Here is a 72,089-nt window from a genome sequence, read left to right on the forward strand (position 1 = left end):
TTTATTAGCCAAAAAAGACCTGCTGCCTGACACGACTATCTACTTGTTTCATGGGGAAGACATGATCAAAGGAAAAAATGAACAGCAAACAAGAAACAAGCTCAAGATAAATTGCTTAAAGGATTCCTGCACAAGTTATGGACCACACATGATAGATTGGCATTCTTTTAATTTTACGGGTAAGCCTGCAAAGATGACTGCAAGTCTCCAACAAAAGATGACTGCAAGTCTCCAATAAATGTAATGAGCTTCTGAAAATACTGTAATCCTGTCCTTATATTACAAATACTGTCATATGCATTTCAATGCCCAAGGCTTATACATTATCTAGTTATGTAATTCTCTGCATGGCAACAATGAAAAGGCTTTCAATGCTGGTAATTCTTTAACAGTATGCTTATTAAAGCTTACTTGCATCTTACAATCTCCGACAAGCTTACCTAATGCTCATTAAATCATTGCTACTTAAACAGAGCAACAGGGCACTGTGACAGCATGCATTTCCTGAAAAATAAAAAGCATAAATCAACAGTATAAAAATCTGACAGAAAACCAGAACATTCTGCAAAATCAAGGACAGATGAAAAGTCACGGTTGTACTTGTGGTCTACCTTGGATGGGGGAATACTCTGCACACTTACACTGCATAACTGCTCATTGCCTTCCTTGGACACATCCAGAGCCACTACAATGGGGAGTGGGGTGCAACAAGTATGTCATAATTTGAAATGTCTCTGGCTGACAGTGATGGCTCTGACACTCATACCTCTCAACTTAAGAGCAAGAAATCTGGACAAAGCCATACATAGAACTAGAAGTGGGACACAGGCCCAAAAATGAGGACAATTTTTAAATATTGCTCTTATTAACTTAGATAATAGAACAGTAGTAGATCTTGCATTACTACAAATTTTCTGAAGGGTATAAAATCTGAAACTCAAATGTCTGCCAATTTTTAAATATTGCTCTTATTAACTTAGATAATAGAACAGTAGTAGATCTTGCATTACTACAAATTTTCTGAAGGGTATAAAATCTGAAACTCAAATGTCTGCCATTATTTTCTAACTTCAATCTTTAATGACTTGCCACTAATTTGCCAGAAAACCACAATTTTATGAAAAACAGACCAAAAATGTGATACAAAAATATAAAGTTGCCACACAATACAGCTGGGAACCTGTCAAAAAAGGGACACCTTTTTAATATTAACACTGTTAACTTGAGCAGCTAACAAAATAAGAGCATCTACATGCATTTCTGAAATAAAAGTAATCTATAACTCTGATCATTACAGTTATATATAATTATAAACCCTCCACATTTTCTTCCAAAATTGCCATTTTGAGGAGGGATTATTAGGGGAGAGCAACATTTTGAGCCAAAATTAGGGACAATTGAGAGGTCTGGATATTCCTAATTCTACAAAGCGATTTGCACGTACCTCTCAACCTCTTAATGCAGGAAATCTGGACAAGGCCAAATATATTGGGGGAACATACAAACACTACTAAAAATTGCTCTTGTATAAACTTAAGACAGTTGATAGAATAATAGGTCTTGCATTAGCATACATTTTTCTGAAGGTTATGACGTCTGAAACTCAATGTCTGTCATTTAGTGACTTCATTCCTAAATGATTTGATAGAAAACCACACATTTTATGAGGAACAAACCAAAAATAAGAAGCAAATATCTATTCGTTCTGCAAAAATATGGACAACTGAGAGGTATAGTTCAACCAGGGCTGTCTGAGTTTGCTACCCCCTCCTCACAAAATCATGGTCGAATGGAGCCTCCCCCCTGCAGCCATTCCAACGTCCCATTCCTTGGTTATTTTGCCCCATTTACAATAAACACTGTAATGTGCATACTGCTTTACTTCTGCAATGATTTAGATTTCACTTGAAAGTTTTATTTTGCATTTTTACACAGAAACCCTAATAGATATCTGTTAAACAAAGCAATGCAGTCTCACAATGAAAATAGACTTAGCATTAAAGCTTCTCTGCCCTTTAAATTCACATGCATTGAAACCCACATTCAAAGAAAATACATTTTGTCAGTGGCAAATAAAGATTAACTCTGGGATGTTTTCAAATTCATAGGCCCCTTGAACATGAAACATACACATGCTCTTTGATACACCTTCCTGACTGTATTACATTATATTCCTTGTACAATACAGTACAGTTGTTAGAGGGCATTTTAAATTTATTGTTTTGAACATTTTTCCATTAAACAATGAAACAAAAAAATGCATGCACCAATGACAAAACTGCCCAGTTCAGAATATTTCCATCATAAAACGTCTACTCACCCTTCTATAGTCCACCAGTATCAGTAAATATACATAATCTCTGAAGTAGTAAAATCCACATTAAAGAAATTTGTAACTAATAAAGAGGTTGCTGCTAGCAAACAAGTCATTGTTTCATCTACAAATAAAGTGCCTGTTGCCCTTGAAGAATAAATTGCCTATGTTGCATGCATTAAAAAAATGATAAGCTAGTAATACCGCAATAGGGAATGGATAGCAAACTGATAACAGGTTCATAGTTACTAGGTATCTTTGCCAAAAAAGGACTGCAGCATCCACCCCCTTTACAACACAGTACAGTATCAGCAATGCATCTACCTACTGTGGGAGTAGAACCCACAGCCTTCTGCATCAAAGGCAAGTACACTACCTGTTGTGCTATTAACAATGCAAGCAGATTTAGCATAGGCAGCACTAAACGTTTGTTCCCTTGCAGCTCTCAGCTCCTTGTAAAATCTACTCGACACTCAGCTGAATATCTGAACTTTGCAGCACAAGATATCTGGAAAAAGCCAAAATTTATTGGGGGGGGGGGCAAAAGGCCAAAAACCAGGGACACATTTTAAACATTGCTTGTATAATGTTGGAAAGTTGCTAGAATAAAATGTTGTGTTACCACCATACATTTCACTGCCACATCTTGAACCCAGGGGACCCTGTGCAAAACAGTCAGAGAAACATACCACTATGCCAAATCAGCTGAAACAGAGGAAAACAAACTTAAATGGCTACTATTTAGTGAATTCAGTTCTCACCATAGCTGTCAACCTCTTAGCAAAAAACAACTGAAAAAAGCCAATAATGTGGGAATACAGCTGCCAAACATATTCAGTGAATTCAGTTCTCACCATAGCTCTCAACCTTAGCACAGAATACCTGGACAAGGCCAATAATGGGGGAATACAGGCCCAAAAATATGAGCAAATTTCAAATATCCATGTTATAAACTTAGACAATTGCTAGAATAAAAGGTTTTGTTTTACCATGTACTTTCTGAAGAATATGAAGTCTGAAATTCAAATGCCTGTTATTTTTAAACCTTTGTTAACCAGGAAACTAGTCTGGCTTGGAACAAAACAAAGCCAAATTTCAGCAGAGCAGGGAGAAACACTCCAGACACATCTTTGTAAGGGATAGGAGGACATGCAGACTCCACAGAGAAGGCACACCAGCCAAGAATCAAACAGAGAACCTGTAGCTGTCAGGCAACAATGCTACCAGTGCACCACTACAAACCTTTGCAAGGAAATATAAAGATACAGAAACCACAGATTTTATGATGAACAGAACAAATATGAGTTAAAAATCTGCAATTTTTTACAAATAGTGGTGGGTAGGGAATTCAGGTCCTTGCCACCTACATCCAAGGTACAGGGTACAAGCCTGAGTATTTCCACCCACCACTATGTGTTAACAAGGGCATTTCTCACACACACACACACACACACACACACACACACACACACACACACTTACTTTGGTCTGAATAAACAGCTATGAGATATTTCCACGAGCTGCCTTAAATGGAGCTATTCACACACACACCTTACCTGTAAATGGGTACGGAAAGCCAGGTCCAACTCCATTGCCCGTGCTTGACTTAACGCTTCCCTGCAGGAGCTGTGAACTCAACTTACCTCACTCCTGATTGGTCCTGTGCTCAAAATCCTTGCTTACCTCTCTCCTGATTGGTCCTGTCTTTGGCTCAAGCAGTCCGTAGCTCCTCTCTTCTGTGCGGTCGTCTACCGCACGGCATCTGTGGGGCAAAAAATACATTCTCTGCATCTGGACTGTTAACTCAGGCAGTCAGAGTTCGCAGAGATTCCTGGGCATCTGCGGGGCAGTCTGAGTGTGTCCGCGCATGAGTGGCAGTTCTGGTAATAAAAGAAAAAATGAGGAGCTTTGTTTGATATAGAGAGGTAGTTTGTTCCAGAAGTCTCTGGGACAGGAATCTATTCCTCCAGCATGCTCTGTTTATTGTGGTGACAATGTTTAGGTCCCTAGAGCATGTAGCTTGGAGGGATTGGGATTTCTTTAAGTGGAGCATGTCCAACAGCTCTGAGTTTGACATAGCTTTGTATGTTAGGCAGAGATCGCTTCTGAGTGGGCGATATGCGATGGAGTAAAGTTGGAGTTTTTTGAGATGGTCTGTGTAGGACATCTGTTTGAGGCCAGTAATCCTCTTTGTGAGGTATTTCTGTGGCCTTTCCAGTTGTTGTAGATGTCTTGTGAGGTACATACCAAAAGGGGCACTGTACTCTATAATGGGCCTAATGAGTGATAAGTAGAGGGAACAATTACATATTTTTCCTGGATGAGAAATCTTTGTGATGAAATGTGCCACAAAGAAGGACTTCCTGACTACTGTGGCAATGTGATTATCAAAGGAGAGATTACTGTCCATCTGTGTCCCAAGGTCTCTTATCACACTTTCAGTGTTAGATAGACTACCACCTATGGGTACAGAGTTTTTACCAAAGGGGATGACAATGCACTTTTTGGCATTGAGCTTGAGGCCATGGCTTTGACACCAGGCATCTGTCTCAGTGAGGTCCTTTTATAGGATGTCCACATTGTTAGGAGTTTCAGTTATGGCTCCTAGTTTGCAGTCATCTGCGAACTTCATTAGCCAAAGACCTTCTGTGTTAGCCTGTACTTCAGAAAAGTAGATAGCAATCAGGAGAGGACCCAGGACTGAACCCTGTGGTACTCCACTTGTCACTGGTCTGAAGTTGGATTTGGAGTCAGCTACTTTCACAGTGTGGATTCTGCCAGCGAGCCAGTTGGCAACCCATCTTGTGACATAGGGATTTATGCCTAGTTTAGTGAGTTTATCTATAATTCCAGAGTGGGGGATGGTGTCAAAAGCCTTGGCAAGATCTAGATAGGCTGTATGAACCACCTTACCCTCATCTACGGCTTTGATGACTGCTTCAAAGAAGTCTATCAGGTTTAGGAGACATGATCTACCTTTTAGAAACACAAACTGGGTGAGGTCCAGAGTTTGGAGATTACCAATGTCTTTGTTTATAAGTTCCATGATGATATATTCCATGGCCTTGCAGATCAGGCTTGCTAGGCTAATGGGGCAGTAGTTCCCAGGGTCCGTGGTGGCTCCCCCTTTGTGCAGTGGGATAACCGTCGCTGTGCACCATTCTGTGGGCACAAAGCCTAAGGTGAGGCTATGATTGAACATGGTGCTTAGGTGGGGTGCCAGTTCATTCTGTAGTTCATGCAGAACGCAGCCTGGGATGTTGTCAGATCCCATGGATGCTGTGTTCTTGGCTTTGGAGAGTGTGGTTTTTACCTGTGCAGCCATGATTACAGGAACTTTGCTTTCTTCCAATATAGAGATGGGCCCTCTAGGGGGTGAGAGGGGGATAAAGTTAGCACTGAACCTATCTGCCAAAATGTTGGCAATATCAGTTGGTTCTGTATATTTAGTGTCATTGTACTGTAACTCAGAGCAGATCTGAGTGTTGCCATTGAGATTCTTGACATAGCTGTAGAATGCTTTGTGGTTGTCTTTAGAATCAGTGGCGATTTTGTTTTCATAACTAGCTTTGGAGGATTTATGAGGGATCTCAACTTCTTACTGAGGCTGACCAGGGAGTTCCTCCAATCATGGGATTTTACTCTTTTTTGCAACACTTTCTTTCTTCTGTTGTAGAGTTTGTTTATGGCAGGGGACCACCAGATTGGCTTCCTTTTTTGGAGGATAGCATCTTAGTTCTGTTAGGGATTAGCACGATCCATGCACTCATGTAAGTGCTTATAAAGTGCATTTGTGTAGGATTCAGCAGTCGTACCTCTATTGTCCATCTGCATGGGTGTCGTGAAGTTTGCCACTTCTGTCTTAAGAAGCGTGAAGTTGGCTTTGGAGAAATTTTTTACGATGGTTTCCCTAATGCGGGGTGGGGGAGGGATGTGGATGTCTAGGCTGATTAGCTTGTGGTTAGATCTGACCAACAAGGAATTGACCTCTGGTGTGGAACACCGGTCGCCCATGTTGGTAATGACCGGGTCTAGGATATTGCTGCCCCTGGTGGGGGTGTGGATAAGTTGATCCAAGGCATTGGAATTTATGAATTCCAGAAAACGTTGAGCAAAAGTGTTGGTACATGAGTAGTTTTCTCAGTTAATAGTGGGTTAGTTGAAATCGCCCATTATTAGGGTGTTGAGTTGTACCCTAATATTTTCCAGTGTATCAAGAAATGAGGAGTGGGAATCCTGGGGCATGGTGGGGGATCTGTAGCAAGTTACAGTTTGGATTGCAGTCTTAGTTGCTCTTGGATAATCTTGGATGCATTATGCTCAGCAACTAGCCTGGAGGTGTGGATATCCTTAATGAATATGGGCACACCTCCACCTTTAGTGTTTTGGTCCAGATTAGGTGGCCGAAAGGTGTGGTATGAATTATAGCCTGGTAATGCAGGGGTGCTCTCTGGAGCCTTGAACCAGGTCTCTGCCACTGCACAGAAGTCGATCCTCTCCATTTTAAGGAGTGCCTCGAGTGAATGCATTTTGAGGTTTAGACTTCTAGCACCGAGTAGCATTACCCACAGATTTTGCTTGCTTGTACCAGTTATAGTGGTGAATTTGTCATTTGAACCTTGCCTAGAAAAGGCACTATAGGAGTGGCAAAAGCCTTAGCCAGTATCCAAAATCCCAAGGGCGACAGGTGCAGGCCATCTTTGGCACTCACATCTGTTTCTTGGAGCTCAGCACATGTTCAGAACTCATTGTAAGCACTAAATAAGCTACAAATTACAACAGCACTCAACTTTCCTCACTTGTCTAGAGGAAAACAGTTTTTATTGCTTAATAAATAAGCTGAATCCTACACAAATGCACTTTATAAGCACTTACATGAGTGCATGGATTGTCCTAATCCCTAACAGAACTAAGATGCTATCCTCCAAAAAAGGAAGCCAATCTGGTGGTCCCCTGCCATAAACAATCTCTACAACAGAAGAAAGAAAGTGTTGCAAAAAAGAGTAAAATCCCATGATTGGAGGAACTCCCTGGTCAGCCTCAGTAAGAAGTTGAGATCCCTCATAAATCCACCAAAGCTAGTTATGATCATGTCATTCCAGGCAGACAGGTACTGGATCTCCTTAGAATGATACCAGAAGCTTAGCCAATTGTTGACGTCAATAATTTTGTCCTTGTACTGTGGTATCATTCTGGGTGATGGCAGGATGGGCTAGGATCATACCTGCCTCGGCTACAAAATTAGAGAGCTCCTCCATGTCTCTTTTCATGTAGTCCAGGGAGGTACATCTCAGGTTATTCACACCAACATGGACAATGACAGAGTCATATTTGTACTTGTTGTGGAGTAACCTGAGTGAGTATGTTATGTGGCGGATCCTGGCACCCAACAGGCAGCTGACAGTAACTTTCTCCTTGTTTAGCCTGGTAAGTGGAATATCAGTGTGCCTGACTATAGAGTCACCTATGACTAGAGTGTTGGGTATGTTGTTATGCCTTATGGGCTGTGGTTGAGTGGCACACTGAGTTTGTGGGCTATGTGTCATTTGGATTGTGTTGGGGGGTGGAGGTTACTTGCATTTCTGCTTTGGAGGTCTCTATTGCTTGAGCAGATTTTTATTGAGAGCCTCCGCAAATGTAAGTGTGTGTTTTGTATTGCTATGTGTGTGTTTTGGTGGTGTAGGTTTTGAGGGACTATGTGATGAGTATGGTGTGGTGCAAGTGTTTGCCTTCTCCTCTTGAATGTCTAGTCCATTCTTGGGTGAAGAAAGCTTTGCTTCCAGTTTGGCTATATAAGTGCATCTCTCACAAGTTGTAGTGTTGGGTGGTAGGAGGAGAGGGTTGTCTGTGTACATGAGGCAATTGCCGCATTGCCCCAAGATGCCCAGATTCATCAGGTAGACAGGTGAAAACACCGAGAACTGATCCTTAGACATGCCTGGATAGGTGCTTATTTATTAAGTACTAAAAACTGTTTTCCTCTAGACAAGTGAGGAAAGTTGAGTGCTGTAGTAATTTGTAGCTTATTTAGTGCTTACAATGAGTTCTGAACACGTGCTGAGCTCCAAAAAACAGATTTGAGTGCTAAAACTAAAAAAAACTGGCTAGTTCTAAGGGAAAATTTGAAGAGCACACTTTATGGCGCCGGGAATAGTTTAACCCTAGCTAAGCGGCAATGCATAAAGTGTATTTTTTTTAATATGACAGTAGCAAATGAGCAAACTGATTTAAACAAATTAACCAATAAAAAGCTAAAAACTGATCCCCGTTCTAGCAGTCTTCGATCAGACAAGTTATAACTGCACACTCCTGCCACTAGGGTGCAGGGGAACCTTCTCCAAAAAAGATGGTCTGGATTAGTGCTCAAGTTATACCAACAAATTTAATTTCAGCAGGTCTGAATTTAGTCTATGCTACAGCAAACAAGGCGTACCAATTTCAGAAAGAAACAGTTTAAATAAGCAGGCACAATAAGCCTTTAACCAGAAACTCACAGCTCAGAAGGGCAGAGTCTACCCTCTCCTCCCACAAGAGTGCAGACCACACCTTCTTAATGTAAAATAACTGGACTGAAGCCCAAGTGCTTAAACCAGAACTAATACACTTTTAGAATAACAGACACTAAACCTTCAATCAGCAACTCCCAGCTTAGAAGGATGTAAGCTACCTATCCTGCCACAACAGTGCATACCACAAACCTTCTTAATGTAAAACAACTGGTCTGAAGCCCAAGTACTTCAACCAAAGGTTTAGAATAACAGTTACAATTTAATCGGGCTACTAACAAGCAGTAATTAATGCAGCAGAATAAATGCAATAAAGTAGGAAGAAACACAAATACATTGAAAGCAGTAGGAAGAAACACAAATACAGTGAAAGCAGTGAAAACAGTGAAAAGTGAATTAATGCCTTTTCCAGTCATGTTGCAATTAATGAAGCTGTTCAGTTTTGCTGCTAGCCTTACTGTTTCCTGATTTGGGTTGCTTGTCTCTGCACTACTGAAATTCAATGTGCTGAGCAGTACTCATTGACCTTGGAGACTTAGGCAAGGAAATATAAGCAGAAAATAACCTGTTTGAACTTTACTGAATAGGATTTACTGGACTGATTTAGAGTGGGAAGGGATATTATATGGACTTTGGTGAGCTGATATGGCCCACAGACAGGAGTTAGGGAAATGCATGTCCTTCCTAGCCCTGTGGGTACCAAAGTATAGGGAGTATGCATAGCCCTCTCTATATTTGCACAGAAACATTTCAGACACAAACTGAGGTCACTTTGGGGATCTCGTAGGTTTGTGTCTTGAGGATACTGTAGAAGTTTTTAATATACTCTTGGGCCATCTGATTGAGCATATCTATTTCCCAGTGTCACCATGGGACTGATCCTGTACCATGCATGCCTTCTAAGGAATATCATGGTTTCCTGAGGTGCTTGGTGCAATAAACTGTGCCTATGTAGCTATATGGGCCTCATTTGGATCACAGGGTGATATGTACTGTAAAAGGAAGAGTTACCATTCCACCAGCTGCCATGCAGCATGTCAAGCATGGGGCTGCATCACCAATGTTTCAGCCTAGCATCCTGGCACTGCCCATAATTTTCACATATGACGCATAAGTTCACTATACCACTGCTTCTTGCATGATAGGACTGTTCATAGTAATCTAGTTATTAAGTGCAGTTTATTATAATCTTGTTAACCATAATTATTTATGTATATAGAGAGATAGGTAGCAGTGAATAATCCTCTCCCTTCTTTATGTGCCTCTTCTCTGTTTTGTTTTCCAGATGATGCAGGCAACCAACACTTGACTACTGATAACACTCCATAACTTCGAAAGAACTGCTGAGAAGTACTTTAACATTGCCATGTCCCAGACATGGATAGTCATTTGGCCTGCTCAAAGCAAACTTCCATTGCCTGGACTAGTTGGAGAGGTGCCCTTCAGCATGAACCTGCTACTGCATGCAGAATATTCACAGCCTGCTGCTTTTTGCATAATATGATCATCTGTCAGTCTTGTGTGCAAGTCCCACAGCCAGTGACTGATAGTAGTAGTGCACCTTCCTCTATCATTTCTCCCACTGATGATGAGAACAATGGTGGTCAGGTGATGGCAACAGCATGGCAACCCTCACAGGCTTGTGCACAGTAAACAGCAGTGCAGGCAAAGCAGTGGTATCTAGTCCATAGCTATGGACCATGATGTTTACTACATGACAGTGTAAAGTTAGAAAGATAATACTTGCAGGGTTGTTGTGGGCTGTAGTGAGTGGTGATAGTCAACTTACACTATCCATTAGACATTTCTCCACGTAGCATATACAGATGATTTGCTCATATGTTAGTAGCCATCATCATTTGTGTAGTGTTCAGTGGTTAGTTGCACAACTAGTTATACTGGTAGAGTTTGGGGAAAACTGTAAAGTAGCAGGTGATATGGCAAAAGCTTAGATCTGTAGTCTGAGTAATTGATTTGATGTGTTATTAAAGCTGTATTAAATCACTGATGCAACTGTAAACTTTTTTATCATTTTGAAATATTTAATTGCTGTAGCTGTTTTCAGTTTCTGTTATGTGTCCTTTTTTCCTTTCATTTTCAAGAGAATAAAAGTAAGTGCAGCAATTGTCATTTCCAACAGATGTGAGGTGATGTTATGTGATCTATGTCACTCTGCAAATTATCTCCTGGTGAATAACATACATGTTACAGCTCTTGAAAATTTGTGTTACATATTGCATATGTCATGCACAGTGCCCCCTAATGATAGTGTTAGTGATGGCTCCATAGAGTGAGAGAAAGTGCTAGCATGTGAGCTTGATGCTGAGCTAGTCCAGTGATGGTATTACTGGATGCAGGGGTTGATATTGATCTAACAGCACTGTGGGACCTAGACTTTAACTCTGAGGTTCTAGCCTGTGATGTAAAAGTTTGATGAGGCTTAACTACCTTCTTTTTGAGGAATCCACATGAATGCTTGCAGAAGTTTTGAAGGAGTTATGTAGTGTCTGGTCTACTTGTCCACCATGCATGCATGCACTTCCTCATCCAAAAACATCAGTGTCCCCAATATGTGTGTCTAGAAAGTCCATACTAGTGTGTATATAAATGCTAACATGGATATAGTGTGTGCAACTGTACTCCTCATGAGGATCATCATGGCATTATCCATGGCCACCTCCATTCCCATTTACTGCTGAATTTCTTCATGTAAACCCTGTAGGACTGTTATTATCTCTTTCCAAATGGTAGTGCCTGAACTATGTCCCAGCACATCTGCTGCTGGGCAAGCAGGGCCTTGGCTGTGTATAGAGTCAACTGTGAGAGTTCTTTGTCTGACACCCCTATGTGCAGGCATAACGATAGATGATGGTACTTCAGACAGGGTTGTGTCCTCCTTCAGGGATTCAGCTAGTGGATAGAAAAGTGGTATCAAGTTATGTGGTGTCTGACCCCCTGTTAATGGCATTTCCTCATTATGCTGTGTGTGTGACAGCCCATGTCACTGACTATTGAGTTATCCACCTGCTGAGGGTTAAGGGGCCTTGTTAATACTCTTTTGTGACTATGTACCCTTGTACAGAGGCTGTTTCATGAATATGAGAGTAATGGCTTCATTGTCAACAGCCACTCTACTGTCAACATCAGCCTACTGTTGTACAGCACATAATGTGTTTGTTTCTGCTGTTGACCCTGTTAGGGAATACATAGTTATGTTGTTAATGTCATCTGTAACAGGCATATAATTTAGTACTAAATTTATGATCTAGACACTTAACATGTGCTGTTTGCTAAGGTTGTGCTTTAGCTGATTTTGATGGAGTACCCGATGAGGAATCATTTTACACTTACATGTACATAATTTACATTCTAAGTTCAAATGCCCAGAAAATTGCCAGTGCCAGCAAAAGCCTGAACCTATGAACTACCTGTATGTGGATGGTGCAGGTCTCTGAAATTGCTGGTGTCCATGACATCTCAAATGAATCCTGCACCCTCCTCTTCTATATCACAGTCATCACCTCTTAAAAAGAGCCAGTGATGCTCATCAGGTGTTAAAGGTTGGACTGTGGAAGGCCTACCACCAGTGCTACTACAGGCAGTTGCATTCTGCCTAGCTTAAGTCCTTGCATGGCCCACCAAGTCATTTGCTCTTTTCCTGCACTGTGTCCACAGCTTGATTCCACACATTTCTGACTTTGCCTGCCGTTGTCCTCCTTTTCCAAAAATACATTTTCCTTATGTCCCAAGTGTATCCATGAGGATGTGGTTTTCCTCAGTGGTAAAACTGTCTTCCCTGTGCCTTATTCTCTGACGCTGTACTTTTCTTACCTAGAACACATGGTTGCAGTAATTATTTCTAATTTTGTTTCATGCATTTCAGTGAATAGTTCAACACTAGCAAAACAAAATAAAAAATACTTATAATACTTATATACACGATAGTTTTGCCCAATCTTTGTTTCAGTTTTGTAATTATTTTTATTTTTGTGTATGTAATAAATTATTCACCTAGGCTATATGTGAGAATGTGTACATTGAAATGTAGTTATATGAATGAGTGTTGAAAGGGTAAGGGAAAGAGAATGACAAGTAATATTTGTGTTGGTCCTGAACAGTTCCATTGCCAGATAAAACAGTCTGCTGTAAGCAAGTTCACTGATGTTATGGTACTGAATATTACCTAAATGTGATAGTTTTATGCAGCCAGGCAAGTAGCATATAGAAATACAGTACTATAATAAGATTTCCTTCCTTACAGTAATTATAAGTTCATAGATAAGTAGTAGGCTAGGTGCCCTTGCAGGCCATTTTAAGCCTAGCCAATTTCCCTTTCATTTGTGCTTGAATTAAATCATCCCATTTGGTGTTAGATTGGCCTTACCCATCCCATGGCAATATATTACCCCTAGTGAGAATAACTGAGATTATACCACAGATAATTAGAGGGGACATATGCATGGGATAAAGCATTTAGGAGCCGCCTCTGTCCATTACTAGTACAGGAGGCAGTCCTGGGGTAAATGTTCTGTTTCCCATCCATAGATCCAAGTTACATATGGAAACTGATGAGCTTTGTTTTACATGGATGGCAAGTCAGTTCCAGAGCAGAGGTAACCTCTGCAAGGTAAGCCTTTTTCTCTAAACCATTCTGTTGATTTTAAAAAAGAGGTTTAATTCCCTAGACTGAGTATTTCTGATACCATTTGATTTGCTGATGTCCAGTAAATCCATCAGTAATGGATCAGGGGATGCCTTGTATGCTAACACAAGTTATCTCTTAGCAGTCTGTAGGATAATGAATATGACAGGGCTTTAAGTCAGTCCATGTAGGACATATTGCTTAGACCTTATATCCTTTTAGTAAGGTATCTCTGTGGGTGTTGTAGCTGTTGCATGTGTCTGAACAGACACATGCCATAGGGGGTGTGATGATGAAAGATATTGCCATCTGTGCCAGGGAGAATAGGGCTGTGCATGTGTAGCATATACCAGCATAGTGAGCTGGAATTTTTGCAAATAATTTTGTGTCATTTGACTTTCACACTGACTTGCACAGATGCTTGTGTTGGAAATGTATCAATGCTATTATTATACCTCATTGAACGTTTGTGTTTGGGGAGGGAGTTCTGGAAGGAAAAAGTGGAGGTTTTTGAAATTGTTCTACAAGTTTCAAATACTGCAAAAGATCTTAGAAAAGCTCTGAATGTGTATTGTACCAGAGTCAAGTGATCAAACATGATGTCATTCTATAACCAGCACTGAGATGATGAAACTCACACAACAGCTTGTTTTGTTTTGTTTTCTTTGGAACCTGATATAAAAATCTATGACAGTTATCCCAGTTAGTTATTTGAGTTCAGCTGAGTTCAGTTCACTCTGTTAGAAGCTCATCACCTTGCCTTGTGGAAATAAGCATATCAGCATCTAATCTTGACAGTCAGGAAATACAGTGAGATCAGTTAAGTAGTGTTTTTCTGAATCTGTTTGAATATGTCCATCTGTGTTATTTTTATTTCTGTTATGGTTGAAACTCTGATGTTTATTGTACTTAGATATTTAGTATTCTCATGTTTTCTATTTTATTATTTATTATTAAATATTTTTATACCTTTCATTGTGGCTGGCCTTTTAGAGGACACTTTTAAAATCTTGAGAGTACTTGTGCTTATTTTAGTGATGCTTGGCCACTCCAAAAAGCCTGGCTGCTTTGGTTACACTCTACCATTTATGTTATTATTGATTTTACTCAGTATAATTGGATACCCTTGTAAGAGCCTGACAGTGGTTGACTGGTGGCAGTGAGGTTACCTTATAGTCTGGGCAGATGGGGTATAGCTAGTAAATCTGAACCAGCCTTTCCCAGGAATGTGTATATGTGTGTATGTGTGTGTGTGTGTGTGTGTGTGTGTGTGTGTGTGTGTGTGTGTGTGTGTGTGTGAAAATCAAATACCCAGGTGTGGGTGTGTCGGCTACTTGGAACTGGGACACAGTGCTCCAAAGTGAGTCTTGTTTGGGATCTGGAGAGCCAGAGAGTCCATCCCCAAGTCTGTAGCAGGTTCTCTGTTTCCTCTTGGGGATATTGTGCTTGATGCAGACAGCTGCATTTAAAATACTGTGTAAATTCATTCCTGTTCTTAGTGACCATCTCACACTAATGTCAGTGGTGAGGACTGAGGCTCCTTGATTGCTAGCCCAGAGCAAAAAAAGCCCATCACAGGTGGCATTATATTCAATAATGTTGAGGGCTCAGTAAAGGGGAAGAAAGACATCCCTAAATCTAAACAAATTCCCTTTGTTTATAAGCTGTGCAATATAGAAGGACTTTTTTACAACACTGGATACATGTTGGCCAAAAGGTAGGTTACTGTCCATATAAGTTCCCAAATCCTGAATAACTGGAATAACTTTTAGGAGTGCATTGTCAATGTAGTAGTTTTCTGGGGTAGATGACTTCCCAAAGGATATGATAATGTAGTTTTTGACATTTAGTTTCAGTCCATGATTTTGGCACCTGTTATTCATTTGGGACAAACCTTCTTGCAGGATGGCTAAGCCATCTGGGGATTCAATGACTACTGGTTCTAGCTTGCAATCATCTGCAAACTTCATCAGCTACATCCCTTTGGTATTAACTTTTACTTCAGAGTAGTAGATGCCAAATAGGAGATCCCAGCACAGGCCTCTGGGAGACTCCTCTGGTGACTGGTCTCTTTGTGGAAGCAACTTTCCCTATTTTGATTTCCTGAGTCCTCTCTGTGAGCCAATTGGAAATCCATTGGGTGACCCAGTTTATTTAGTTTTTCTACTATGACTGAGTGGGGGATTGTGTCAAAAGCTTTGCCCAGTTTGAGGTATGCGGCATGTACCATTTTACCTTCATCCATTGCTTTGGTGACCTTTTCAAAAAAGTCCATCAGGATGAATAAACATGGTCTGCTCTTGATGAATCCAAACTGAGATGGTTCCAGTTTTTGGAGGCTCTCTACATCCTTATTGAGTAATTTCTTGATAAATCTAACCATGGTTTTGCATAAGAAGCTTATCAGTCTACTAGGTCTGTAATTGCCTGGATCTGTGAAAGGTCCTCCCTTATGCAGGGGAATTACTGTAGCTGTTCTCCATTTTCTTGGTACAAAACCAGTATGGAAGATGAGGTTGAACAGTGTTGGTAGGGGAAGGTGGTGGTATTGGTGAAATCATGCTTCATGCTATTTAAAATGCATCCATGGATATTATCAGGACCCACTGATGCAGTATTTTTAGCTTTTGATAGGACTTTTAGGACTTAGTCTTGTGTGATATTGGAGATGAGACAGTTTTGGGTATCTCTTGAGGGACTGATGAAGGAGAGAGAGGACTAAAGTGAGAGCTGAATTTACTGGCCACTAGGTTGGCTATATCTTCAGCCTCAGTGTAGGTAACATCATTCATAAACAGCACAGTGAATTGCTGCGTTGTGCTTTTGAGATTTCAGGCATAATTAAAAAAGGCCTTGTTCATAGGTTCATAGGTAGGTACTAGGCTACCGGCCCAAGGGCCTATGTAAGCCTAGCCAACAAGGTTCCCTGGCTTACGCCACCCAAGAAAGTTATTTTCCTGTGCCACTGTCCAGCAGAGACACAGAAGTGATCCCCGGGGTGTATTTCCTATTTCCCATCCACTCATCAAGATTTTTCTTGAAGAGTGCTAATGAAGAACTTTGCTTGACATAGATGGGTAGCCTGTTCCAGAGTATGGGAAGTCTCTGGGATAGGAATCTATCCCTCCAGCATGTCCTGTTTATTGTGGTGACAAGGTTTAGGTCCCTAGAGCGTGCAGCTCGGAGGGATTGGTATTTCTTTAGGTGTAGCATGTGCAACAGCTCTGGGTTTGACATAGCTTTATATGTTAGGCAGAGATCACCTCTGAGTAGGTGATATGCTACGGAGTAAAGCTGGAGTTTTTTGAGGTGGTCAGTGTAGGGCATTTGTTTGAGTCCAGTAATCCTCTGTCTTTGGCTTGGGTAGCTATTTTAGCCTCAAACTTGGCTTTGATAGATTTTATTACACTCCTGATTTGTTTATTTCAGAGACTTTGGATCTAACTTTCTGAGAATTACTTTTCTTACTTTTGGTCAAAATTCTGTTCCTTTTATTGCAAAGCGTGTTAACATTAGGGTTCCACCATGTAGATTTGTTTCTGTGGTTTTTACATGTGCTTGTTCCTACAGAATACAGCTGCATCTAGAATGTTGATTACATGCTGATATAGTTGTGTTAGTGTTCATTAATGCATTTTCAGTGGAGCTAACTGGGTTTGTTGGGAATTTGAAGCTTGCCAATGTATCACTTAGGAGTAGGTAGTTTGTCTTACAGAAATTTCTAAAGAGACTTTGGATGGAATTTAGGGGCTAATTCTGAAGACATGACAGTAAAATTCAATAGTAACAACCTATTTCTCCTATTTTGATCCTAAATGTTTCTGTTATGAACTATTTAGTTTTATTCACAACTCCATCAACTTTTGCAGAAATGTGGTGCCCAGTGGTGCTCATAATGGTGACACTGAAAACTTTAAAAGATTTTGTACAATTTATGAAGTTCTTATGCAAATTTGACTTTTCAGCACTCAGAACTGTGAATTGCACTACAGCACATATGTGTAACTTAATTTATTGTTGTACCTCAGTTCCTAATCCTGTGGATATGCTATGAAAAGTTCATATACTTGCATACGAACTCTGCTTACTTCTACTTTCTGGCACCAATTGGGTACATGTGAGGCTAGTCTGTAAATGCCCCTGTTTTTTGGCACTAAGCTCAGGATACAAGCTAGACAGAATGATGCCACATACTGGTAGTCTCAGTTTCATACTTATCTTTTCATTCTTAGTTGAACCTGGTATAGAAAGGATGTCCTCTGTGAAAGCTCATAGTCGAGACCCAAAAGGGTTTGAGAAGGATAAAGAAGCATTCCTTACCTGCTGCAGGTATCATATCTGTAAAGATCAGAATCAGCATTCACTGACATTGTCCATTGGTACATAGAATAAAAATAGATATTTAGACTCAGCTGGAGGAAGGGCTAACATCTCTAACTGGCATTCCCTGGTCTAGTGATAATTGTAGGCAGAGGTGTGATGACCTACAGGGACGCAACCAGCAGGACCGGTGAGTGGCAGAGGTTCAGGAGAGGAGTCCAGAGTTCTACTTGTATGCATGACATTTCCATTTCTTTTGCAGTATTAAATGTGAACTATATTTTCTAGGTTTATTAGAAAACTGGAAGTTACTAAGAAATATCTAATGAATGAAGTATCTCATTGTTACTATGCTATGAACTTGAGTATTGCGAAACATCACAGTTACTTTTATATCTTGGAAATTAAGAAACTAATTACTGATTTCTATTTCATTTTTGCTACACTTCAATATGAAGGATTTACTGTTCTTGTTGGTGGTGCTGCTGCTCTATTACCATTTTGATAACTCAGTTCATCTGATGAAATTTTTAGTCAGAAATCTATTTACTCAACATGTAAGCTATGTGTAGCACTAAGAAGGGGCACTGTGGCACCTTTCTGTACGATAGGTGGCATGGTATTCATTGATAATGTACACAGAATTTCCAGAACTTTTCTCAAATTTAGCAAATAATATATTCAGAGACATCATTCACCTCCTGAAAGAGGGGGATGAGGGACTTATTGCACTTTCTATTGGTCATATGGTTTGCTGCAGTGCCAACTGAACTGCTTGTGCCCTTGATCAATGCCATCTTTTTTCAGGTGTGCCAACAGATGAAAACATCAATTAAATAACAATGTAAATTGCATATATTACAAAGGGAACAATAGTGGAAAAAATTAAGTTCTGATTACAAATAACACTATACACTTGTTTTGAATTTCAGCAACACCTGCAAGACTTTGGCCATCATTAAACTGATTACCTTCAAATTGACATAGCAGCAAAGTTTTTCACCATTAACTACATCAATACTCCCAGTAAATCCCCCCAAAGGTATTTATTACATCTGAATTTATCAACTGCAGTAGTTGAAAACTACCTGTAACAATTTCATGTCAGTTGTAATGCATTTCTCCCTTTTTCTAAACACAAGAATAGCATTTTCTATTGCGTGATGGATACTTTAGTTACTAGAAAGATAATAATCAAATATCCTTATTCTTATGGTATAGCAGCTTACTTATGTTTAGAAAGTTACACATTTTTCTTGCTTCTACAATAATTAGGGAGACAAAATGGGGGGATTAACAATGAAAAAATGTACAGGTATATACTCAATCTTCTAACAGACACATGGGTAACAACTGTACAAATTGCAGTGCAGAGTTTAGTAATTGCAGTTAAGAATTTGAAGCATGCTGTACAGACAGTAATCATTCCCAGTGACCCCTTAATTTTTTTGTTTTATGTACACAGCCCCAGATGAGATCTCTGTGAAGATGCACTAGGCTGGTTCCTTGACCCTGGAATTATAAATAAAAATAAATACTTAATCATAAAAAGGAAGCCATGCATTGCTAAGGTTTCATAGTTACAGAAAAAAAATGGCAGGAAATAACAGAATACTTCTGTAAATTAATAGCATACTTGTTGTGTCTTTCGGCTTATCCTGGTTAGGGGTCGCCACAGCGGAACTCCGGTCCACTAATGTTTGGTAGTGGATTTTTACGTGCCGAGTTACCAGCCCTGACGCACAACCTTCAACAAAGGCATGCCCATTCATGCATGCCTCCACACAGAAGACACTCTAGCTGAAAATCAAACGCAACAACGTCTTGCTGTGAGGCAACAACACTACCGCAGCACCACTACTGCGATTAAAATACAGCACTATCAAGTTGTCACTGAGAATACCACAAATACATGTAATGGAATCAGTCATGAATTTCAGAAATGCATATGATTATTTAGTCATAATTAAGGAAATGCAGTATTACAAAGATTTCAAATTTTGGAGTACAAAAGTACTAGGTAAGTACTAGGCTAGCTACCCAGGAGGGCCATTTTAAGCCTAGCCAGTTTCCCAATTTGTGCTTGAATTAACCTATCCCATTTGATTAGAAACTGGCCTTGCTCATCCCATGGTCGATAGTTATATATTACCCCTAAGAAGAATAACTGGAATCATACCATAGATAAGTTTAGGGGACACATGCATGGGATAAAGCATTTTGGAGCTACCTCTGTCCATTTGTAGCACAGGCAGCAGTCCAGGGGTAAATTTTCTTTTCCCCATCCATAGATCCAAGTTGTGCTTGAATATGGACAAGGTTGAATGTTTTAAGTGGATGGGGAGTCAGCAGTATCCTCTGTGAGATATACCTGTCCCTCCAAACCATCCTAATTTTTAAACACCTTTATTGAATTATCACTTGTGACACATACAAAAGTACATTTATATAAAAGGAAATAAACTATATTAACAAGTTTACATTTACAATCATTATATATCACATATATTGTTATATATCATATAATCTAAGTAACATTACATAAATTATTCAGATCCTGTTTTCTCTTAAACCTCATCACTCCTCCAAACCATTTTCTGCATGTACTGTTCTCACAATTGTAATTCTTTTCTATGTAATTTACTCCTACCTTTTTCTAAAGATCCGTTGCTGTTTTTTTTTTCTCTGTTACAATATTCACTGCTACAAGCATAGATGGTTTAGATTTTCATTTCCATTTTCTAGAAATTGCTCTTTTGGCAGCCACCAGAATTAAACTTATCAAAGCCTTATTCTGTCTAGCAATTCTGATCCTGTATCCAAGCTCAAAAAAAAAAAGAAGAATTTCCTTAATTACACTCATTTGCTCACACAGCACTCCTAAAAGAGTACCCTGTTGTGAATTCTTAAACTCTGCCAATTCATTACAGTCCTAAAGCTTATGTTCCCAGTTGCTTTTTTCTTCCCCATCACACCTCTAATATTTGCCATGTATCTGAGGAAAAATTCTTTAGAGTCTGCTTGAGGTATAAAAGTATCTATACAAACAGTTCCAGGCAAAAATCCTAAATCTTCTAGATTTTGTTGCATATTTGGGAGCCATATATATGTCCTCCCTTTGTTTCTTTGTGAATGATATATCTCTCTTCCCAATCTTTTCTGTCCTCTTCTGATCCTATAGTTATTGTGCAACATTTTGCATGCCCTACTAATTATCCGCTTTTAAACAACAGCTTCTTTTCTAGATTTAACTAAAAATTCTTCCAGTGCAGGTCTTTCATTAAAGATTTCTTTATCCCTTTTTCTTTGTCTTATACTCAGATATCAGTCACTGATAGGGATGGCATTCAGTAGCCTGCAATCCAAATGTCTTTTGGGCCTCTTCCTGTTCTATTTCCTTCTCATATTATTTTCTCCAAATACCTTGGTCCCTTTGCTATCTTCCTCCCGTAAATTTCGGCCCCCTCTTATCTACTCTTTGTACACTAATTGCAGTCATCCATATCAGCAAAATCTTCTTTCTCCATTCCTGTGTTGGCTTAGGTCTTAGTATACTTTCTGCTATTTTATGAATGTAATATTCTGAATGACCATCATTATTCTTCTTAAGGATCTGCATCCAAAATCCCATTCTTTCTTTATTTCTCAAATTACCAGCCTGCTTCGTCATCATCCCTTTCCACTTTGATTAGCAGCTTTCTGCCTATGTTATGTATAAGACCCTTAACTGTGTAGCTCTAAAATATCTCTTGAAATCAGGTAATCCTAAACCTCCTTGTTCTATTGAGAGGATCAACTAATCCCACTTGACTCTTGCCCTCTTCCCCTCCCAAATAAAATCTTTCAATTCTTTATTAATTACTAACTACAACTTCTCCTCTGGTTGATACAAATACACCCGACCTGTGTAAACATTTTTACTGCTTGTATCTTGCTATCCATATTCATAGGCAAAAGCTTCCAGTTTCTCAGTTTTTGTATTATCTTTTGTTTAGTCTCTTCCCACATATCCTTAGCTGCTATAACCAAATCCTTTTTAATCCATACTCCTAAATACTTTATTTTATCATGTCCCCTTAAATATGGGTATTGTTGGACCAATTTATATGTGAGTACATAGTTTATAGCTATAGCCTTTGTTTTATCTTTATTAATTTTTTTATCCTGAAATAACATGGAACTGTCTCAGAATATTCCACAACAGTGAGATGTCCTTTTCTGGTTCCATCAGGTATAAAATAGTATCATCTGCAAATAAAGCCAACTGTTCTTGAACACCATACCAGTTATATCCTTCAGTTTCTGAGTCACTTATTTTCTTTGCCAATGGTTCTAAATATTTGGCAAATAACAAAGGGGAAATAGGACACCCCTGTGTAATTCCTCTGTTCAGATACAACGTATTAGAGAAGAATCCTCCTACTTTGAGTTTTGTCTCTGACCCCTCATATATTCTTCTGATTAACCTTGTTATTGTATCAGGAAATGCAAATGCTTCCATCACTCTACTCATAAAATCCCAGTTTACTCTGTTGAATACTTTCTCTGTGTCAAAGCCCACCAATAACAGTGGTATTTTCTTACATTCTGCTTCTCTCTAGATTATCATTGTTCTGATAATGTTGTCAGATGTTTGCCTCCTTTCTACAAAACCGCATTGGTCCATATCTATTAATTTTGGTATCACATTTGCTATTCTTTTAGCCATTATAGATATAAACACTTTATAATCATTGTTTAAGATTGAAATGGACTTATTTTAAGATTGATTAGATGGGTCTTTACAGCCACTGCAGCTTTTTTCCAGGATGTTGGTGCCCCCCTCCTTTTAAAATACTGCTAAACAAAACATTCGAGATCTTTATCACTTTCTTCACTCCTAACTTCCAAACTTCCACCAGAATACCATCTGTTCCTAGAGACTTTCCTGTAGACTGGTTATACATAATCATTTTATCTAATCCCCTTTTGTCTTAATTGTTAGTTGTTCAGCCTCATCTACCTCCAATCTTGGCATATTTAAGTATTTTATAAATATTTTCATTTGTGCTTCTTCATGATTTCTCCACTTCTCTGCTTTATCCAAATTGTTAGGTGGGAAATCACCAGTGTCTCATCTTTACTTCATTACCCTGCATTGTTATGTTAGTAATTATTGGCACAGGATCTAAAATAGTTATTGGATATGTATCACACTTCTCAATTAAATTGACATGTTCCTGTGAAACATAATTATTGTCAAGTCTAGCCCAGTTATTGTACCTTGGGAAATAATATATAGATTCTCAGAGTTCCTGCTACTGAATGCCTGTCTTTCACACCAGATATTTTCATAAATTTCTTCAAAAATCTATCCTCTTTTGTTATATTTTCCCTTCCAACCCTCCCCGATACATCCTCATTGTTTCAAATCAAATTCCAATCCCACATATAAGTATTATTCCTTGCTGAAAGCTGATTATTTCTCCTTAATTTTTTTAAGTCCCAAAATAGCAGTTTTAGGTGGAATATAAATGCATGCCAGTGTAATCCTCATCCCTTGCCAGTATCCCCTTCTTACTACAAATAGGCCATTATTATCTTTTGTTTGTCTCTTCTATCACTATTGGAGTTCATCTAGCAATTAATGTAAGTACTCATCTTTTTCTCTGTCCCTGATATTCTGCAGAATATCCATCCTGATGTACTTTCTTTATCAAATTCACATGCTCAGTTCTTTCCAAATGTGCCTTATGTAGCATTGATATTTGCACTGTTGTATTTCGTAATATAATTATGGGTTCTTTCCTTTTTATCTATACCTGTGAGACCATTCACATTCTAAGATAATATGGAAAGTGTTGCCATTATAGTAAGGAGTCATTATTCCCACCTATATGGCAGCTTTTTTAAAATGTCTACTTAAAGCTTTTGAGATATATGCACCCATTAATATTTGGCAGGTGAATCAATATTGGGACCTATGTCACATTTTGCAAGATTTTTTGTTTTAATAAAAACCCTCAAAAAACACTCCATGAACACCCCATAACATGTTAACTTAATACAAATAGACATACTTTTGTTTATCTTCAGATAATGAAGTTTAACCCTCATAATAGGAACATTTGTGCCAAAGGCCGTAATTAACCTGAAATTGAGGTTATCCATGCTAAAATGCATGTAATTGACTGTGCTTCTACTTACATTAATTGATGTCTGTTATTTGCTTTATTCCTTCTCAGATATGATGATTACATTGGAAAGACGGAAAGATCCTTGAAGCTTAGGATTTACGAACATATCTATAATATCAATAAGATGAACTTGAATAATGCTCTGGCTAGGCACGTGAGTTTGAACCCCACCCATGAATTCCTGTTTTTAGCTATTAACAGGGTAACACAGAGTGATATAGGGGGTCCAACATCACTAAGATTAGAGGAAAAAGAATTAGCCTGGCAGCTCAGGCTCAATGCCCATACACCCCCCCAGGGCTAAATGATACCCTATCTATTAAGTGTATGCTTAAATTAAAATCTTTACTGAGATAATGTATTTATTCTTGCAAACACATTTTTTACATTTATTTATTGATTCCTGATGTTCATTGTTTGGTGGTTTAAATTTCTGTGTGCACGCATATATACATGAGAGTGTATGTATACAGTTTTAATATAAAACATTTTTGATACATATTTTTAATAATTAATATAATTACATATGATGTAACTTGAGTATGATACTGTTTTTAGTGAGTAATAATTTGATCAGCTTATGAGTTACTGTATTTGATGAGTTTTATTTATTTATCATGTTTCACTTTTTGGCTGTTGTTAGTTTAAATGTGGGCAGGGTTTGTCCAATGTGTGTGATGATGTCACGCTTGCACAGTATTTAAACTGTTTATTGTATTTAATGGTTTGTCTGAAGAAGTTTGCTGTATATTAGTAAACGAAAGCGCTTACATTTAATTACTTGTGATTTTGAGCCTTTATTCTTCAATACTGTTTGTGGTTTATTATAGTCATTGTTGTCATAATTACTTGTTTCCACTTAAAATTTATTAGATTAAGCCAAGGGTCTTAAAGTCCAGATATTCACATATGCAAAATTAAGAGAAACCATATCAGCTTGCGGTAAATAAACTGCAAGGATACACCACGAAAAGTTAAAAAATGAATAAATTCTTGCTTTATTCCAACAAACACATGAAATAAAAGTAGGATAAGCGCTTTCGCATGCACTGTGCACGCTTCATCAGATCTATTTAAACTCTAATAAAATGCTTCTTATATAATATATATTGACCAATTGAAAACAAAAATCAATTAAACAAATGCTTAATCAATTAGTCAAAAGCCCTTTCATCAGTCAAGGTTTAAAGCTGAACATAGTTTTCACTAGGCATCTCCAATTTCATACGTTCAGAATAAAAAAACTTGCTTAATAAGTATTTTCTAGCTTCGACGCATGAAGCCATCTAAAGCTGCATTTCGTAAACACCATCAGCTATTAACATTTGAAATGTTTTCTTTAAGAAGAAACGAAACACTTAAAGTTTCAGATCAAAATAAAAACTGTCTATTAAATATTTCTAACCGCATACCTCACTTATCTAAAATGAACCATAACAGCATGATATCAAACATTAAACTATTTCAATTCAATCGCATCAATGTATATAAAATATCTTGTGGTGTCGAGGCATTGTGAAATTGGTATTCATGGCACAATGCATACACGATTCTTTTCATGCATATTACCTGTCATAAAACAAAAGCATGTAGCTTATATCTTGATTTAATATAAATATCCTATTTTTCTTCTAAATATTTTCAAATGCTGTGTATAGACAAGTAATTCGGACAGCATGTCCTATCTGGAATAATTCATACTGCCATATAACCAAATATTCAATACCCCTTGTTTCCCATAACCACTTTTTATAATGATATAAAATACCATAAAATAATCTGGCATTTAACTTACAATTAAAATGTCAAAAAACAAAAATCAAAAAATCAGATATATATTATGTACAAATCATGTCATATAAGACCATGATCTAACTTGTCCTACTATTATTAATTTCTAGCTGTAGTCTATTGTTCATCAGAAAAATGATCTAACTGTATTGATTGATTATGTGCAGTAAAATTGTTAGGGCACTAACAACTAACAACTAATAAAAGCAACCTATGTATATGATGTCCATGAAAACACATAGTGAATCAACAAAAATGAAAATGATAAGTAATAACAAAAATATGACAAAAATACATATATGACACAAAATGTAGTTATGTAATATGATGTTGAATACACCAGCGTGTGGGGCTATGCATGGTGCTAAACTCATTATAGCTGCTAAACATATCACAATATTTTGTCTTTGTTAAAACCATATCAACTCTACATATATTATATGTGTACCTTTGCACCCCACCCCCACTTCAAAAGTCTGTTAAGTTAAACATTCTTTTGTCTCTAGCTTTTTTCTTTTGTTTCGCACTGTAATGTGTACATATCTTAGTACCAAAAAATAAGAAAGAGAAAGTGAAGAAAAAAGGGTATCTGTTTTCTTAAATAACTTAAACACATGCAAGAACAACTAAAATACCTTGCATACTATAAAATATGCAATTTGTTTTGTGAAAAAGTTTCATAGAAAACTGTTTGCTTATTTATTTATTTATTCATTTATTTATTGACATTTGATCACCAGAAAAGTCTGACTGGGTAGAAGCCCATTTTCAGTGGAGGGGAGAAAACTCCAAATTATTACAAAACATTTTAAGAACAATAATTTTACAATCTTCAAAAATAAAACAAAAACATCTGTACTTTAAATAATTATAACAGATTAGACATAACATAAAAACATTGGTTAAAATTGATAAAAGGTATATGACAGTCATTTAATATTTAAAGAAAATTTTAGACAGTTTGTAAAGAAATTAAAGTTAAGTTAGTGTAATACAAATAGGAATTGCAATATGATGTGAGAAGGTCAATGAAAAGCCAATCAGTAAAAACAAAATGAAAACTCCAGCAAAGCTAGAACTTCCACTGAGTGACTTCCCAAACCTCTTGTATCAGAGGCACATGGGATATATGTAAATGACCCTTATGAACATCATTGGAAGTTCTAGCTTTGCTGGAGTTTTCATTTTGCTTTAACTGATTGTTTTTTCAGTGACCTTCTCAGTTATTGTTTTAATTTGTTGTTTGGGATATTTTTGCAGTGACCCTAATGATAACGGACATCAGATGGGTATAACAGCCCTGTGTTTCTTATGCTTAGTCAAACACTCTACATGTGCAGTGCTGATGAGGTCATAACAAGGCTGAAATATGCATATCCACAGCTAGTGGGGTTTGGCTTTATTGGCCTGAAATTGTCCATTAAAATGATGAAACAAGTCATGGGCATTCAGAATTGCCAATTAGCTGAAACACCTGATGTTCATAAGGGTTATTTGCATACATCCCCTGTGCCTCTAATACAAGAGATTTGTGAGGTCACTCAGTGGAAGTTCTAGTTTTGCTGGAGTTTTCATTTTGGTTTTACAATAAGATGTGAGGGAAAAACAGGCTTATGGTATATTTAGAGAGAAAATCAGGGAAGAGTATTATTTATTTATTTATTGCATTTGTTTATCGGAATACATCCACTGGGCCTAAAAGAGCCCATTTTCAGTGGAGGCCCGGGGAGAAAAGCTCCAATGAGATACAGAAAAAATATAAACATTAATTAGTACAGAAGCTGAAACAGTGTTACAGATAGTAAATATAGTAACATATACAGAATATATACATAAAAGCAGGAATCTAGTTTGTTTGATTACAGTAATATATACAGAAAATATACATTAAAGCAGAATTCAATGAATTCAATCAGATTGATATAAACAGAGATCAGTATTATTGTACCAGAATCAACAAGTGAAGATAAAAATAAATATGGAGAAAATATCATCAGTCACTAGTAGCAAAAGACATAGGGGTTTAGTAATCATATAAGGAGAGTGAAGCGGTTAGGTTATAGAGCAGGACCATAGCCAGGAAGAGTTGAGATGATTTTTCAGCATTTGAAGGTGGTGGTGCTGCCTTTGTTTCTTATAGAAGGCGGAAGTGAGTTCCATAGTTTGGCGATGATGAAGGCATAGAGGAGTTGACCAGCAGGTAAGGTGGGCTTATCTACTTTTAGAAGTAGATGATTTTCAGATCTTAGATGTCTGCTGGAATGGTATTTGGCAAGTAGAGTTGAGAGAGCAAGACAGTCTGTGGGTCGGTAGATTATTTTGTGCACAGTAGTTAGTTGGGTGAATGAGAGATGGTGGGGGAGTTCCAGCCACCCTAATTGTTTCAGTGACTTACAATGGTGGAATGAGAATGTGGCCTTGGTGGCAAATTTTGCTATTCTGTTGTAACACATATCAAGTTTGGATTTTGTAGAATTTTGGATATTAGTGAGGAGAGGGGCACCATAAAGGAGAGAGGGTAATAAAAAGGTAGTTGCAAGGGTTTGTCTAGTAGAGAAGCTAAGATAGTGTTAGTGCCTGTAGAGCATACCAAGCTTTTGGTGTGTTTTTTGATGTTATTGTTTATGTATAGGTCAAAGTTAAGGTTTTTGTCTATAATAATACCTAGTAATTTAGTGTGTGGGACAACTTCTATAGTGGTATTGTCTTGGGCTTGTATAGTGAAGAGTTTTTTATCAAATGGAGTGGTTTTCCTAGGAGCAAAAATTACTATTTTTTTTTTGATTTAGGGCAAGATGATTGTTAAACATCCAAGATTCAGTAGATGTGAGGGCATTCTGTGTAATTTGCTGGAGTTCAGAGCTGGAATTTGCAGTGCATATTATTGTAGAGTCATCAGCATACTGGATTACTGAGCATTGTGGGAGAGTGGTGTGAAAGTTGTTAATAAAGATGCTAAATAAGAGAGGACCAAGTATTGAGCCTTGGGGTACCCCTGTGGATGTACTGAGGAAGGGAGAGTAAGACTGTTGCCATTTGGTGGATTGTTGCCTATTGGATAGATAGCTGTTGTACCATTGTAGGGTAGGGGGAGAAATATGGAGGGTGGGTAGTTTAGAGAGTAGGATAGTGTGGGAAATGGTATCAAAAGCTTTGGAGAGGTCAAGGAAAACTGAAGCAATTATTTTACCAGAATCCCGTGCCCGGTTAACTGCATCAAGGAAGGATAGGAGGGCGGTAGTGGTGCTGTGTCCTTGTCTGAAACCATGCTGAGTGGGTGATAAAATTTGATTTTCATGCAGGTGGTTGAGGAGTTGGGCATGGATGCATTTTTCCAGTATTTTAGAGAGGGGTGAGAGAAAACTTTGTAGTGTCTGTGTTGGTGCCACCTTTGTGTAAGGGAAGAATTAATGCTTTTTTCCAGATGTCTGGAACAAGGGATTCTTTAATTGATCTGTTAATGAGTATGCTGATGGGATAAGCTATAGAGTTTGCTGCTAGCTGCAGGAAGTGTGATTAGATAGCAGTAAGGAAGTAAGTGAAGAAGGGAGATTAAGGTAGTATAATGAATGAAAAGGTACTTGTTCACATTTAAGGATATAGTTTATCCTGGATTTGAACAAGAACAGAGCCAGATTTTAGCTAGGAAGTCTTTCAGAATAGTTTTGAAAGATGGGCGGGAGGGTATAGACCTGATGGATATGGGTAAGGAGTTCCAGGCCTTAGCAACCTTTTATGAGGACAATGCCCAGCAGTATTAAGAAACTGTTTTACTTACAGTTACCTTTTTCCTTCTTCTTTCACTCTCCTCAGAGGCCTTCCAAACATTAATGACATGAAGTGAGGCAAATACTTTTCAGTTCGTCATATGATTAACTAAATCAACAAAACTCCCCTCCTTCCACTTATTCTTATACAGCTGTATTAACACATGCAATTTATGCTTTGCAGTCCCACATTTATTCTCTAATTTCCATCCTTCTGGTCTACTTCTTTTTCATTTCCATCTCCCAAATCCAGATTCTGGTTCAATTCCACAGTACTCCCAATTCTTCTGGTCAACTCCTGTGCTTTTCTATGCATCTCAAGAATGTTCCTTTGGAGCAGTACAAAAGGTTTCACTGGCAAAATCTCTGTATGTTTTCTTATCAGAAGAATAAGCAGAATCCCCTTTTGTCTGATGCTCATTTTATTTTTGGACACACTTTTGCATTTCCTCCTTAGCCTGTTATGCATCAAAACATGACTTTGATCCTCAGGGAATAAATATTCTGAAGACAGCTGAATACAACATCTTGAATCTCACTCCTGCCTGTCAACATTTCCTGATTACCAGAATAAATTTGCTTCTCTTCCACCTGGTGTACAGAGAATAGTCATTTTCCACAAACACTCTACTATCTCCAACTTTTTAACACTTTGCCCTTTTGCCACATAAGGGTCTTGGCTGCTTTCTCATGGCCAGATGTGGAGCATACCCACTGTGTGCCCTTTTAATTAACATTTTCTGCTGTGAAATACCACTCCAGTTGCTTATTTGTGCCTTCATAAAATACAGTCTATTCCTTCTAGTTTCTCTAGTACAGCAGAAAATCTCAGATTTTCCCTACATACTCTGTCCTCTAATTCTACCATGTTCTTGAGCAGTCTCATATTCAGCCACTCCTTTCTTCATTTTGACCTCTACTTTTGCAATTCTCTGTTTAGAGCTTCTTCTATTTTTCCAGCCTCTTGTTATTTGAGTTGATATACTGCTTCAGTTTTTCATTTATTTTAATCAGCTCTGAGCACATTTGACTTATTTCCAAGCCATGTTTTGCACCAAAGCTGGAGCTCAAACTGCTTTATGCTGAACAGCTGCAGGATTTTTCCCAGACAGTGGGCCAGATTCAGGAAGCCTCCGTGTAAGAGTTATAACTCTTACACGGAGGCTGCAGTTAAACTGTGTGATGTCAGCATGTCATGCATATGCATGAGGTGCATGAGGCATGCTGAATCACACTAGTAACTCTTACACGGTCCATGTAAGAGAGTAGGGGGCGTATCTGTAGGCTAAGCTCTGCAAGTGGACACGCCCCCGGAAGACTAGAATGGCTGAAAGTAAACAGCCACGAGAAAGGCCATGAAAATGTGAATAAACACACTATACAACACATGCCCCGACTGGCCATCAGTGTATAAAGTGAAGAGATGTCATAAAATTAAATTAAAACCTTTTTTTTGTTAAACCCGTAAATGTTTGCTACTGTGTGCTGGGTGTGCTACTAGCGCAATCACAGTTAGCAGTCAGTGGAAAAGGATATAAGAACTAAATATGCAAAGTAAGCCAAGAAATAATAGCTTAGCGGTAGAGTAGCTGCCCTAAGAGTAGGCAGGCAGGGTTCGAGCCCCTACAACAACCTTTTTTTTTTTTGTAAATAAGCACTAAAAAGCCCCCTGACAGTATTGTACAAATGTAAATGTATTCCCTTTTGTAAAATGGAATGAAATAGAGCATATATTTTGAAGTAACATAAGAATAAAAATAGTCAGAAATGTACTGATAGCTAAGCTGCCGTGAGACAGAGTGCCCGTAGCTGAGTAGTTTTTAAAAAGCTGCAAACTGCGTGCCCGTTGCCAAGCAGCGGGTAAACAGGCTGAAACTGTATGCAATTAGCTGAACATGTGTGTCACTAGCCAATTAAGATTTATCCCAGCGCACACCGTTTGCGCGCCGCTCCCACAGGCTAACTGCCAGTGCGCATGCGTTACCTCCGCGCAAACGAGCGCAGAACAGGTTTAAAGTGCTTAAAAGTGCCTTTATGGCACTTTGATTGACAGGTCCTGTACTCACTTTGAAAGTTTGCTAAGAAAAATAAATTCCCACTGTCAGTCTCGAACCCAGGACCTTGGTAACATTAGTCTGTATGACCTACCACTAAGCCATGCCTGCTTTACAAGAACACACTGCTAAAATAAATATAACATTTAATAATAGGAATCAGTATAAAGGCAATATAGGAGATGTACTATCCAAAGCATGTCAGGTAGAGTTGTAATGGCCAAATTACTGGATTCCCATACTAGTTCAGTGTGAACAGGAACAGCCCTGCTACCTGTTAGCTTGTACATAATAATGTAAGGTAATGAACATATCTGAAGGTATGTATATCTACACATACATATATATAAATATATATTAATACATATGAAATATAGTTGTAGGTCTCAGTAGCCATACACACTCACTACAGGAAACAGTGAAGATATATGCAGCAACCAGAATCTGCAACACAGCCTGGCTCCTGTGAGACCTACTAAGCCCTTTAACTGCTTAAAGGTGCCTCCAGCACTGTGATTGATAGGCCCTATACTCAACTCAAAAAGCAGAATATGAGCATACTGGTAGGCCCTACCACAAGACCATTGTAACACTAGTCTGTATGACCTACCACTAAGACATGACTCTCATACAGGAATATAGTGCTGAATACGTGGAACATGTAATAGTAGGAATGAAGATAAAGGCAATATAGTATGTCTACTACCCAAAGCATGTCAGGCAGACTTTTATAGTCACAATTACTGGGTTCCCATACTAGTGTAGTGTTAACAGAAACAGCCCTGCTAATTGTTAGCTTGTACCCAATAATGTCAGCTAATGTACATATATGAAAGTATGTATATGTACACAGATATATATATATATTTATATAGCAATACATATGACATATAGTTGTAGGTGTCAGTATGCATACACACTCACTACAGGAACAGGCAAGATAAATGCAGCAACCTGAATCTACAACACAGCATGAAGCATGGGAGATGTACTAACCTTCACACTCACAGAACACTGTCAACAGCATACCAGCATGGTCCACGCCCTAAAATCTGAAAGGGCAACGCCTATCTCACATACCCTTTTATAGCAGTGTCCTGAAATCACAGTGAGACATGCAATCAGTACACACCCAGCTGCTTGCAATTAGCAAATGCTGCCTTACAATTGGTGCAGAGGCCATCACATGGACCTATGCAGATACCTACAAAAGCTTTGAGTTCCCACACTACACTCACGCAATACATTCATTGCACAAACACTACGGATAAAGAGAGAGAGAGAGAGAGAGACAGAGAAAACAACCAAACAACAAAAAAAGAAAACAAATATTAGGACTGCCAGCAGCAAAATCAGCAGCAAGCAGCAAGGAGCAAGCAGCAAGCACCACCACTGGCACAGCAACAGCTGCCACAAACACAGGTAATGCAAAGTAGCAGGTTAATCCTGTGTATACTGTGACACCTCCAAATTAATCATAGTTCACTATCTATAGGTATGTGCATGAGATAGGTTGTGTGTAGATAGTCATGAAATATAAACATATGTAATATTGTTGTACATGTGGGCCATAACTAACACTTCCATAGCTTAGAACACAAGGCCAGTTGTGCATATGATGCAGTAGTTCCCAGGGTCAGTAGAGGTTCCTCCTCATTGGTGTGGGACCACTGTGTATGTATGGCACTGTTCAGGTACATATCCTGTAGTATGGCCAGGGATTAATATCAGTCTGTCATGTGGTGTTATGTCCTCCAGGGGTGAATGTAGCACACATCCAGGGATACCATTTCGTAACAGTGATGATATGTGTTCTGCAATGATGAGGGTGGCTCTCACCTGGACATGTGAGAGGATAGGGAGGTTACAGTCATCTGGGATAACTAATAACACGTGTACGACAATGGGGGTACCTGCACCTAAACTGTCTGCAACAATGTTGCCAATATCTGTGCATTTGGTGAATGTGAAGCCACTTAACACTGCAGACAACAGATCTCCCAGTTGGCAAAAGGCAGTTAACCCTCCCAGCATAGTGCACACACATAAACCACACTCATACATTCCCTTTGCAGGATTCAAACCCCCACCTAACTACGTTATGACACTGAAGAAAGACACATTAGCAGAGCGCTATGCCAATTACTGGAGGACTTTACTACAGGTGATATAGTTATACAGTCCTGACATCATCACTGTTTCAAAGGGGATCTGCATCCTGTACAATACTGTCACGGTTGCTAATAGGGACATTTCCCACACACACACATCGATGTGTTGGAGGTTTGCATATGTGGGATCCAGAACACCAGTGTGATTACTATATGGTTTGATTGCAACAATGAGGGATATACTCCCAGTGGTGAGCAGTTTGTACTCATGTTTGTAAAGATCAGCTCTAGTATATCTGCCCCTCCTGTGGGAAGGTTGGTTACCTGTTCCATAGCCAAAGAATGTCTGATCAATGGGAACCTTAGAGCTTGGGTATTGTGGCTTGTGTAATGTTCACAGTCTATGTTTGGGTAGCTGGCATCACCCAGTATGATGGTGTTTGCAGAGTAATCTAAACTCTTCTGTGTCAGCATGAAGGCTGTGTGGGAGACCTGAGTTTGAGAGGGTGCTGTAAGAGCTCCTCTGTGTCTCTTTCCATGTGGTCCAGGGAGGTACGTCCCAACAGGTAGCTGACTGTGACCCTCCCCTTGCTCTGTCTGGAGGGCGGCACGTCTGTCAACAGCTCATGTCAAGCAAGTGCACACCCTCATAAATGATGTGGAAACCTTCAAAGGCCCAAGGCCTGTTGAAAATATGGACCAGACTGCAGATACCTGTATAGAGGCATTCTGTGGACACATTCAGGAATGCATGGATCATGAAGCCACATATGAAAGCATGACCCAATTCTCCAAAGGCAGATGTCCTGGGCGGACACCAGCCATAAACACACTATACAATAGAAGGATGGCGCCACTACATGATACAACAACCTCCCAAAATGTGAAGGCACCACTGATGAGTATTGGAAGACAACTACAGGCACCCATATGATTGTCTAAGGCCATCTTTGAGAGAGGATTCCACAAGCCACTGAGGATAATCACAAGGCTGCCTGTAGTTATGTTAGTAACCTGGGTGGTACTACCCAGATATGCTCAGAGGTAATACAATATGTCACACAAAATATAAAACACACAGACATTGCCATCATCCTAGTGGACAGGTTCAATGCTGCCTTCTCTCCCCACCACACCAAAAGGGAACATATGTCTCGCATCACAGTGCTTCCCCCCCCTGACATCACAGATGCTCAGGTAAGAGATGCCCTTCCCAAAGCAATAAACACTGCATCAATGGGACCAGACAGTGTCCCAGGCTGTGTCCTACATGAACCACAAGAAGAGCTACACCCAGACATAACACCACTGTTCAATCCCAGCCTTAATATATGATATGTGGCCAGAGAGTGGCATACAGCAACAGTGGTCCCTCAACATGCAGGTGGTGCCCACGGATCCTGGACACTACTCTGCCCATATGTCTGACTAGCTTTGTCTGCAAAGCTATGGCAAGAATCATCAAGAACCTCACATATCTAGATATTGTGGACCTACAGACATGTCACCATACACAGTTTGGCTTTGTCAATGGCAAATCCTGCCTATCAAACCTGTTTGCTTTGTTTGAAACAGTCACCAAGGCCACTGTCAAGGGGTAGGAGGTCCACACAGCCTACCTGGACCTTGCATAAGCCTTGGATACAATACCCCACTTGTGCATTCTAGGGAAGCTCACCAGTGTACATATTAACCCCTATGTCACTATGGGTATTGCACAGTGGCTCAAGGGCAGAACACACATGGTAGAATTGCTGGAGCCACGTCAGCCTCCAACCTGGTACAAGTGGTGTCCCACAAGGCAAAGCCCTAGGGGCTGTCATGTTCATTATGTATTTGTCATAGGTACAGGCCAACATGGAAGTACTGTGGCTCAGCAAGTCACAGGTGACTGCAGACTGAACACCATAATCAACTCAACAGCTAACATATGCATCCTCCAAAAGGGACTCTTGAAAACACACGACTTGTGCCACAGCCATGGCCTCAACGTGAATGACAGAAAGAGTATAGTCATCCCTTTTGTCAAACACTAAATGACCACAATGTACCACATATGTGTTAATCCAGTAAGTGCAGACCAAGGAATTATGGACCTTGGGGTACGCAGGTTGATAGCATTCTACCATTTGACAACAACATGGACAAAGTGGTTAGGTAAGCATGTGATATGGGCCACATCATCATGGGATCCACATGTAGGCCAGGGAGGACATTGTGCCCCTTTACTCATCCCTCATCATGCCCATAATTGAGTATGATGAACCTGTCGGCATGCACCTTACCAGACACCTGCAGCAACTGGGGCTACCACATATGTACCTCGACAAGGGGATCAAAGTGCTCAAACAGATGCCACATACTGACTGGTTAAAGTAGCAGCAGCTGTACTCAGTGACATAATGCCTCTTCATAGGCAATCTGTGCCTGACATAGAAGGCCAGGTCATACCCTCACGTAATGGCCATGCTGCATCTCAGAATATCCAGATCCCACCAGGATACACGCTGGAAATACTTGAACTTCAGGAGTGATATACATAGGACATGGTGGAGGGGCACATTCACAACTCAGAGGCACCCTTCATTCCTGATTATTATCCCAATAGAGGTTAGGTGTACTGACTCAGTGACTATCTTCAAGAGCGATATTAATGACTGGATGTGACATTGTAGGGTTACCCTGGGTATCACTTATGTGTCACTGTGAGAAAGAGGCACAGTATACTAACCTTGGAAAAGGGCATAGCAAGACAGATTCACAATGCATGTTGAAAGGCACGCACATTCTGGCTAGGTGGATACATGCCCTGGGCAGATATCCCTGTACCTATATATATATATAGACCTATATATATAGACCTATGTCTCTTTTTCACCATTGGCCCTATGTGCTGTCAATCACCAATGTAATCTCAATACTACGGTAGCATGTGCAAAGGTCAGTTGTCAGTCACCTCCATGGTACAGTTGTGGAATATGTGTGTCATGTAGTAATGTCACAGCTGCCACATGTACACAGTCAACCCTATCCCCTACCCATTGATGTACATCACATGTATGAGATGGAAACACATGGCCAAACTGTAACAACAACATACAAGTCAGTCAGATGCATGGACACATATGACTCAGTCATTGTCCATGCCACCACAGCTGATGTGGGATGTCGCTCACTGGGATACGTGATAGGGAACATGGAAGGGATCACTGAGCAAGTGACACAGGCTGGTAGACCCCTGACCTTGGTTGGCATCAGACCCTCACCAGGGATTCCGACAAATTACTGAATGTTAATGAATAAGTGTATCTACAACACCCTAGCTGAATGGTTCTTAGCATGCAGTCACTGCATTGCTATGGAATACTGTCTTACCACTCCCACAACAGGTGAGAACATGCAGCTCCTGTACATTAACAACATGTAGACTTTATGCCCCAGACCAGGTGTGCATCCCTCACTACTAGGCTGATAGCATCTACATCTCACACTGTATATACACATCCCACATGCAGCATCTGCACAGAAGACCACGGTCATAATGTTACCCTGTGCAAATACCATGTATTCACATGTGGCAGGCATCACACATGGTAACTATTGAAAGTCTCAGGTACATATGTGTATTTGGCACACACATACATCATGTGTTCATTGCCATAACCCGTGTAATCAATGTCATGCATTATTGTGAGGGACAACCCACACACATGGGCATTCTGTGTGTGCACAACACACATGACATGTCTGTAATCAAAAGCCATACATAATTGTGATATCATTTAGAAATGGGTATGTGCATCCTGTAGTGTGTTTTCCCAGTTGCCAAAAGGGATATATCAATCATACACACTTACCCCCCTTCACACACACTTGCCACCTGCTGGATTCAAACCCCTACCTAACTATGTTTTGACAATAGAGACGGACGCATTAGCACAGCGCGCTATTCGCATTACTGGGGAATGTCCTTTCCCCTGATATACTTATAGGGTGCTGACATCATCAGAGTTTAGAAAGTGGAATGATCATCCTGTGGTGTGTTTTCCCAGTTGCCAAAAGGGATGTTTCTTTCATACACACTTACCCCCCTTCACACACACTTGCCACCTGCTGGATTCAAACCCCTACTTAACTATGTTATGACATTAGAGACGGACGCATTAGTATAGCGCGCTATTTGCATTACTGGGGAATGTCCTTTCCCCTGATATACTTATAGGGTGCTGACATCATCAGAGTTTAGAAAGTGGAATGATCATCCTGTGGTGTGTTTTCCCAGTTGCCAAAAGGGATGTTTCTTTCATACACACTTACCCCCTTCACACACACTTGCCACCTGCTGGATTCAAACCCCTACCTAACTCTGTTATGACACTAGAGACGGACGCATTAGCACAGCGCGCTATTCGCATTACTAAGGAATGTCCTTTCCCCTGATATACTTATAGGGTGCTGACATCATCAGAGTTTAGAAAGTGGAATGATCATCCTGTGGTGTGTTTTCCCAGTTGCCAAAAGGGATGTTTCTTTCATACACACTTACACTTACCCCCTTCACACACACTTGCCACCTGCTGGATTCAAACCCCTACCTAACTATGTTATGACACTAGAGATGGACGCATTAGCGCAGCACGCTATTCGGATTACTGAGAGAATCCTTTTCTCCAATATACTTATAGGGTGCTTACATGATCAGTGTCTAGAAAGGGGGATGAGCATCCTCTGGTGTGCTGTCACATTTGCTAGGGGTAACATTTGGACCAAGTGTGTGAGCATGCCCAGTTCAGCCTTCCTGTGGCATGTTGTGTGAAAGATGTCTCATTTATCTAAGTGTGTGAGCATGCCCAGTGTGGGCTTTACATATGTTGAACTCTGCAGCCCATCACATTTGTGGATGAGTGTGACCTTCAACAAATACCTCCAGTTTATGGTTGTGTGTTCTGTGCCATGTTGTGTAGTTAATGTCCGAATGCTTTTTGTGTGAACAAAACTGGGAGTACACTGTGCCTGCAGGTTTTGCATGGGATACTTTGCACACAATTGTCAACATCCGTTCATACTGACCTAACACTGTAGCACTGTCTAGTGTAGTGTTTCAGTACTTTCACTGTGGTGGTCAGTATCCTGGGCTTTAGTCCTATCACTGATTTACATTTTCATAGTGTGCACAACAGGCTGGTTAGGGTCCAGTTGTGCACATCTGCACAAAGGCAGTGCCTCTACAGACCCTGTTAATTGCTGCCCCATAAGCTTAACAAGTGTAGTCTGCAAATCTATGGAGAGGATCATAATTGAGCTCATAAACAAAGATATAGGGGACATGCAGACATTGTACCCATCCCATTTTGGCTTGGTCAGGGGCAGATCATGCCTTTTGTACTGTGTTGACATCTTCAAATTGGTCACTTAGGCCATTGTTGGGGAAAGGCAGTCCATACAGCCTACCTTGGCCTTGCTAACACTTTCAACACAATACCCCACTCAGGTATTGTGGAAAGCCCTAACAACTGAAATGTAAACCCATATGTCACAAGATGGGTTGCAAACTGGCTTAAGGACGGGACCCACAGGGTTAGAGTTGCTGGCACTATGTTAGACTCCAGGCTGGTCACAGGTGGTGTCACACAGGGCTCAGTCCTTGGCCACCATTGTTTGTCATGTACTTCCCAGGAGTACAGGCCAACATGGGAGGACTTTGGATGACAATGTTAGCAGATGACTGCACACTGGGCACCATAGTGGACAGTGCATCACACACAGATATCCTTCAGAAGGGACTCACAGTAACTGATAGCTGGTGCCAGGGCCATGGCCTGAAGTCAGAGTGCACAACATGTGTAGACATACTCTTCAGGAAAAGCAAGGTGACCCCAAGCTACCATATAGGTGTCAATCCTCTAAGCACAGAGGAGGTTATCATGGACCTGGGGACCCAGGTTGACAGTCGCCATTCTTCTGAGACTCACATTGCTAAAGTGGCTAGGAAGACCTTCTACATTGCCCACCTGATAAGGATGGGATTCACATCCAGATCTAGTGGGTCATTGTTCCCTGTACTCTTCAGTTATCAGACCGGTGATCGAGTCAAATGCCCTATTCTGGCTGTATCTCACCCAACATCTGCAGCAATTGGAGACACCCTGACTGTGCCCCACCTAAAGGATCAAGGAACCACAACAGCTGTCATATGCTGCCAGATTGAAGACACTCACACTCTATTCACTCACATACCGTCTGCTTAGAGGTGACATGTGCCTGACATGCGAGGCCATGTCCAAACAGAGATTAATGGACATGCTCCACCTCAGACTCAGAAGATCCACCTGAACCACTAGTGCAGGTGACTGACACCTTAGCAGGGATGTATGTTGGACATGTTGGAGGGATGGAGTTATCACTCGGAGACTCCCTATGCTGTGGAATACAATCCTGGTCCATTTGAGGCAGAGCACCTTGCTGGCTGTGTTCAAGAGGTATCTTGACCTAATGCTAGTCGGAGAATGTGTTTGTCCATCAACACATTGTAAGCGTAGTTTGACATGTCATATGTCTTGTTTAGTATACTGTGCCTCTGTCTACCTGTGACATAACATTGATACCCAGGGTAAACCTCCCATCTCCCATCCACTCATTAGGATTCCTGTTGAGGGGACTCAACCAGTGTCTTTATGGACAACCTGTACTGGTAGTTTACTCATGTGTGGGGTGGCTTCTGTGTTTTGGATAATGCAGTACAGCCTGTCCTATATATGTCAGTGCTGGGGTTCAGGTCCCTCATGTGCATAGCTCCCTGCCATTCAGATTGTACAAGGTGCAGCATGTGCATTGATTCCAGCTTGGACATGGCTTTCTACATCAGGCACAGCTTGCATCTGGGTGGACAGCATGGCAGTGTGTGGAGCTGCACTCTGTTTAATCAGACTACACATTACATGTGTTCCAGCTCTGTCATACTCCTGGTGAGGTACTGTTGTGGACTTTACAGGTGCTGGATGTGTGTGCATGAGGTACACCCACAGGGGCTGTTGTGGTCATTTCTACTGCTGATGAAAGATAACTGCAAAACCAGAATGACCTCCCCTTAGCTAGATGTCAGACAGCATGGACCATACAATCACAACTGGAAACAGGACCCTCTCCACAAAGGGAAAGTGTCCTGTCTGGTGGACCCCAGCCATAAACAAACTGTATGACAGATGAGGGTTACTAATGCAAGACAGAGCTACATCTCCAAAAGGGAAGACAGCTGAGATCAGCACTAGTAGAAAGCTACATTATCTCATAAAGACATGCAAGGTCAACTTGGGGACATAAATCACCAAAGACAATGAAGGTAACCACACTGCTTTCTTCAGTTATGTCAGACACCTGGTTGTGAACCCTCGGATATGCTCAGAGTTGGTACACAACAACATATATTCCAGTGACCTGACAGATATTGGCAACATTCCGGCGGACAGCTTCAGTGCGATGTACCCACTCCCTCACCCCCAAAACAAGATAGTTATCACTGCTGTATGTAACCTCACTGTCATCTTGGATGTCCATGTGAGAGCCACACTCAGCAAAGACAAGTACACAGCATCCATGGGACCTGCTGGTATCTCCAGTTGCATGCTATGTGAACTCCAGAAGGGGCTGGACCCATATATACAACTGCTAGTTAACCTTAGTCTTGCTACAGGATATGTACCTGAACACTGGCATACGGCAACAGTGGTCCCACTCCACAAGGGAGATGCCTCCACAGACCATGGCAACTACCACCACACAGGCTTAACCAGCCTTGTCTGCAAAGATATGGGAGGAGTCATGGAGCTCTTACACAGACACATTACTGACCTACAGACCCTTGTTCCCACCTAGTTCAGCTTTGTACAGGGCAGATCCTGCCTTTTGCACCTTTGCACCCGAAAAGTACCTACCATGAAGATCAGGGTTCTTCAACACATGTCATATGCTTCCGGAATAGAGGAAGTCCAGCTTTGTTCAGTGTCATACCGCATACTTACAGGTGACCTATGCCTGACATACAAGACCATGTCCAATCAGGATTTGGTAGACATGCTCCACTGCAAGCAATCCAAATCCACCAGAGCCATGAAAGCTGAGTATTTGAACCTCACCACATACATGTATAGGACATGCTGGAGGGACAGAGCCATAACTCAGAGGCATCTCACACTCTAGCAGAGTATCCCAGTTCATGTTTGACAGAGTCCCTCACTGACTCTCTTCAGGAGACATCTGGACAACTGCATATGAGACGGAGGCACAGACTAGACAGAGACACAGTCATGTTATTCAATTACGTAAGGGGTCATAATGTGTCACTACTAAGTCAGAGGCACAATATTCAGAATCTATTCTGTACACTTATTACCACTATAAGGGGTGGCAATAGCCACATCACTATGGCTAGGCTTATACATGCACTAGGGCAGATAGCCTAGTATGAACCTGTGAACATAGGCCTGGGGCAGTTCCTGCTATTAGGACAGTGGTCTGCAGCAAGCTATATAGTAGTAGTCGGTTTTAGCCATTGGTTTTGACCATGGCTATTCCATGTTGCTTCTTGTTGTGGTACAAACATGGGTGTGTGGTTATCCATGCTATTTATTGCTAGTCACCCTCATTTTGTATCTTGTTCCATGTTTTTGCACATGTACATCACTGTATGACGTGCAGCTGTTTCCACAGGGTCATATGCGTGGATATGGATGTTAGTTGGGGTCCTCAGGTGTGCATATTGTACATGATATTACATTACTTAACACATGGCATTCATGCCTCAGGTGGTGCTGCAGGGCCACCTCTGTCGGATACACATACTACACTCCCTGTACGTTTGGAAGCAGGTTGTGTCATGTTAGGCATCCCTGTTACTGTATGAGTGAGTCAGAGCGGTATCAGTCCCAGTGTTCCTACTGACCAAGCATATGTGCTATGCGTTGCCTCTTTGCCAAGGCCAGGTCATACTGGGCACGCCTCCTTCTTCATTCATGCTAACGAGTGCAGACCTGGTTTAGTGCTTAAAAGTGCCTTTATGGCACTTTGATTGACAGGTCTTGTACTCATTTTGAAAGTCTGGAGACAAAAATAAATTCCCACTGCCAGTCTCGAACCCAGGACCTTGGTAACATTAGTCTGTATGACCTACCACTAAGCCATGACAGCCATACAAAATCACTCTGCTAAAATAAATATAACAGTCAATAGTAGGAATTAGTATAAAGGCAATATAGGAGATGTACCATCCAAAGCATGTGAGGTAAAGTTTTAATGGCCAAATCACTGGATTCCCATACTAACCTTCACACTCACAGAACACTGTCAACAGCATACCAGCATGGTCCACGCCCTACAATCTGAAAGGGCAACGCCTATCTCACATACCTTTTATAGCAGTGTCCTGAAATCACAGTGAGACATGCAATCAACACACACCTGGCTGCATGCAATTAGCAAATGCTGCCTTACAATTGGTGCAGGGGCCATCACATGGACCTATGCAGATACCTACAAAAGTATTCAGTACCCACACTCCACTCATGCAATACAGTCATTGCACAAACCTAATGAGAAAGAGAGAGAGAGAGAGACAGAGAGAGAAGAGAAAATATACAGACAGCCAGCAGCAAAACCATGAGTAGCAAACAGCAAGCAGCAAGCAAGCACCACTGACACAGCAACAGCTGCCACAAACACAGGTAATGCAAAGTAGCAGGTTAATACTGTGTTTACTGTGACACCTCCAAATGTATCATAGTTCACTATCTATAGCTCTGTCCATGAGATAGGTTTTGTGTGCATAGTCCTGAAATATATACATATGTAATATTGCTGTACATGTTGCCCATACGTGAAACTTCCGTAGCTTAGAACAGAAGGCCAGTTGTGCATATGATGCAGTAGATACCAGGGTCAGTAGAGGTTACTCCTCATTGGTGTGGGACCACTGTGTCTGTATGGCACTCTTCAGGTACACATCCTGTAGTATGGCCAGGGAGTAGTATTAGTCTGTAATGTGGTGCCATGTCCTCCAGGGGTGAATGTAGCACACATCCAGGGATACCATTCTGTAACAGTGATGCTATGTGTCCTGCAATGTTGAGGGTGGCCCTCACCTGGACATGTGAGAGGATAGGGAGGTTACAGTCATCTGTGATAACTAATTCCACTTGTGTAGGAGAATGGGGGATATCTGCACCTAAGCTGTCTGCAACAATATTGCCAATATCTCAAACATGTTTTCCATACGGAAATGCACACACAGTAACATCCCACATCCACACACTTGCCACATTCAGGCTTCAAAACACTATCTAGGTATATTCTGGTACATCTGCATGTTACAGTAGCATGTAGCACTATACTGAGTAGTGGCAGTTGTCTGTTGCCATGTTGTTTGGATAGAGTAAAAGGAGCATTTGTTTATCCTACTTTGTTTTGTGGACATTAGTTGAAGTGTAACCTTACATGCATCATTGGTACCAACACCTTCTGTGTTGTTGTTCTGTTTGTACAGGGTGCTGTCAACATCACTGTTTGTTAAGGGAAATGTGCACCCTGCAGTGCATAGCCCCATTTGGCAAAAGAGACATCCCACCCCCACCATTGTGCACACACACCAACCCCACCCACAGTAAAATGCATACTTTCCATTTGCAAGATCCAAACCCCTACCTAGATGTGTTATGATTCTAAAGGCAGACACATTAGCAGAGTGTGCTATTTGCATTAGTAGGAGCAATCTTTTCCAATGCTGTACTTAGAGGGTGCTGACATCATCTGTGTTTACGAAGAGGGATGTGCACCCTGTAGTGTGTTCTCCCAGTTGGCAAAAGGCACTTTCCCTCCACAGCGTTATGCACACACACAAACCCCACTCATACTAACACACATACATTCCCTTTGCAGGATTCAAACCCCTACCTAACTATGTTATGACACTAGAGACGGACGTATTAGCAGAGCGCGCTATTCGCATTACTGGGAGATTTCATTTCAGTTGATCTACTTATAGGGTGCTGACATCATCAGTGTTTAGAAAGTGGAATGAGCTCCCTGTGGTGTGTTTCCACAGTTGCCAAAAGGGATGTTCTTCTCATACACACTTATACACACACTTACCCCCATTCACACACACACATGCCACTTGCTGGATTCAAACCCCTACCTAACTATGTTATGACACTAGAGAAGGACGTATTAGCAGAGCTCGCTATTCACATTACTGGGAGATTTCATTTCAGTTGATCTACTTATAGGGTGCTGACATCATCAGTGTTTAGAAAGTGGAATGAGCTCCCTGTGGTGTGTTTCCACAGTTGCCAAAAGGGATGTTCTTCTCATACACACTTATACCCCCATTCACACACACACATGCCACTTGCTGGATTCAAACCCCTACCTAACTATGTTATGACACTAGAGACAGACACATTAGCAGAGCGCGCTATTCGGATTACTGGGAGGTAGCATTTCTACTGATCTACTTATAGGGTGCTGACATCTTCATTGTTTGGAATGGGGAATGTGCATCCTGTGGTGTGTTTTCACAGTTGTTAAGAGGAACATTTGAACTAAGTGTGTGAGCATGCCCAGTTCAGCCTTCCCATGGCATGTTGTGTGAATGATGTCTCATTTATCAAAGTGTGTGAGCATGCCCAGTGTGAGCTTTCCATATGTTGAACTATGCAGCCCATCACAGTTGTGGATGAGTGTGAACTCCAAAGAATAACTCCTGTTTAAGGTTGTGTGTTCTGTGACATGTTGTGTAGTTACTGTCCAGATGCTTCCTGTGAACACAACAGGGATTATACTGTGCCTGCAGGTTTTGCATGGGATACTTTGCATACAATTGTTAACATCCATTCCTACTGACCTAGCACTGTAGTACTGTATAGTGTAGTGGTTCAGTACTTTCACTGTGGTGGACAGTATCCTGGGCTTTAGTCCTATCACTGATTTACATTTCCATACTGTGCACAACAGCCTCTTTAGGGTCCAGTTGTGCACGTCTGCACAAAGGCAGTGCCTCTATGGACTCTGGTAATTACTGCCCCATAAGCTTAACAAGTGTAGTCTGCAAAGCTATGGAGAGGATCATAATGGAGCTCATAAAGAAAGATATGGGCGACATGCAGACATTGTACCTGTCCCAGTTTGTGTTGATCAAGGGCAAGTCATGCCTTTTGTACTTGGTTGACATTATCAAAACAGTAACTAAGGCCATTGATGAGGGAAAGGCAGTCCATAGAGCCTACCTTGCCCTTGAAAACACTTTCAACGCAATACCCCACTCAGGTATTGTAGGAAACCCTACCAACAGAAATGTACACCCATATGTCACAAGATCAGGTTGCAAACTGTCTGACGGACAGGACCCACAGGGTTAGAGTTGCTGGCACTATGTCAGACACCAGGCCAGTCACATGTGGTCTCACACAGGGCTCAGTCCTTGGCCCCTATTGTTTGTTATCTACTTCTCAGAAGTACAGGCCAACATGGGAGGACTTTGGCTGACAAAGTTTGCAGATGACTGCACACTGGGTGCCATAGTGGACAGTGCATTAGACACGGATATCCTTCAGAAGGGACTCACGGACACTGATAGCTGGTGCCAGAGCCATGGCCTGAAGTCAACTTGCAAAACATGTGTAGTCATACCCTTCAGGGAAAGCAAGGTAACCCCAAGCTACCATATAGGTGGCAATCCTCTAAGCACAGAGGAGGTTATCATGGACCTGGGGACCCAGGTTGACAGTCACTGTTCTGATGACACTCACATTGCTAAAGTGGCTAGTAGGACCTTCTACATTGTCCACATGATCAGGAAGGGATCCACATCCAGATCTAGTGGGTCATTGTTCCCCTGTACTCTTCACTTATCGGACCGGTGATCTGGTACACTGCCTTATCTGGATGTATCTCACCTGACATCTGCAGCAAGTGGAGAGACCCTGAATGTCCCCCAACAAAAGGATAAAGGGTCTCCAACATCTGTCATATGCTGCCAGATTGAAGACACTACAGCTCTATTCAGTCACATACTGTCTGCTTACAGGTGACATGTGCATGACATGCAAGCATGTCCAACCAGGGATTAATGGACATGCTCCACCTCAAAATCGTCAGATCCACCTGAACCACTAGTGCAAGTGACTTACACCATAGCAGGGATGTACATTGGACATGTTGGAGGGGTGGATTTATCACTCGGAGACTCCCTATGCTGTGGAATACAATCACGGTCCATGTGAGTCACAGCACCTTGCTGGCTCTGTTCAAGAGGTATCCTGACCTGTGGATGGGAAATCATAGGTTTACCCCTAGGATCGTCACTGTGTCACTGCTGGAGACAGGCACGTCAAACTAATGGGCACAGTACTGTTTCCATATAAGGGGTGGCGTACGCAACCAGACTCTGGGCTAGGCTTAGAACTGCCTTGGGGCAGATAGCCTAGTATGAACCTATGAACCTATGAACCTATCTGACCATGTTGCATTATGTTCATATGTGAACTACTTACAACGGCCTCATCCAACATCAGTAGTGTATTCCACAACATGGGTGTACATTGGCAAACACTACCGATGTGCCCAAGGCCATTTCTAATGCTTATTGGATAGTGTGTTTGTCCATCAACACATCGTAAGTGCAGTTTGACATGACATATGTCTTGTTTTGTATACTGTGCCTCTGTCTACCTGTGACACAACATTGATACCCAGGGTATACCTACCATCTCCCATCCACCCGTTAGGATCCCTGTTGAGTAGAATCAATGAGTGACTCTATGGATAACCTGTACTGGTAGTTTACTCATGCGTGGGGTGGCTTCTGTGTTATGGATAATGCAGTACAGCTAGTCCTATGTATGTCAGTGCTGGGGTTCAGGTGCCTCATGTGCAGAGCTCGCTGCCATTCACATTGTACAAGGTACGGCATGTGCATTGCTGCCAGCTTGGACATGGCTTTCTACATCAGGCACAGCTTGTGTCTGGGTGGCCAGCATGGCAGTGTGTGGAGCTGAATTCTGTTTAATCAGGCGACACATTACATGTGTTCCAGCTCTTTGATACTCCTGGTGAGGTACTGTTGTGGACTTTACAGTTGCTGAATGTATCTGCTGAGGTACACCCACAGGCGCTGTTGTGGTCATTTGTAATGCTGCTGAAAGATAACTGCAAAACCACAATGACCTCCCGTTAGCTAGATGTCATAACCCTCATGATTAGGTTGGTATACGGATTGTTTCTGTTAACCCTACAGCCACATTTTTGTCCAATGCAGGATATCTATCACCTTGTGTCCCCATTCTGGCATTACATGTTAGGTATGTCATGGGTCGACACCTATGTGGGAATTGGTGGTCACTTACTGGATATCCACAGAGGCTGACTATACTGTTTTCACCATTTAACATGCTGACATGGCTATGGCACCAGTTGTCTGTTTCTATGTGGCCCTTTTATTGGATGCTTGTGTCAGCTGGTGTATCGGATATGTCAGGCGGCTTGTTGTCCTCTACAAACATGTTCCAGCACAGTCCTTACTTGTTGGCCTGTACCTATGGGGCATATATACCAGATGGTGAAGGTCCCAGGACCAAGCTTTGTGGGATGCCTGTTATATGTGGTTTGTAGTCTGACATGGCTGCTGCATGTCTGACCATGTCAGTTCTGTCGTTGGTCTGGTTTGCAACCCCTCTCATGACATTGGGGTGTATATATCAGCTGGTGAGCAAATCTATACGGAACACATAGGGTATTGTACAGAAGGCTTTGCAAGGTCCAGCTACACTGTGTGGACCACATTGCCCTCATCACTGACTTCAAGTACTGTTTCAACTGAGTCACACATGTTTAGGGGTGGGGTCTGCACTTTGTAAACCCACACTGGGTAGGGTCGGGTGTCAATAGATCCACAATATCATTATGTCTGTGGTACATGCTGGTCCTTTCCATAGCTGTGCAGACCAAACCTCTCATGATTCTGTGGTGGTTGTTTTACTATCCATTCAGGAGACACCTTTGTTGAGAACACCCACTGTTGTTGTACACTGCTCTTTGGGTACGTACCCTGTGGTAAGGGTGACATAATGTCAGGGAGGCGGCAGTCTGCTGGGGAAGGTATTTGGCATTATGGGGGGGGGTTTGCATTGCACATGTCAGGATGTATGTTGGCCATACCTGTGTGTGTCTGGTATGTTGTTTGTAATATCTGTGTGATCCGGAGCATATCCAGGAATCAACAACATGCTTACTACCATCATTTGCAACAGCCTTGGGGTTATCTGTAGTGTCCTGTACAATCTGTATCATAATGGGTTCATACTAGGCTACCCCTAGGGCATCTGTAAGCCTGCATGTCCATTTTGTTTGATGGATTCTGGGGAATTGTCTACACCTGTGTCAGTGCTAGTATGATACCAGGGGTATAGTGACAAACAGCTCAGAAGCTGACTTCACACTTCTTCGGACTGAGATGGTATCCATTAAGCCCACTGGGCCAGTGGAAACCACAACACACAATGGTGACTCCTGCACAGACACTTTCTACGGACATCTCCGAGTAAGCATGGACCATGCAATCACAAATGAGAATGAGACCCTCACCACCAAGGGAAAGTGGCCTGTCTGGTGGACCCCAGCCATAAACGAACTGTATAACAGATGAAGGATACTAATGCAAGACAGAGCTACATCTCCAGAATGTAAGGCAGCTGTGATCAGCAGTAGTAGAAAGCTACATTCTCACATAAAGACACCCAAGTTCAACTTGGGGACATAAATCACCACAGACGATGAAGGTAACCACACTGCTTTCTTCAGTTATGTCTGACGCCTGGGTGGGAACCCTCATATATGCTCAGATTTGGTACACAACAACTTATATTCCAGGGACCTGACAGATATTAGTGACACCCTGGCAGACCAGTTCAGTGCAATGTACCCTCCCTCACCCCCAAAACATGATAGTTATCACAGCTGTATATAACCTCACTGTCATCCTGGATGTCCATGTGAGAGCCGCAGTCAGCAAAGATGAGTACACAGCATCAATGGGACCTGATGGTATCCCCAGTTGCATGCTATGTGAACTACAGATGGAACTAAACCTGTATATGCAGATGCTATTTAACCTTAGCCTTGCTACAGGATCTGTACCTGAACACTGGCGTACGGCAACAGTGGTCCCACTCCACAAAGGAGATGCCTCCACAGACCCTGGCAGCTACCACCACACAAGCTTAAACAGCCTTGTCTGCAAAGCTTTGTGAAGGGTCATTATGGAGCTTCCACACAGAGACATTGGTGTCCTACAGACCCTTGATCCCACCCAATTCAGCTTTGTACAGGGCAGATCCTGCGTTTTGCACCAAGTTGACTACTTTGAAACTGTCAGTAGAGCCGTTGATGAGGGCTACACAGTACACACAACCTACCTGCGCTTGGCTAAGGCCTTTGACACAATACCCCACTCAGGCATCATAGACAAGCTCAACAGCTGAAATATAACACCATATGTCACAGCATAGGTTGCAAAATGTCTCAGAAACAGAACCCATAATGTCAACATTGCAGGTGCCTTGTCAGGTTCAAAGCCAGTCACAAGTGGTGTCCCACAAGGTTGTGTCCTGGGACCTCTCTTATTTGGTATTTACTTTTCAGATGTGAAAGCAAACATAGGAGGGTTGTGGCCGACAAAGTTTACAGATGACTGCAACCTGGGCACCATAGTGAATACATCAGCCAGCACACACATCCTACAGACTGCCGTCACACAGACAGATAGCTGGTGCTGGACTCATGGCCTGAAACTGACTGCAACTGATGTGTAGCCATCCCTTTGGGAGGAACACAGTACCCACAGATCTGTACATAGACAGCAACCCAATGAGTACAGGAAACAAATCAGACAGCTGGGGACACATGTAGATAGTGACATCTCATTTGACACCCATGTTGCCAAAGTTGTTTGACAGACTTTCTATCTTGGCCACCTTATCATGGAGGGTATTCCATCCAGACCATAGGAGGTCATTGTACCACTATACTTCTCCCTTATCAGGCCCATGCTTGAATACAACGCCCCATTTGGTATGTACCTCAACCAGCACTTGCAGCAGCTGGAGAGACCCCACAAGTACCTTACCATGAAGATCAGGGATCTACAACACATGTCATATACTTCAAGAATAACTAAAACAAGCTTTTTCAGTGTCATACCACATACGTACAGGTGACCTATGCCTGACATACAAGACCATGTCCAATCAGGATTTGGTAGACATGCTCCACTGCAAGCAATCCACATCCACCAGAAACATGGGAGCTAAAGATTTGAACCTCAGCACATACATGTATAGGACATGCTGAAGGGACAGAGTCATAACTCAGAGGCATCTCAAACTCTAGCAGAGTATCCCAGTTCATGTTAGACAGAGTACCTCACTGACTCTCTTCAAGAGACATCTGGACAGCTGCATGTGGACAGGGGCACAGACTAGACAGAGGCATAGTCACATTATTCAATTATGTAAGGTGGTCATAATGTGTCACTACTAAGTCAGAGGCACAATATTTCGTATCTATGCAGTACACATATTACCACTATGAGGGGTGGCAATAGCAATATTCATCAAGGACACCCTCACCTCATGGTTGGTGGCAACACACGATGCATTGGACACCATCCGGGTGCAATTAACCATAGGCAAGACTGCTCTGCAGTTTGTAACATGTTACAGGCCATCCTCTGAAACTCGGGTACCTCACAGAGCTTTCATGAAAACAGTGGCGGGGATACATGTACCTGCAAACACCATCACACTGGGTGATCCCAACTATCCAAATATAGACTGGGATCAGTACTACAGCCCCAACACTCTAGCCCACAGGTTCCTAGAGTTCATACACTCACATGCCATGGAAGAACTAGTCACCATCCCCACAAGAGGAGACAACATAGTAGATCTCATCATCACAAACATGGGCTCACAATGTTCAACACCAGAGGTATACCCATCATTGGTGAGATCAGATCATAACCTACTCTCAGTGGAAGTCCACATCCCACCCCAGATAGAAAAGACCACAGTGCAGAACTTCTCAGAAGCCGACTACACACTTCTAATGACTGGTGTGGTCTCTTTCAAAGCCCCAAGCCAGCAGACACCATTACCCAAGCCACTGTATCACTTACAACTGCCTTCTACCAGCACCTTCAGGACTGCATGGATGAGGCAATCCCAAACAAAACACAGACTCGTTGTACCAGAGGCAAGCGTCCAGTGTGGTGGACCTCAGCCATAAACAAGCACTACAACACAAGGAAGGAGGTACTACAAGATAGAGCGATATCCGTGGAAGGGTAGACACCCCTGCTCAATATAGGTGAAACACTGAGTTCCCCCATGAAATCATCCAAGGCGAATATTGGGAGTAAACCCACTAAGGACTCACGGGACAACCATGAGGCCTTTTATACATACGTTACACACCTGGGAGGAAACTCCCAGATATGCTCAGAATAGGCTCAGAATGCTGTAAATATCACTGAACCTACAGACATTGCCAACATACTGGCTGACAGGTTCAGTGCAGATTTCTCCCCCCACCCCTCCACCACAACTGGAGAGATATGTATGAAAGAGGATTGTAGCCCCCCAAACATCTCAAATGCTCAGGTGGGAACTGCTCTATCCAAGGGAAAGAACACAGCATCCATGGGACCAGATGGTGTCCCTGGTTTTGTGCTCCATGAACTCACTCAAGAATTAAACCCGCAGTCAGGGCAGCTGTTTGATCTTAGCCTCAACTCAGGATATGTTCCCAAGGAGTGGCATATGTCAATGGTGGACCCACTTCACATGGGGGTGCCTCCACCAACCATGGAAACTACCATCCCATCAGCTTGACAAGCAGGGTCTGCTAAGCTATGGAGAAGATCATAATGGAAGTCATAGATGAGGACATAGGGGACCTGCAGACATTAGATCCAACCCAGTTAGGCTTTGTCGAGGGCAGATCATGCCTTTTAAACTTGGTTGACTGTTTCATAACAGACACCAAGGCCATTGACAAGGGCAAGGCACTCCACACAGCCTACCTTGACCTGGCAAAGGCTTTCAACACAATACCCCACTCGGGTATCATTGAAAACATCACCAGCTTAAATGTGAACCCATACATCACAAGATGGGTTGCAAACTGGCTACATGACAGAACAGACAGGTTCAGACTTGCTGGTGCCATGTCACACTCCACAACTGTCACAAGTGGTGTCCCACAGGGCTCAGTCCTGGGCCCACTATTGCTCAGCATCTACTTTTCAGAAGTACAAGCAAACACAGCAGGATTATGGCTGACAAAGTTTGAAGATGACTGCAAACTGGGAACCATAGTTGGACACCCATCTGACACAGACATCCTTCAGAAGGGTGTCATAGACACGGATAACTGGTGCCAGAGCCATGGCCTTAAATTAAACACTAAACAATGCATAGCCATACCCTTTGGGAAGAACAAGGTTACCACTAGTTCCCATGTAGGTGACAATCCTCTAAGCACACAGGAGGTTATCAGGGACCTGGGCACCCAGGTTGACAGTAACCTTTTGTTTGACACTCACGTTGCCAGGGTAGTTAGGTAGAACTTCTACATTGCCCACCTCATCATGCAGGGATTCACATCTAGATCCAGGGAGGTCATTGTTCCCCTGTACTCTTCACTCATCAGACCATTGATTGAGTGCAATGCCCCATTCAGCATGTATATGACCCGACACCTATGGCAATTGGATGGGCCCACAAATTCCTCGACAGGAGGAGAAAGGGTCTCAAACATATTTCTTATGCTGCCCGACTGAAGGAATTCCAGCTTGATTCCGTGACTTACCGTCTGCTCAGAGGTGACCTGTGCCTGACATCCAAGGCCATGTCCAAACCTGAGTTAATGTACACGCTTCACCTCAAGACCTCTACATCCATCAGAACTACAGTGGCAGGAGATTTAAACCTCAACACAGATATTAATAGGATGTGCTGGAGGGACAGATTCTTCAACCAGAGAGTCCCTATGCTGTGGAACAACATCCTGGTACATGTGAGGCTGAGTACCTCACTGGCTTTGTTCAAGTGAGATCTTAATCAATGGATGGGAGATTGCAGGTATGCCCCAGGGATAACCTCAGTATCACTGCTTGTCAGAGGCACAGCAATATAATGGGCAAATTATCCGTCAGAGTGAAGGGGCGGCAGACTCCACGGAACTCTGGTCTAGGCTTATAAATGCCCTAGGGCAGATAGCCTAGTATGAACCTGTGAACCTGTGAACATAGGCCTGGGGCAGTTCCTGCTATTAGGACAGTGGTCTGCAGCAAGCTATATAGTAGTAGTCAGTTTTAGCCATTGGTGTTTGACCATGGCTAATGCATGTTGCTTCTTGTTGTGGTAACAACAGGGGTGTGTGGTTATCCATGCCATTTATTGGTAGTCACCCTAATTTTGTATCTTGTTCCATGTTTTTGCACATGTACATCACTGTATGAGGTGTGACCCTGGTAGTGTCAGGGTGCTGATGTGCGCTTTGACCCTGTTTTCTATTACAGCACTGATATGTGCATTCCCTATACTGTGTGCATTTACACTGCACACATCTTGCTGTTTATACCTTTGGCATTGGGTAGCATTACATCTAGGTTCCTATCCCTTGTGATAGCTATGAGGTGGGTTTGTGTTTTGTGGTTTATGATTGGTGAGGGTGGATGTTAGTCATGGTCCTCAGGTGTGCATATGATACATGGTGTTACATTACTTAACACATGGCATTCATGCCTCAGGTGGTGCTGCAGGGCTGCCTCTGTCGGATGCACATACTACACTCCCTGTACGTTTGGAAGCAGGTTGTGTTATGTTAGGCATCCCTGTTACTGTATGAGTGAGTCAGAGCGGGTATCAGTCCCAGTGTTCCTACTGACCAAGCATATGTGCTATGCGTTGCCTCTTTGCCAAGGCCAGGGCATTCTGGGCACGCCTCCTTCTGCCTACTGGGACAAGGTCAGGTTGTTCCTCCTCCAAGTCACCCCCTGCCTGTGGTGGCCTTGGCAATGGTGGGGGGATGTTTGGCCCAGCCCTGTGCTGGTCCTGCTGCAGCTGTTTCCGCAGGATCATATTATGTAGCATAGCACATATCATGATCATTTGGGTACATGTAGTTGGTGTGTACTGCAAAGCTCCACCAGACGTGTCCAGACACCGGAACCGTGACTTGAGCAGCCCAAACACACGCTCTATGATATTACGTGTTTGTGCGTGTGCCTCATTATGGCGTTCCTGTTCGGGTGTGTGTGCATTTCTGATGGGTGTCATCAGCCACGGCTCAAGTGCATAACCAGCATCCGCACTAGGTGTCCGTGTGGGAAGTCCCCATTGGCAAATGATTGGTACAGCTGCGCCAGATGCCAGATGTGGGAATCGTGGTAGCTCCCAGGGCAGCCAGCACACACATTCATTATTATGCCCTGGGCATCACACACGACCTGGCAGTTGATGGAGGGGTATCCCTTGCGGTTAATGTAGACTCTACCCCGCTCACCGGCTGGTGCCTTGATGCGTATGTGCGTGCAGTCTATTGCACCCAGCACCTCAGGGTATCCCGCTATTTGCTGGAAGAGAGGATATTGCTGGCCACAACCTCACGGTCATTAGGGACATATATATGATCACTGACATGTGGTGACATGGCATCCAGGAACTGGTGCAGTACCCTGGAGGCTGATGCCTGTGATATCCCCATCATATCGCCAGTTGGTCTCTGGAAGGTACCTGTTGCTAGTATTCTTAGGCCAACACATACCTTGGTTTCCACTGGGATGGGTTCCCCTCTGTTGGTTCTGTGTGTGAGGCGTGGCCTGCACAGCTCAACAATCTGCTGCAGGAGCTCTCTGTCCACTCTATAGCGCTCTACTATCTCCAGCTCATGTAACCCATGGTAGGTGACCCTGGGCCTGTATACTCTTCTCCTTCTCCTCACTCTGGGTTGTCTGTCAGCATCTGCATTATCACCACCCTCAGCAATTCGCCTATGTCTGATTATAACAGCTATGGCAGCCCCTAGCATTTCTGCTCTGAGTTCAGCTTTTTTCAGTTTTCAATTCTGATAGCTTAGTTTCTGGCAGTATCTCTTGTGAGAAACAGCCTGCACTGCTCTCTGTTGTGTTTTAAGTGCTGGGTTGGGTTTCTAGTCTGCCTGTGTAATTGCCTGCTTCCAATTGTTTCCACCAATTAACTCCAGCAGTATTCCCTGGCAGTTTCCCTGTATTTTGGTTGTTTCCTGCTTCCTCTCTGTTTCCTGAGGGGGAGCAATGTGCACACCAGCTTAAACACGCTCACAGTCACTTAAACGCACACATCCCTACACAGTGTTACACGCGCGCACACATCCTTACACGGTGTTAGCTAGGCTGATTCATGCTAAAACGCGCACACACTGCCTTACACACGTGCACGCCCGCGCAAACCGTTGTAAACAGTTTGCAACACGCTCCCACATGTAGAACCTGCCTTACACGCTGCACGCCAAGCATGCACGATATCAAGAAACTTTGAGTGTAGGGATAGCGTATGCCCTCAATTTCTTCACTTTCCTAGTGTTCTGTTGGGACACACCTCCCTCCCTGATGTCTGTCTGTCATCTCTTACCTTACATTGCCCTCCAATCTGGTACATTTCTTTCTATCCTTCCCCCATGATGTCACCTACCTCTTACTCTGTTCCTCCCCTTCTCTAACTCTTACACTACTCAGAAAGTGCTCATTACCTATGTGGCAGTGTGATTCAGTATTGTAACCCTCATTTACATAGGATTGCCTAGTAATGCTTAGTTACATATCTTACACGGAGCTTCCCCCCCTTGACAACCACTAAACGGAGGCCATATTGTTTTGCTCTGCAAGTCCCTCCATTGACATTTCATGTAATACATAAATCCCACAATTGTGGGCTTATAAGCTTCGGTTTTCAGTTTTAGGTAGCGCACCCGTTTGCTGGTGTGCGCTACAGTTAAACACATAAATCCGTGAAAAAAAAAAAGTTATATAACTTTTTTTGCAACACTTTCATGCCAATGGCCACATATTTGGCCATTGGCATGCTTACTGTAACAAATGCACCCTTTATTTGGAGCTGACATAGCTCCGTTTTAATTTTGCAGAAATGTACTCAGTTGTCAGCTGAGTACATTTCTGCAGCTAACACGTCCGTTACACGGACTGGTTTGGGCTTCGTGGATCGCTCACATACCTCATTTGCATATCTTGGAGCTGCAAATGAGGTATTGAGCATTTCCACGCCCACTCCGTGTAAGAGACGTGTTAGCTGTCTCTTACACGGAGATTTGGGCTGTTGCTGAATTAGGAGGCTTACACGGAGGCTTACACTACTCTTAAACTCCGTGTAAGCCTTCCTGAATCTGGCCCAGTGTTTTCTCTTCGCCTTTTCTAGTTGATTTTCTTTCAGGATCCCTTAGTTTCTTCTTCTTTGCAGGCTTGCAGGCAGTGTACTTAGTAGCCAATAACTGAATTTTATTCAAGCTGACAATACCTTTGGCTGTCATTTCTCAGTTTCTGTTTTCATACTGGGAGAGATGAAGTTAAACTGTTGATGTGGGGAACTCAGCCATCTTGGAAGTGTGTCCAAACCAACCTGTTGTTTCAGAAGAGGTTTAGATCCCTAGAATGATTATTTCTGATGCCATTTGACTTACTGATATGCAGTAAATCCATCAGAACTGGGTTGGAGGATGCCTTATATACTAGACACAGGTCACCTCTTAGCAGTTTGCAGGATATTGAGTACAGTGACAGGGCTTTGAGTCAGTTCATGTAAGACGTATTGTTTAGGCCTTGTAACCTTTTAGTAAGGTATCTCTGTTGGTGTTACAGTTGTTGCATGTGTCTGGACAGATACATGCCAAAGGGGGCATAATATTAAATGACTGGCCTAATGAGGGCTGAGTTAAGGGGGACAATGACATCATTAGAGCTAGATACAATCCATTTATTTATAAGCTGTGCAATATAGAAAGGCTTTCTTACAACAATAGACACATGTTGGTTAAAAGTTAGGTCACTGTCCACATAAGTTCCCAAGTCCTGAACCACTGGGTCAACTCCCAGGGATATATTGTTAATGTGGTAGTACCCTGAGATAGAGGACTTCCAGTAATGCATGGTTTGCAATTTAGTTTCAGTCCATGATTTTAGCACTATTTATTTATTTGGGACAAATCTTCCTGCACAATTGCAAAGTCATTTGGGGATTCAGTGACTGCTCCTAGCTTGCAGTCATCTGCAAACTTAGTCAGACATCGCCCTTTGGTATTTGCTTTTATTTCAGAAAAGTAGATACCAAACAGGAGAGGTCCCAGCACAGAACCCTATCATACAGACTTACTGTTATCATATTTAATTACTGACACTTTAAAAGTACTGAATAAAAATATCAGTGCTCTTGTTTCCTGTATGAAATAAAGATATTTGCTTTGAAAAACTTATTTTCTTCTCTCTCTCTCTGTTTTTCCTTCTGCAGATCCAAGTGAACCTGGGGCACCTTGACTGTGGTTGACCCGGGTGCAGAAAAGATCACCCCCGACTGCCCAGGGAATGGTCCACAAGGTGGGAGTGGTCAGGTCTGGTGTTAGTATTTTGGGGGCCTTCTGTGCACTTCTAGTCTATCACCCTGTCACTGACACCCTTCCTTAGCAACCTTTTAGTTTATGCTACAAACTTTTAGGAGTAGTATGCACAGAATGAGCTGTTGCTACAATGCTCTTACATTATGGCAAGCCTGTGTACAACACTATGTTGACCCATCTCGAAAAGGAACATTCACAGTTTTGGAATTTAGTTACAACAATGATACATTACAAAAATTCTATGTACCGGGTTTGACTTAGGTGAGCCGGTGCCCTAGGTACTGCCTACTGTTTCACCCCCAAAACACACGTGCATATATCCTCTTGTGCTCCCCTCTGTTTCTCCCCATCTTGAGCTCCCCACACCATGCACATTACTTTTCTCTTCCTTTTCTCCGATTTTGTCTTAACTCTTCGGCTTTTACAAGGAGCCATAACTTGCTATATGTTTTGAAATGTGTTTTTTTTTTTCTTTTTAGAAAACCTTTTCATCCAACAATGGCTTGAACAAAAATTATGATTAACTTAAGAAATTCAGTGTTGATGTTCAACTTTAGTTTTCCTTGCATCCTTTCAACATGGTTCCTATTATATAATCGAAGATGCAACCCTTCGAATGTGTCTTGATCGAACTTAAAAGCATGAAAGAGCAAAATAGCAAAATGGCATACAAGCGATTTTTTTCCCTGGGAAAGAAATTGCTTGGCCTCCTCCGTTACTTTGCCGTTTTCATCACTGTAGTGCAATCTCGGAGTTGGTATATTTAAGTAGGGGGGATGTGGGGGTGAAGCCCCCCACTTTATGTAATGTTTTGAAGTTTTTATTTTTATTTTTGTGGAACAGCGATTTTTATCCCTGGAAAAAAAAATCGCTGTTCTGAGTGTTCGGGATTGTAAGCTTTCGCTTACATGGGGTTGATAAATCAGCGTTTGCTTTTTTAAGTGTTCGCTGATTTAATATAGACCCTCTCAACACACCTTTTCTGACCAAGGCAGCACAGTAAACTGAAATAAGCTGGGTCCCCCAGAAGACATAGGGTTATAAATGCTCTGGGATGCATTTTAGTGCATTTTCCCAACCTTTTTATGCAATGGTGGTCTAAACAAAAATCATGAGTAAGAAAATAATTTCAGTCTTATTTTTTTTTTAAGGAAGACATAAGTTGTGCCCAAGGCTTAATGTTCAAAACTGCCAAAATAGCTCACAATAAACAAGCCTATTATTGTGAGGATACAGAGATCCTATCTGGCAAAACTTCCTGCCTCCCTCACGAAAAAAAAAAAATAAGACAGTCACTGCCTGTGCATCCCTCTGGTGTTAGATTTGGATGAAAGTGGGAAAGCAGAGGTCCAAATGGCCACAGTCATGTATTTCACATGACTGTTGTCAAACATATACATAGCAAGTCTCCTCACTATTCATCCTGAACTCTCAAAGGCAACCACATGTATACATGCCCAATGTTTGATTGTGAGGAAAGTGTGGTTCAGGGCTCCAGAGAGCACCCCAGCACTACCAGGTTATACCTCATACCATGCTTTTCGGCCCCAAAACTTGGACCGAACCACAAAAGGAGGGAGAGTATCGATATTCATCAAAGATACCCACACCTCCAGGTTGGTGGCAAAGCACGAAGCATCAGAGACTATCCATGTGCAACTAACAGTGGGTAAAACTGCCTTCCAGTTTATAGCCTGCTACAGACCACCCTCCCAAACCCAGGAACCCCACTCGGCCTTTCTGAGAACACTGGAAAATATGAAGGTCTCTCCAAACACCATTATATTGGGCGACTTCAACTACCCAAACATAGACTGGGAGCATTACTCTAGCTCCAACACCCTAGCCCAAAGGTTCCTAGAATTTATAAACTCAAATGCTATGGAACAACTTGTTACCACTCCCACAAGAGGAGAAAACATACTTGACCTGATCATCACCAACATGGGGACTCTGTGCTCCAGACCAGAAGTGTATCCCTCACTGGTAAGATCAGACCATAAACTGATCTCACTGGATATTCACATCCCGACCCCAACCCCTGCCCAGAAAACCACAGTGAAAAACTTCTCTAAAGCAAATTTCACACTCCTCAAAACCGAGGTGGAATCCTTCAAAGCCCCCGGGCCCATGGAAAATATGGCCCAGACCGCAGAATCCTTTATAAACGCATTCTATGAACACCTTCAGGAATGCATGGATCATGTGATCCCAAATAAAACCAAGACCCAATCCTCCAAAGGCAGATGTCCTGTCTGGTGGACCCCAGCCATAGACAAACTATACAATAGAAGGAGGAAGCTACTAAATGATAGAGCAAAATCCCAAAAAGGGAAGGCATCACTGATCAGTATTAGCAAAAAACTACGGGCACTCATAAAATTGTCTAAGGCCAGCTTCGAGAGAAAAATTGCACAGGACACTAAGGATAATCACAAGGCTTTCTTTAGTTATGTTAGGAACCTGGGTGGTAATTCCCAGATATGCTCAGAATTAGTCCAAAATGACAAAAAATACACTGAACCCACAGGCATTGCCAACATCCTAGCTGACAGGTTCAGCACAAACTTCTCCCCCCTCCCCAACAAAAGGGCAAATATCTATCCCAGCAGAGTGCTGCCCCTCCCAACATCACAGATGCTCAGGTAAGAGCCGCCCTCTCCAAAGCAAAAAACACAGCATCAATGGGACCAGACGGTGCCCCGGGCACATGAACTCCAAGAAGAGCTAAACCCAAACATAAAACTACTGTTCAATCTCAGCCTTACTACAGGATATGTGCCCAAAGAGTGGCGTACAGCAACAGTGGTCCCTCTCCATAAAGGTGGTGCCTCAACGGATCCTGGAAACTATCGCTCCTAACCCTGACTAGCTTGGTCTGCAAAGCTATGGAAAGGATCATCATGGACCTCATAAATAAAGATATTGGGGACCTACAGACACTGGATCCTACCCAGTTTGGCTTTGTTAAGGGCAGATCCTGCCTCTTAAACCTGGTTGATTTCTTTGAAACAGTCACCAAGGCCATTGACGAGGGAAGGTGGTCCACACAGCCTACCCGGACCTCGCAAAGCCTTCGATACAATACCCCACTCGGGCATTATAGATAAGCTCACCAGCTTAAATATAAACCCCTATGTCACTAGATGGATTGCAAACTGGCTCAAGGACAGAACCCACATGGTTAGAATTGCTGGAGCCATGTCAGACTCCAAACCAGTTACAAGTGGTGTCCCACAAGGCTCAGTCCTGGGACCTCTCTTGTTCGGTATATATTTCTCGGAGGTACAGGCCAACACGGAAGGACTGTGGCTGACCAAGTTCGCAGATGACTGCAAACTGGGCGCCATAATCGACTCTCCAGCAGACACAAGCATCCTCCAAAAGGGCCTCATAGAAACAGACAACTGGTGCCAGAGCCATGGCCTCAAGCTAAATGCCAAAAAGTGTATAGTCATCCCCTTTGGCAAAAACAAAGTGCCCACAAATTACCACATAGGTGATAATCCATTAAGTACAGAAGAAGTAATTAGGGACCTAGGGACCCAAGTTGATAGCAATCTCTCATTTGACAACCACGTGGCCAAAGTGGTTAGAAAAACATTTTATATAGCCCACCTAATCATGAAGGGATTCACATCTAGATCAGGGGAGGTCATCGTGCCTCTTTACTCATCCCTCATCAGGCCCATAATTGAGTACAATGCCCCTTTTGGGATGTACCTTACCAGACACCTGCAGCAACTGGAAAGACCCCAAATGTACCTCACCAAGAGGATCAAAGGGCTCAAACAGATGCCATATGCTGCCCGGTTAAAGAAACCCCAGCTCTACTCAGTGGCATACCGCCTGTTCAGAGGCGATCTGTGCCTGACGTATAAAGCCATGTCCAACCCGGAATTAATGGACATGCTGCACCTCAGAAAATCCAAATCCCATCGAGCTACACGCTCGAGAGACTTGAACCTCAGCACTGAAATAAATAGGACATGCTGGAGGGACAGATTCATAACCCAGAAGCTCCCTTCACTCTGGAATAAAATCCCAGTCCAGGTTAGGCAGAGTCCCTCATTGACTCTCTTCAAGAGGAATCTTTATGAGTGGATGGGAGATCATAGGTTTACCCCGGGTATCACTTCTGTGTCACTGTTAGACAGAGGCACAGTATACTAACCTCGAAAAAGGGCATAGCAAAATAAATTTAAAATGGGTGGCGAAAGCCAAACACATTCTGGTTAGGCTTATAAATGCCCTAGGGCAGATAGTCTAGTATGAACCTATAATAATTAGAATAATGTATTCCACTTTGTTGTTCCTAGACAGTATCCTGCCTCTACACAATATAGTAACCTTCTTTATATACCTCTCAGTTTTTTGAGAAAAGTAAATGAAACAATGACTGTTCTGTCCCCAGCCTAAACACTAGCTATAATCACCTCCTGTGCACATTTCAATGTTTGACTGTGATGAAAATTAAAGAAGCAATGATCACATCATCCCCAGCCCTACACAAACCTACAGCAACCTTCTGTGCACACACATCTGAGCAGGGCTTGTATTAAAATGGATGCAGTTGAGAGAAGAATCCACCATTAAGTCCAAGTCAAACTCTATTTATAGTTTGGGGAGTGGCGGCCACTAGACTTTTAGAAGATCTAAGTGTCTGAATGTTCTGTGATATATTTTATGCCATACTTTTGAAATATAATTATTTGTTTACTGCATTTTTTCTGATACCCAAATGAATAGTGTGTATCTCCTGGCATTATTGGATGCATGCATAGATAGAAATCAGTGATTTTTGTTTTGCAGTCACACACACACTCACACACACACACACATGCATGCATAAGCCATAGCAATACTAGTTTTGCACTTATTTCTGAAAATAGCAATACATTGTGCAATACTAGTATTACCACACCAGATAAGTGACTTGTTTAGCAGTTATCAAACAGCAGCAGAGATGTCACTTTTATTTACCTCATTGAGGAGTAAAGCATACCTGTCGCTGTCTCTGATTTCACAAATCATCCCTAATTTTATCTCATAATTTTGCTCTGTCCCTTGTAAAAAGTTTGGTTTGCTGGTAAATCATTGAGGATTACAGACAGTCAATAAATCCAGAGATCAGAGTTTCATACTTCTACTATCCAAAAAAATGCATGTTATTGCAAAATGTGTCATTCCATTCATTTTGTAAGTGAATTAGAGTAATATTTAAAATATGTACCTGATTTTGAGCCTTTATTTTGCTATTATTTTTGGCATTACCCAGAATTCTTGAGCAAAGAAGTTAAGAATTATAGTATATGGTGTTCTGCCATTGTTTATAAAACTCCCTGAAAGAGAAAAAACATCCCCGAAGATCGGAAACATCAGCTCTTAAAATCCAAAGTATGCACAGAGATCAGGCATTCTGGGCTGCTGCTATCTCTTGTGCTTACCTTGCCCATGTTCATTATCAGCTTTATTCTAACAGGGTCATATCATAGCCCTGTTCAGGTTAAAGAGTGTAATCAGAAATTAATATATTTTTTTCATTTTTCCCTAACCAGCAGCAGTCTTTTTGTGAGGCATCTGCACAGTCAAGGATGATGAAGGCCCCCCAACAGCCACGCGTATTGCAGGTACCTAAAGCTGGCTGTGTTGTTCAGTTTAGTGGAGAGAAGGTCCACCAGAAGGATTTAATTAAGCCAGAGGTACTATGTCAGTGATAAAATATTTAATGGCATTGTGATGCCTGTTACTTGAAAACACTTAATATGACCAGAGATATATTTGACTTTTAAAGGAGCTTTTATTACCTACCTAGTTTATTAGTGAGACATGATTTCTGTACTAGCTTTTGTTTGTTTGACAGACATGTTACAAAATATCAGGATAACATAACTTTCTGTGGTTGGGGGCCTCCTAGAATCGGGGGGGGGGGGGGCTAGTGACTGCAGGGTTTGCTGGTACATAAAGCAGGTTATGGGAGTGGTGACTCCAACCTTGTGAGCACTCCATGGTTTGGCAGCCTAATCTGTACATCTGTCTTCTCTTATATTTGCCAGCCCAACATAGTGTTCCTGTTTGGCTTGACTGCATTACATGTTACTATCAATACCCTTAGCTCCTCCCTAACCCTATTTCTTACACATTCATCCCTTCTTCTTTCCCCAGCTTCATATACACACACACACACACACACACACACACACATATATATGTATGCATATATATATATATATATATATGTATGAATTTGGTACTTTTGAAATAAACTCTCAAATTTCGACAACATCTGTTTGGTAGTCACGCTTTAGTTGACAAAAACAGATGGCCAACGGATGTGTAAGATCAATAGTATGCTCTTTTCTTGGGGATTGTGTGATCTCAGAGTTAGTATATAATTAGCAGGGTGTGTGTGTGTGTGTGTGTGGGGGGGGGGGGGGTCCAGCCTGCAAAAACACTTACTTTTTATTTTGCATGCCCTAAAGTTAATCCTTGAAGCGTGGGCAGTAGCCTGTCAGTGTTAATGCTTTGACGCTTCAGATATATATATTTTATGTATGTATATATATATATATATATATATATATATATATATATATATATAGATATATATATATATATAGATATAGATATATAGGTCTACTTTACTTCACTGAAAGCTCATTTCACTGAAATTCATTTGTTTGAAAGGTATATGCCCTTTTCCCCATTGTAGTTCAATCCTGGAGTTAGTATATATAGTAAGGGGGGTGTGGGGGGCACAGCCCCCACATTGGGGTGGGGTGTAGCCCCCCCCCACCTATTTCATACATTATAAACCATATACATGGATACTTACAACTCCAATGTATAACTCTTTTTAGAAGACAATATATACCCAAAATATGTGGGGGCGAACCCACAACCCCCAATGTGGAGGGCTGTGCCCCCCATCCCCCTCTTACTATATATACTAACTCCAGGATCACACTACAATGGGGAAAAAAAGAAGTTATGTCTTACCATAACGTTCCATCTGTGTTGTAGGTCTTTGTTCATTCATTACTATTAGGACCTCGGTTACGTCCTCGGAACCGATATGGCTGTTTCCAAGCTCGTGCCAGCCAAAAACTCTCAGTTAAGACCTACCCATAATGCCCCTCTCCTAGTTACTCCAGATCGAGTTTGCCCACCCCTAGATAATAGACATAGTAATAGAAAAAAATAGTAGAAGGCTCTGTCTGAGCAAATACCCTAACCGGGAGTTCCTAAAGTCCACCAGGAGTCCAGACGGGGGAAGAAGGGCGGGAAGTAATGAATGAACAAAGATCTACAACACAGATGGAAAATTATGGTAAGACATAACTTCTTTATCTGATGTTGTAAATCTTTGTTCATTAATTACTATTAGGACAGAGTCCCCAGCTACTTGAGTCCTGGGTGGCCCTAAGGAAGGATATTCCTGAGCACCATAGAACCAAAAGATGCTCGCCCCCTGGAGGCCAAATCCAATTTGTAGTGAGAGATAAAGGTATGAGGACTTGCCCAAGCGGCTGCTATCATCCATAGAGGCTCTGGAATGAAATGCTACAGAAGTAACCATTGATCTGGTAGAATGAGCCTTTATTCTGGAAGGTAAGGATAGCTTATTCTGTTGGTAGATAAAGGTAATGACGTTTCTAAGCCAGGAGGATAAAGTCACTGGAAACAGGTTTACCCAGTCTGGGTCCTGCAATGGCCACAAACAATTGACCTGTTTTCCTGAAAGATTTAGTTCTGTCCAAACAACAACGAAGCTGCTGATGCACATCAAGGGTGTGCAAAAGGTACTCCCCTCTATTAGAATGCTGAGGGAGGAAAACCCGGCAGGTCAATAGATTGGTTAATGGAAAAAACAGAAATGACCTTGGGCAAAAAAGAAGGGTCAGTACAAAGGAACAACCTATCCGTGTGGAAGATCAAGTAAGGTCTCTTGACACTCAAGGCCTGCAGCTCAGATACTCTTCTCGCTGAGGTAAATGCTACTAGAAGTAAGGTTTTCCATGAGAAAAATTTTAAATCACATGAATCAAAGGGCTCGAAAGGAGGACCTGTGAGAGACTGAAGTACCAAAGTCAAGTCCCAGCGTTCTAAGGGAGGCTTGACTGGAGGTTTAACATGTAATACTCCTTTCAAAAAGGTGTTGCATGGGCAGTGGGACATAATTGAAGAATTATCAAGTCCATTATGAAAATTGGTGATAGCTGCTAAATGTACAGTGATCATCAATGCTGGGGCTCCTGCATGTAAAAGAGTAGTCAGGTATTGTAGGATCTTTTGAATAGGCATAGAGAAATGGTCTAAGTTCTGATCTTTGGCCCAAATAGAGAACCTAGTCCATTTACTAGAGTAAACTTTCCTGGTGGAAGCGGTGTGTGAAGCCAGAAGTATTTCATGAATAGGAGATGGGATGTCAGGCAGCCTGGCAATCACTGGAAGTGGAGGAACCAAGCTGTGAGCTTGAGACTGTGCAAGTTCGGATGAATCAGTCCCTGAGGATGAGATAACAGGTCTTGGGAATGATCCAGGATCCATAGGCTGTGAATCAGATGAGGCCATAGAAACGGGAACCAGACTTGACGGGGCCAGTAGGGGGCAATGAGGAGCACTTTGCTTCTCAACCTCTGAGCTTTCTGGAGAAATTTTGGAATGAAGGGAAATGGGGGAAAGGCATACAGAAGACCCGGGGGCCAATTGTGCATTAGAGCATCCCTCGGTGGTTCTCTCTGAGGGGGGATCAGGGCAAAGTAGCTTCTGCATTTGTAGTTTAGGGGGGAAGCAAACAGGTCACAGCAAGGCTTTCCCCAGCATTGGAAGATCCAATCCGCTGTTACAGGGTTGAGGGACCACTCATGAGGCATCAGGATGTTCCTGCTCAGATTGTCCGCAATAAGGTTGGAACTCCCGGGAATGTGCATTGCTATAAGAAAGCAGTTGGAAGCTATCACCCAATGCCAAATCCTCATGGCTTCCCGACACAGGGGGTAAGACCTGGTTTTGCCTTGCCTGTTGATATACCAGACGACTAACATGTTGTTTGACTGAATTGCAATGATCCCAGAGGGTAGGGATGCATGCAATGCTTGCAATGCTAAGAGAACTGCCCTCAGTTCCAGGACATTTATGTGCAAATTGGCCACCATGTGGGGACCAGGTGCCTTGGACAGTCCTTCCCTGGAAATGTCCCCCCACCCTATTAGGGAAGCATCCATGGTCACTGTGGCCGTGGGCTGGGGAAGACAGAACGGTCGACACCAAAGATTCATTTGTGGTTTCATCCACCATAGCATTTCTTCCTTGTAACGGTTTGTAAGACGTATTATGTGGTCGAATGGGTGAGTTAGCAATGACCATTGTGTGGAAAGGAGCCACTGCGGGATTCTCATATGTAGTCTCGCCAGTGATACTAATGTAATGGCAGCCACCATGGAGCCTAAGAGTTGCAGTACAAGACATGCTGGTACGTAGGTCTGAGGAAGAAGGTCTTGGATTTGGTGTCTTATTTTCAAAATCCTGTGAGGTGGGAGAGAAGCTTGACAGGATGTTGTGTCGAAGACCACTCCAATAAATTCCAGTATCTTTGCTGGGGACATTTGAGATTTGTCTTTGTTGACTGTAATCCCCAAGTGGAGAACAAGACCTTGAGTGTAAGAGAGGCTGCGGACTAGGGGATTCCTGGTTGGAGCGGTAAGGAGCCAATCATCTAGATAGGGAAACACCTGGAATCCTTGTAGTCGAAGATGAACTACCACAACTGCCATACATTTGGTGAACACTCGGGGGGCTGTTGAAAGACCAAATGGCAGTGCCCTAAGCTGGTAGTGATTGGCTCCTAGTCAGAAGCGGAGAAACCTCTAGGAGCAGTGATCCATCTTTATGTGGTAGTACGCGTCCTGGAGGTCTATAGAGCACATCCAGTTGTCCCTCCCTAGGAAGGGAAGAATGGATTGTACTGTGAGCATTTGGAATTTTTGAGGTTTGATAAATTTGTTCAGTAGGCTGAGATCCAGGATTGGTCTGCAGTCCCCTGTCTTTTTTGGCACTAAAAAGAACTTCGAGTAAAACCCAGATCCTATCTGGTCTGGTGGGACTGGTTGAATGACTCTTTTTCTTAGCAGCTTTTCTATTTCTAAGGCTGCTAATTCCCTCTGATTGGGTGGTACATCAGAGATTTGTTTGATGGGTCTGGGAGTTAAATTGAATGGTATTTGGTAGCCTCTGGATATTATTCTCTGCACCCAAACATTGGCAGTAATAAGATGCCAGGCTGGTAGATGCAGAGAAAAATGACCCCCAACTGCTTCCAGAGGAAAGCAATCGGGCCACTGCTTAGGAGTGCTGGTAGGGTCTGCCAGAGAAAGAATATCTAGTGCCCTGGTTATGTGGAACCCCTCTACCCCGAAAGGGGCGTCTTCCATATGAGTTGCCCCCTCATCCTCGAGGGGACTGTTCACCACGAGTGTCATGAAAAGATCCTTGGGATTTCTTGAACCACATTTTTCCTCCCTTCTGGTTCCTGGAGTAGGACCTCTCTGGGTTGGAAAAGCGTATGCCCACAGCAGACAAGGTCTTTCCATCTTTCTCACAATGTGCAACTGTGTCTCATACTTTGGGTCCAAACAGTGCAGATTCGTCGACAGGTCCATTGATGAAGAAAGATTTAAAGGGGTTTGCTAAGTCACAAAACTGCATTCAAGCATTACGTCTCATGACAATGCCTGATGCGGCAGCTCGAGCTGCCCCCTTGGTGGTGTGAGATATCAAATGCATTGAGGAGTTTGAGATGGATTCAAGGGTAGCTAGCTGCGAGGAGACAGTATCACACACCTCATCAGGCAGTACCCCCACCAAAGAAGAAGACATTTCAGAGATTAGGTCTCTTTGGAGGCGAGTAAAGTGTGCTAGATAGTTCAGCGACTGAATGGCATAGGTCGCTGAAGCATAGGTCCCCTTCCCTAGTCAGTCCATGGTCCAAGACTCCCTGTTTGGAGGATGGACAGTGGAACTATCTTCTGCTAGTTCCCTCTTTGTAGCCGCCGCCACGACCATAGAATCAACTGTCAACTGCTTGGACCAGTGAGGTTGGTCTTCAGGTGTAGATAAAAGTTTTTCTGGCCTCTGGGGGACAGGTTCTACATTGTCCAGGGCCTTCTAGGCGCACTGCACAATGAGTTTAACAAGATCATCTGCTGGTGGGGTCACCCAAGAAGTAGATGGCCAGGCACAGAAGGCCTGCAAGAACACCGATTCCTCAGAAGAAGGGTTAGAGGACTTTCAGTCTCCTTGCTGTTTGAGGATTTTGAGAATATTTTCGAATGAGACGTTGTCTGGGGGAGACCATGTGGACCCTCCCCCCTCATCACAATCAGTATCTTCGGTGTTAGATTCCTCCAGGGAATCAAGGTGCTTCCTCTTGACCATTTCTTCTGGGGTGGCTCCCCAGTGGGATCTTCTGAACAGGACTCTGTAGAAGGGGTTCCCTTCAAAGGGGGATCTTGTGACTCCTGTGCCCGGGGTCCTGAAATAGAGGGTTTATAGAGGTGCATGCTGGAGGGGGTTCTGATACTGATGTCATTGGTGCTGACTGTGAGCCTTCGGAGTGAAGGACCCTCTCCATCACCTGGACAGCAGACCCACCCAAGGAGGATGGGAGCTTGGAACTGGGGTCACACCCTTCCCTGGGTAGCCCACCTCCAGGTGGGGAGCTCTGAGAGAACTGGAAGCCATTGGAGCCATGGACATAGACGGTGCCAGTGAGAAAATAGGCGCTGGGCTAGGTACCAAGGTACAGATGGTCTAAGCACTGCTCCGAGAGAGCATCGGCTCCAGCAGAGCCGATGCAGCAAGGGTGGTCATTGCCGACGGGAAAACACTGCTGTCAGAGCTGAGTGAACATTGGTACTGAGATCTCTGGTATCTAGGTAGAGGCCGGAAGAGGATAAACAGGGGAAGATGTAGTAAAAGATTCCGAGCCAAAAGGGATGGAAGGTCTAGCTGGAATGGGCAATCCCCTAGCTGCCAGAAGCTGGTCTACAACCCGCACTAGATCTAATTCAGAAAAACTCCTAGTGGATCTAAAGGAGGCTGTTGAAGGAGAATCAGGTCTTTCTAGAAAGGGGCTAAACCTCTGCCCCAAAAAAGGGTCGTAAGTTGGAGAGTATCTTGTCCTTGGCAGGTATTCAAGTTTTGGAGCTGATGGAGCCGAAGAAACTGTCGGCACCGTGGCCAGGGATGGTGCCGAAGCAAGTACAATCAGCGGATCCAATGTCAGATCCAAGGACAGCACCGAAGTCAGTGGTGCCGAGGTTGGAACCAAAATAGGGATGAATATCATGGACGGCACCGAGGAAGAAGACAGAGCCTGGTGCCGAAGAGGTCTGCGCTAAGGGCGCCAGCGAAGCCGATTCGGCTCCCTAACTGACAGAGAAGCAGGAACCGAGTGACTCCGTTTTTCCTTATTTTTTTTGGTCTTTAGAGGGTCTGAGACCTCCGACCCAGATAGAGCCTCTGAAAAAGGTGTCTTGAGTAAACCTTTTAAAATACGTTTAGTTTTACGTTCTGCTAGTGTACAATTACTAAAACTAGCACAAATGTCACAGTCAACTTTAATATGATCCACGCCCAAACAGTAGACACAACAAGCATGTGTATCTGAGTTAGACAACTTACGTCCACACTTGTCACACTGTTTAAACCCCGACTTAGCTTTGTCTGACATAATAAGGCAACAAGGCTATCCTGTAGAAAAAAACAAAAGGGAGAGAAAAAGGGAGAGAATACCAATGATGGTATTTAAAATATACCACAAGTGGTAAGGAAGGGTCTGTCAAAGGCAGGAAAGAGGGACAGTACCAATAGTGGTAGAAATTATATTACCAAGGTAAAGGGCAAGGAATAGAATTAGATAATAGGCGACAGTGAGAAAAGGCTAACTTGACTAAGAAATAAACAATTTTGAAGAGAAATGTCTTAAAAATAAAAATTTTCTACTTAGCTTTGAGAGAGATGGCTAGCACATCTGACTAGGAAAGCAGCAAACGAGATCTGGAGTAACTAGGAGAGGGGCGTTATGGGTAGGTCTTAGCTGAGAGTTTTTGGCTGGTGCAAGCCTGGAAACGGCAGTATCGGTTCTGAGGACTGAACCGACGTCCTAATAGTAATTAATGAACAAAGATTTACAACATCAGATGGGCATATACCTTTCAATGAATCAGTCAAATGAGTTTTCAGTGAAGGAAGCTTTCAGTGAAGTGAAGTAGACCCATATATATATATATATATATATATATATATATATATGTATATATATATATATATATATATATGTGTATATATATATATATATATGTATATATATATATATATATACATATATATATATATATATACACATCTATATATATATATATATATATATATATATATATATATATATATATATATATATATATACATATATATATATATATATATATATGTGTATAGATGGATAGATAGATATAGATATATATATGTATGTATGTATGTGTATAGTCATAATACAGCTTTAGAAAAAAGGGGAAAGCTCTCAACCTCTTGGCACAAAAAATCTGGACAAAGCTAAAAATAATGGGGAGAACAAAGCCTCAAAAATAGGGAGAATTTTTAAATAATGTTATTATAAATTTCGAAAGTTGCTAGAA

Source organism: Protopterus annectens, chromosome 8.part0, assembly GCF_019279795.1.
Source record: "Protopterus annectens isolate FY-2018-M chromosome 8.part0, PAN1.0, whole genome shotgun sequence".
Taxonomy (NCBI): domain Eukaryota; kingdom Metazoa; phylum Chordata; order Ceratodontiformes; family Protopteridae; genus Protopterus; species Protopterus annectens.